Source organism: Manduca sexta, chromosome 19 (assembly GCF_014839805.1).
Source record: "Manduca sexta isolate Smith_Timp_Sample1 chromosome 19, JHU_Msex_v1.0, whole genome shotgun sequence".
In the NCBI taxonomy this organism is placed as follows: Eukaryota; Metazoa; Arthropoda; class Insecta; order Lepidoptera; family Sphingidae; genus Manduca; species Manduca sexta.
The window spans coordinates 1060124-1132212 of record NC_051133.1 but is presented as its reverse complement, the minus strand read 5'-3'; the positions used below and the strand labels follow the sequence as shown (position 1 = coordinate 1132212).

At 35.8% G+C, this 72089-nt stretch overlaps 4 protein-coding genes and 2 long non-coding RNA genes across 6 annotated transcripts; 5 read left to right on the top strand and 1 right to left on the bottom strand.

The window, feature by feature from the left end:
* The first annotated feature begins 17042 nt into the window (after positions 1 to 17042).
* On the top strand, positions 17043 to 18658 carry LOC115440661. Its single transcript, XM_037440298.1, has 2 exons — positions 17043 to 17063; positions 18178 to 18658. Exons 1-2 carry the CDS (start codon positions 17061 to 17063, stop codon positions 18586 to 18588), a joined length of 414 nt encoding a protein of 137 aa, XP_037296195.1. The 5' UTR covers positions 17043 to 17060; the 3' UTR covers positions 18589 to 18658.
* A 521-nt stretch (positions 18659 to 19179) lies between these two features.
* On the top strand, positions 19180 to 20197 carry LOC119189762. The gene is made up of 2 exons (XM_037440297.1): positions 19180 to 19424; positions 19754 to 20197. The coding sequence occupies exon 2, from the start codon at positions 19754 to 19756 to the stop codon at positions 20165 to 20167; it is 414 nt and encodes a 137-aa protein (XP_037296194.1). The 5' UTR covers positions 19180 to 19424; the 3' UTR covers positions 20168 to 20197.
* Positions 20198 to 22301: 2104 nt separating this feature from the next.
* On the top strand, positions 22302 to 23037 carry LOC119189761. Its single transcript, XR_005112595.1, has 2 exons — positions 22302 to 22568; positions 22837 to 23037. It is a non-coding gene; the product is annotated as an uncharacterized LOC119189761 (long non-coding RNA).
* A 2296-nt stretch (positions 23038 to 25333) lies between these two features.
* On the bottom strand, positions 25334 to 26617 carry LOC119189760. Its single transcript, XR_005112594.1, has 2 exons — positions 26530 to 26617; positions 25334 to 25577 (listed from the first exon to the last, which is right to left on the bottom strand). It is a non-coding gene; the product is annotated as an uncharacterized LOC119189760 (long non-coding RNA).
* An 11959-nt stretch (positions 26618 to 38576) lies between these two features.
* LOC115441445 lies at positions 38577 to 68781 on the top strand. The gene is made up of 16 exons (XM_037440296.1): positions 38577 to 38655; positions 48716 to 49620; positions 50774 to 50905; positions 51321 to 51499; positions 52726 to 52865; positions 53603 to 53739; positions 56726 to 56911; positions 60464 to 60604; positions 61570 to 61708; positions 61901 to 62101; positions 62659 to 62827; positions 64144 to 64348; positions 64693 to 64896; positions 65195 to 65360; positions 66384 to 66499; positions 66705 to 68781. Exons 1-16 carry the CDS (start codon positions 38607 to 38609, stop codon positions 67206 to 67208), a joined length of 3573 nt encoding a protein of 1190 aa, XP_037296193.1. The 5' UTR covers positions 38577 to 38606; the 3' UTR covers positions 67209 to 68781.
* On the top strand, positions 54260 to 56365 carry LOC115440667 (cilia- and flagella-associated protein 157). The gene has a single exon (XM_030165080.2). The coding sequence runs from the start codon at positions 54351 to 54353 to the stop codon at positions 56244 to 56246; it is 1896 nt and encodes a 631-aa protein (XP_030020940.2). The 5' UTR covers positions 54260 to 54350; the 3' UTR covers positions 56247 to 56365.
* Positions 68782 to 72089: the final 3308 nt, after the last annotated feature.

The following is a 72089-nucleotide window of genomic DNA, read 5'->3' as shown; positions in this document are numbered from 1 at the left end:
ATTTAAAGGCTTGGGATAAATCAATAAGGTCATATTTGTTATGACCTGCTTCCATGACGTAGTTGTATAGCGTGCGCCGTACAACTGCCACGTTGAGTTGTCGGATTCGAATCCCTAGTCGGGCAGTGATATTTAGGTTTAGACCTGTCAACACGAAGTCCGGAATTATGCCCCTTGAATGGCAATAATTTCGTATCCTATTACATGGTAATGAACACAGCTGGTGGAATGAGATTTTGATACATCTCTGCCTACTTCAAAGAGAAAAAGGCGTGGTATGTACGTACGTATTGATCTATGTATAGTCACGAAAAATACTTCAAACAAGTAATAACGTGAAAAAACATTTCGAAAAAATAATAACCTTTATGAAAACACTTAACTCTCCCCGAGGAATATTACAGAGGTTCGACGACCTCTGAGCCATAAATCCCTTCATAGCAATAATACTCATAATGTAAGTGCGTTTCGGTGTTCCTAAAATGAGTGGAATGAATGTCATACATTTGTACGTTGTAAATAACGTGTTCGTCTGGTTATCACTTGAAGAACTTTGTAAACAGCGTAATTAGACTTAATTTGTGGTATGATAGAGTGCAATCTTGCAGTGCTTTGTAAATAAAATTGTAGGAAGAGAGGTAGAGAAAAGTATGAGTGTGGGCAAGAACGTGTGATATCTATATATATAAAAATGAATCCCTATTTCACTTGGTCACGCCATCACGCGTGAACGGCTTGACCGATTTCACAATTTTTTTTGTGTTTGTTATCAGGTGTTATCATATATGTTATCAGGAGAAGGATCCTATGAAAGAAAAAATTAAGGAAGTTGAGCGGAATGTTAGAAAATTTAATTTAGAAAAGTTAATTTCAGCGATTGACAGAATGCGCGCTGCACATTCATAGTTAAGACGGGACAACGTCTGTCGGGTCAACTAGTTTTGTAATAAATATATAGACAGGGTTAATGCGACATTGCGGTAATTTACTTCTTTTCTTAAATACAACACTTTTTGATAAGTTATTCTAGTCATAGATAGAAAATAAAAAATATAAGTTGCGAACAAAATAAATATTAATACAAGTAATTTTAATTTTACATGCCTCAAGGCCATTACTACTACACGAAGCGAATTTGTCAGAGTGGCAACATCAAACTTTCAGTCAACAATATTTGTACTATACTACATAGTAAAAAAAAATCTGAAAACTAAAACCGAGATATTTGTTGAAAACATTGGTTATTCATGGATAATTTTTGGGTCAATGTTAGTAAAGGTAAAAACGAAGATGTGGTTTCATTTAGTAATATGTATAAAATGATCCTCTACGTTTTAGTACTTATTATAAGCACCCTTCACTACAGTTGGGCAACAACAATCAAATGGCTCTATAAAAAGAAAATTGTCAAACAAAAGAAAAATAAATATATGCACAGAGAAATTCCTGTTTTCCGTTAAAAACCATTTCCATTAAACTAAAGCTGAAAAGCGTGAGAAGCCGAAAAAAAAACACGAGTATGTTATAAATCTAGTGGAAAATATTAAATCCTGGAATATAATGATGTAAACTGATATGAGCATGCATTTCGTTTATTGAGTATTTTCAGTTTCCAGCTCTGTTCGTCTCGCGGTTATTATAGGAATTCCAACAATGGAGTGTGTGAGATACGGTTTCATTCACTTTTAATGATTTTTGCTATTATAGAACGGAACTTCTGGAATTTAGAAAGCATTTTAGTGAAAATATTTCTACTTTATATCAAGTGATATTTATACAATGCAAACTTTCTATTGTATCGTTTCGTGGGTGAATTTATATACTACGAGCTCTGTTTCTTTTTAAAATAAAGGAATATATATTTTTTAATTTAAATATTGTGGGTTGGGGCATGATTTTACCACAAGGGCGGCGCTACAATAGTAATAAGCGCTATTTGAAGGGCTTAAAACTATTCTTCCTACTATAGACCGGTTTTTAACCCATAGTTAATTAATTTTACAATTTTGTAACCAAAGAAAAACAGACATTTCTAAAATATACCCATACTAAAGTTATATTAACAAAAGCCGCAAAACATTAATTACCAGCACGACATATGAATTTGGACTAAATGAAACATTTGCATTAAGCGGATTTATTACGCGGAAAGGTAACGTATGTGAACTACACAGATTTCAAATTGCGTTAACAAGATGATCTTGGTATATTTTGTCACACTGAATACTTCGTTCCTACGATCCGAGTTTTGAGGTAAGTCGGTATGCAGATGGTGGATAGTAACAGAATTTTGGCTGTCGACGACGCAACCTCTTCATTATCTGGTATTTGGATTACACTTTCCTTTCTATCTCTTGAAGCGGCGATAGCGTAGTTGGGTGTGAAACGGACTGCCGAGACGTATGTCCGCAGGTTCGAATCCCAAGGGCACACATCTCTAAGTTTTCTTAAAGTATGTGTGTATTCTTTGTGAATTATCGCTTGCTTTGACGGTGAAGGAAAACATTGAGACATTTCGAGGGTGTGTGAAGTCTACCAATCGCACTAGGCCAGCATGGTGGACTAAAACCTAATCCCTAATCCTACTCAGTAGTAAAGTAGGCCCGTGCCCAGCAGTGGGACAGTATATAATATAGGGCTTATATTACTATTATTATTATTTATATTCCATCTCTTGGCATACATACTTTATTTTTTCGTCCACCTAGCAACCACAGCGAAACCGACCCTGCACCTAATTGAAGTAAATAAAGTATTGTAAGGAAAACATTTATATTGTATTTTACCATTAGGCGTAGTCTATAGTAATCTTAATTTACCGTGGCATAACAAAAGCTTCCTTACAAACAATTCAAAAGCAATAGTTTTCATTGTCTAAATATCATTAAATCCTCCAAAAACAACAAAGAATATTGTTACCTTGTTTGTGTAAACGAACAAAGAAGAAAAAAATAATATTCACTTTGATACGGTAGTTTTAGATTAAGGTGCTCGTCTCGGCGAAATGCGGAAAACATTTCCAAAATAAAACCGTTTTGTCACAATATTTCCCGAAACAATCTCATATAATTTGTTTCTCAAAGTTTTTCCTTTATCTCATACTTTTCCCGTTTACGGAAAAAACTTTTTGAACTTTGATCATATTATTTTATGTTTCGAGTTTCGATTCCCCCTACAGCGCCATCTTGTGATGTATTTGTTGAACAACGTCTCGTTTACATTGTATAATTGGATTTTAATTTTTACTCTAAAGGAAGATGTGAGATATAGACTTCTTGATGCTTCTATTAAAATAAGTAAGTAACAAAAGATGCCGTCAGCTAAGTTGTATGTTAATTGAATTAATTTTATTCCGAAAGAACTCTAATTCCGGTGGAACTGTGAACAAAATTATACTTATTTTTACTACCCTAGTGTGTATTGTGTACAGGAAACAGCCAGTACAACCCAGAAAGACATGAAATGAAAACAATATTTTTTATTCCGCATTCAACTTCTTTCATTATGCCTAACTCGGTAACTAATGTTCAATTCTCGTCTCGTGATGCTGGTTTTCGTTCTTTCATCTTCGTTTACGAACAAATTAGTTTTGTTACTGCCTTTACTTTTTAGGGTTCTGTATGAACAGGTTCCGATGGAATTATTTTTTATTTTATTCTCTTTGGACGGCCCCAACTGTTAATAACCAATAAATATTGGACAACATGAGCATAATAGAGAAGCCAATTATGAGCCACCGCAGATTTTTTAAAAATGACTTAATCCTATCGTTTTGAAATCTTAATAATTAGTAAAGAAAAATTTAGTAAGATATACTATTTATATTGTTTTTTTTCTTCCTTTTTTTTCATATGGCTATTTAAGAAATCTTTATAACCATAATATATACTTAAAATGCATACAACATTATGACTGGTATTTTAACAAAGAAAGAGAAAAGTGTGGGAAACAGAATTCTCTGTGCGATTCCGACACGCACTTGACCATGTAGTACGGATATCTTGTTTCGGCTTTTATGAACTTACATAAACTATCACAATTATACGAAACGAATCATTACAATATAGTAGAGTGAGTCATTAGGCTGCTACGAATTTAGTAGAAGTTGTAACCAATAAAATCATAGACATTATGAGTCTTAAGGGCTGATTCACAAGTTTCAAAGAAAATTAATTTGACAGTTATCCTATTAAACAGCTAATATAGATTATTTACCATTTATTTGGAAGCCTAGATTAGAGTGTGACTTTTGTATTTGGTTGGCTTATACATTTATGTGAAGAATAGCATTTACTCAGACTTTGTGAATAAGCCCTTTACACCTTATGTCACAGAAGACCGCAATGCAGTTCATAATTATAATTTATAATAAAAAAGTATTGCCACCTTTGAAGATTCATGGCACTTACCATAAGGCCGATGCAGTCGTCTCATTCAGATTTTGAAATTAGAAAGAGATTTAGAGTGATCTAAAAATCCGAATTGTTTTCTTACACTCCTGGTCTCAATGTTACGCGAGATCATAAAGAATATTTCCTCCCAACCAACGAGTAGAGGTCTTCTCTTATATTTGCAAAAGCTCAAATACCGGGTCATACACAACCAGCCTACCTACTAAAACACTATGGTAAAAATAAATTCAAACGAAAGTAACCAAATAAAAGCATTACAAAATTTATGTTCAAACAAAAGGCACACCGCCGACATGTTATTTAACGGTTAACCTTTGTTATTACAGTTAAAGTTAACCGTAGAGCGTGCAGACTGCATCGATCGCTTCCTTAACTATTCATGCCGGGACTTTCCACTGACTCAGTTGTGTGGTGCCCATGGGTTATGAAATTACTTCCACTTTTTGATAAGAAACTTGTGTAACTTGATTGTTAATATTTTAGGCTATAAATGCCTTATTAACATAAGTTTCTTTTTACCTGGTGTAATAACCGACTTTAATTTATACAAGGTCCTATATTACTTTACTGCACAGTTCGTCGAACTTATTTCCGCCTCTTAGTTTATGGGGGTCAGTGTTAGCAAGTATTTTCCTTACTGGTATTTACTTAATGTTAATTATTTTACTTTTTTCTTTGATTTAATGTCCTTGAGTTTTTGTAGTTAAATCACTAAAGGTAATTTTTTTATTGCTTTGAATGACGAGACGAGATTGTCGTTTGCCTGATGGTAAGCGATACCGCCAATAAACAGCAGATATACCACACAACACCATAAATTACAAAGTATTGTTTGATATTCCACTGCGCTCGCCATTTTGAGACATGAGATGTTAAGTGTTATTATGTCCAGTAGTTATACTGACTACAATGTCCTTCAAACCGGAACACAACTGTGACTACATACTGCTGTTTGGCGCCAGAAATAGTGATTGTGGTTTTACCTACCCAGACGGACTCTCACATATGAGAGACCTAACACTAGTTATATAGGTATTTTATGTGCAGCATGTATGCATCTTGTTGCGATCCGAATAGTATACTGTCTCTGTTTGTGATATCTTGCTGTTGCGTTTCCTGTCGTGAAACTGTGTTTAATGGCAGGTCATGTATAGGCTATATACCTAGGCGTCCTTCTTTAGATTTCTCCCTTGAGACTAATTACTGAGTGGATTTTTCTAACATGATTTGTGCTCGATTAGATCCTTCAGAGAAGTTAAGTCATTTCTGCAATATCCTTGAAAAAGGGTTGCGGCAGCTCCATATTGATATCAGAGAAGGCAAAATGGATAAAGTTTTTTTTTACAGACGTTGGCGATTCCTTAACCCATTTATTCTAGGCCCTTTTCCATGAACACAAAATAACATTTAATACAATACGCAAAGATACCCGCCATAAAGACTGTAAGTGGATTACGCGTCCATTTTTAACCAAACACTGTTATACTTTTCATTTAGATGAATGCGGGCGTTCTTGTTGGTTTAGGTGCCAGCTTTGTCTCTACAAAGTTTGTACGTTTACAAATTATTCAGCGTTATGTCTAGTTATGGTGCGACTATGTTTCTATACTCATTTGTGTCGATAACATTTTGTTATGTAACCTGTTAACTGGAAATATGGGGTTATCTAGATTTTGTAGGACCATTGTTGATACAATTATCATTTCTATATAGCTTTCCAGTATGGACAGAAGATATATGTTCTTCGACATCCAAATGGTGCCATCCAGTAGCGAAGGGTCTATATAACCCAATCCCTGCCGGCTTCCTTTTATGTAGAATTTCTGTAGAATCTAATTATCATCAGAACGATTTGCAGACTGCATTTATGCATATTAGTACGTATATGTTGTGTCGCGTTGCTGTTCCAAATATTTCACCATTCGCCACTGCTGGGGAGGTGTACCGGATCGAAAGTGGATAAGAGTGGAGGATTTCGATTTGTAATTTAAAGTTCTTGGTGTTGTTGATAACGTAATGTGCAACCGGCCGTTTACCATCAGCTGCTTGATTATTTCGTCTAATTTGTATAAAAAAATAAAGTATTACCAGGTCTTACGTATCAAGCTTAAAATCTATTTTAATATATATATTTATTTTATAATCTGTTTTAGGCCGGTATAATTGTGTCGACTGGGGTGATCATCTCTAGTCAGTCGATAGTCTACTGAATCCCCACTACACTTACCATCACAAGTAATAGGGTAACTTTATCGTGCCAGTATTAATAATAAAAAATAAATAAATAAATGACCAAAACAACGTCTCGTGACATAGTCTTTTTCAAAGACCTTGGATAATCTAGACGACGTAGGCATCTAGGACGATCAAATAAAAATCCAGAATATTCGATAAAATCCAACGTTTACATTATTCATAGGCACCGTATAATCCGAGCCGCGATCCGATAATGTCTCAGAATAACAAATACCGTAATCGAAACAAAACTGTGTATTGCCTTTTTGGAAGTGTATCGTTTACCTTTTTTAACCGACTGTACGGAATAGCTATTTAGATTGTTAGCACGCGAGGGTGGTTACAAAGAGTAATGTGGATTTTAATGTCAAAATATATTTTTAACTAATAGGTTTCGCTCACGATTTCGCTCGCATTAACTCGGACTTCCATATCTTGTATAGAAAAAAATTATGTCAATGCTTTGTCATTAAAAAACATGATCATCACAAATATTATCATTTCAAAATTCGCTCGTTTACCAAATGTCGCGAAATTCGAAACAACAATATACAAAAATCCGACTCTTCCACACCGGAAAATTTTGTCCAAACAGAATTAATACAATCGCATAATACAATTGGAAACCGGTGCGGAATTTCCGGCCGTCCCACGTGTGAACGCGATTCCCGGTTCCCGTATGAAAAATGAACCTTATAATTTCGGATGGCCGCCATGATGGATGGCACGCGACGCGGGGTGATAGCGGGCGCGGGGGGAAGTACTAAATAATTGATAAGGTCAATGCACTTTTGTCACGGTGTTACCTCAATTTACATGGAATAGACATTTTTTTTTTGTAACTCGAAGTGCGATAGAATTTGAAAATGTACTTTTTATGTCAAATGTATTAAAGTAATTGTAAGATTGTTATGGATTATTGTTGGCATTCTTTAGTTTCGAATTTTATGTTGTAATTTTTTTTTATCTATCACTTTTCATGAGCAGCAGCATTTTCCCGTACCATCCCTTCCATAACTGTTTACAGAGCATGTTCACGGCATTATTCCGAAATATACTTGCCTCTCGTGCATAATGATAAGGTAGAAGCGATCTCGATATGGTCACTCATTCTTACCACATATCTTAATAACATCTTTTGACACCACCACGTATAATGACTGTCGAGTTTCACTTACACATATATTCGGAGGATTTACAATTGTATGTAAACCATGCAATACTCATATAAATCTTTATCTCACTGCGCACCGAAATGGGTCAAATAAACACATAAACTAGAAGAAATCAACTCCCCAGAAGTCATTTGATTACTTTTTTTGTCGCCGACTATGAGGAAACAGTGTGTAGCCCGCAGTTTTTGTTGCCAACAGTGATTTTCTCCCTATCAACTTGTAATTTCCGGAAAAAGTGGATTAATGACGTTTTTGTATTCGGAAGTTTTGTGATAGACATTTGGAGGTTATGGGGCTCGCACATATTTTCATCCTGTGGAGGTAAGCAGAAATAAGAATGCCACAAACTGATAAAGATCGCGTTCCACGTCTTTATTTTGAGTAGTTCAAAAATTTGAGTATATCGTCACGAGAGACGTGGGTCACGATCTTTATCTCAGTATTGGCAGAAAAAAACAGTAATAGTATAAATAATATTTATACGAAGTGTTTTGTTAATTATCGTTGTTGTTTAGGTCAATGTCTTACAATTAAATAATATATTATTTAAGCAAGTGGGTATTTGACCGAGGACGAATCGTCAAATTGTTTTGTGTAAATTAAACGAAATTGCAAACTAAAATATGATATAATTAATATTCATATTTTTCCAAGGATCAAATATTATATATATTCAACACGTTGTCCAAGGATGTCCTCAAATTTATGAATTTTGATTTTCCTTCTAAAAGACTATGATGTCAGAAATATTATGAAAGCAGTTCGATGCCATAATTATGTGGGTATATTTTGAAATTAGTCCCCTTATAGTTGAAAAGTAGAATATTGAATCGCGCGCTCCCTTCAACCCCACCCAGGCCATCGCGACATGATATTTCTCGTCTCATTGAGTTTTCTTGTAATTTATTTTCCACTTCACACGCCGCCTCCCTCACGTTTGTCTATTTGACGTTCCTTTATAATGTTTTTAGTATGTTGAATTTGTCTGATCTTTTATATGAATGGTAAATATTTTGCTATGAATACTTTGTTGGTTTTAGGTAAATAAATATTTATGGCAATGATTTATTTGTAAATACTGATTAAACTTGTCCAGACTGTCTTATTGTCAACCACGCTAAACATAAAAAAATACAAAGTATTACAAGGCATTTCGATTGATTGATTTGCGATGTGCGATTCATGGCTTTTTACTGCGCACGTGCAAACTTTGGAATGAACTCCGTGCATTGGTGTTCCCTGAGTACTATGACTTGTCCTTCTTTAAACGAGGCTTAAAAGAGTGCTCTTCTCCGGGTAGGTAACGGCTTGCTCTGCCTCTGGCATTGTAAATTCCATGGGTGGTGCTTTCCATCAGGCGGACCGCATGGTCGTTGGTCGTATGTCTAATAAGGCAATAAAAAAAAAAGAAAAGAGAAATGCATGGTGGTCCGCTCGTTTTCCGGAAATATTATATATCAAGTCTAAAATTGGCATTCAAATCATATTTATATCAGCGAAAGTAATGCCTAGTGTAATGACAAATATTCTTTAAACCAGCACACTCGTTTGGGCATCGCTGACCGACATCTTCCTCAATTCATATGAGACTAACCTAGAATCATAAAACTTTCTGCTAAAATCCAGGCCATTCAGATATCTCTAGAGCAAACCGTCCTCAACTTAGGAACAAAGGCGAAATTCATAAAATTGCTCCTTTATATTCCGAACTGGGCTGCGGTTTCTCGGCATTATTTACATAAAATATTCAATGTACGGACATGATCTTCAAACAGTTTTCTATAGATGAACACGACGGAAGTTTGAAAAAAATACGAGTTTGACATTTTACTGTGATTTTTGAGACTCTGTTTAAGCAACTGCGGCATGTAATGCAATGCAATGAACCTTTGTAGGGTCATGGCGCAAGGGAGGAGTCGATTGGAAGGCGGGAAATAGATTAGAACACTGCACAAAGCATATTATGGTTACATTAAAAATTATAAAAATGATGAGGTGGTTTGGGTATTTGGGGAGTTTGGATGATAGGTGACTGACAAAGAGGAACGTAGATAAAAGAGCCGGTAGGGGTCGACCGCACTGGAACATTAAGAGTCATATATCTGGTATTCTTCGTAAAGGCCAGGTTTAAGGTACCCTGAACCGGCGGGAATGCATGAAAATTTTGATGAAGGTGGAGGAAGCGAGAGTAGTATGCCAGAATCTTTTAAAGTGGCAGTCCATAGTCTCTTCCTACCCCTATAGGATAGAGGCGTGATACTATGTAAGTATGTATAAAAAATACGTGCGTGGCACTGAGCGACGTATTAGTGTTAGGTCAAGACTATGGATACAATTGTCATTTTTATCATGATAATCATTTACAACTTTAGGACGTCAACTGCTGAACTCACAACTCCGCCAGACATGTAGATCCTGTAGATGTTGAAACCTTTCATTTACTCTAATTGATTTAATTTATTAAGCGAGCTGTAAGGTTCTGCTAACGAACTACTGATTTACTAATAGTCAAACCTTTTTAGGTATATTCCTGCATCTACTTTTTATCAAGCATGTAACAACTAGGATAAATGGCGTTCTCTGAAGCTTGAAACATCGTGTAGACACAAAACTTAGTCTATTCTTTATAATTGTATTGCAACTTAATAATATTTCTTCTTGCACACAAAAGGAAAATGCAGTCGACTAGTTTATCGTTGACAAGGCTCGTGCACAAAAGCGTTTATTGCTTCAACGATTTCTATAAAAGGCACGCAGGACACAACATAAAACGACTATGTAAAAATACATACAATTTGTTGGTATGGGAATTGTTATTTTTTAGTTTGAGGATTTGAATTTAAATATACTGATGTCTGTTTTTGAATAGATGGGCTTGTAATAATTGTTGAAAATAAAACAAAGAACATTCATCCTTCATGTGATCGGAGCCAGAATTCACCACGACACCGGCATTATCACCACCATTAGTAAGCTGATAATGCTCCCAAAATTATAATAAATTCGTCTTACTTTTCCAAGACTTTGCAGCCTTCATGGTCATGGGGCGGACTACGAAGGCTGCAGTCTTCGAAAATATTCAAAATATAAAATCCGCAAAATACTTTTATTTCAATGTCTAACATTCGCGTAAACATAAAAAATCAATTCGCCTAACATTAAAATATATGGTTTGTATATTGCTAATCAACACGGCCTCTCATCTTAACAGTACTTATGCCCTTACAAAATATTGTTAAACACATGCTTCGATTAGAGGTATCGACCAATTGCTCTCTAGTTCCTGAATAGGCTCATCTCTCGCTTTGCCATCGAGACTGCCAATATTCTTTTTGGATAAATCCAGAAATTTTTACTAGTAATGTGAAATTTGAAATCTCGCCCCACGCGCCCGGTTAATTTCCGTTTTAAAATCGATTGGGGCTTTGGTGCCTGATTGAATTGGGGGACTAAAACCTATTTCTTGTCCAGACTTTTTCTGTAGATATTTTATAGCTTAAATAAATAACTAAATTTCTATTTGACTAACGCCCTTATGTTTGTAGCGATAGGTACTAACTACCATAGCTTTGTATATATCTGCTATCAACAATGTGGTTTATCATTTACATCGAAGATTAGTGGGTTCCAATCTTGGGTCGGGCCAAAAATTATTGTGACGGGTTTTCCATCTTAATAATTACTCAGTCGCAGCTCGGAGTCAGGAAGTTGGTAGTGTGATACCCCCGTACCTCGGCAAGCACATAAACTCTTTGGTCCTGCGCTTGCTCTGTCTCCAGTCATGTTAGATTGCCGTCTTACCGGACTATGAAATGAAGAAACAGAGAGTGTACCTGTGTATTGCGCACACACTTGTGTTCTGTAATATCTTCTGCGGACCTGGTTGACCTATCTTGAGATTGGCCCCTGCAGCCGAAATTCAGTTAGAAAGGATTAATTCATATTATTTCCCAATTACATTCTATCGCTTCAACGGTGGACAAATCTACATGCTCATCAATTCTATGTAAAAAAAAACGATGGTATGGGAAGTCTGTTAACCCGAACTGGACCAGTGATGGACTAAGATTATCCTATCAGTAGTAAGGAAAGCCCATGCCCAGCTGTGGGACAAAATGTAATATACAGTCTTACATTAAACTCATCTTATGTTTTAATCAATTATTTTGCCACCGATTACAATTTTATTTACTTATAAACTTGTTTTAGCGTTAAGAGATGGTTAAGCATTGCTTAAATGGCTGTCAAAGTGAAACATCGCCGTTAATTAAAAGTTTAGGAGCAGACTAGTCAAGACGTAACTATGCATACCTTTGAGAAATGTTTATAAGTAAGACTTATAAAGTTTAAGTAACGTGCTTACCTTTTTAATAGAGATGACGAGTGAAGCGTCCATTTCTGTATAATCAGTGTTTTAGTCTGCAATGTATCAGCGAACTGTCTCGTTTTTCTCATATAACCCTGCTACTTGATAGGGTAGAAATAACGTTAATGTTTTAATCGGAGCCGTTTGACCCCATTCCCGATGGATTGGGTGCCATCGATTTTTTAATGATATCCATTTGCAAAGCTTTCCAGTTCGAAATAAGCAGATTATGTTGAGTATTCCGATACTCTGTCCTAGTCTGTCTGATACCAATGTTGTGGTAACGTTCTTTATACATGCACTTACGGGTCATCATATCCCATCTTTAGTCATGCTCGAATTTGTACTTGGAAAGGAAAGACTGTATTATGTTACAAAATATATTATGTGGTTAAGAAAGTCCAGAATATAAATGTTAATTAAATGGAATGTCGAGGAAAGCCAAAAAAAATCGTCAATGTAGTGTTTAAGTATCAGTTCTTAATAGGCGTTTTGAATTAATCCAGGACTCTAAAGACATGAAAGTTGGGTTGGTTACTACAAATTTAATTAAGATCGAGGCAAAATAACTCGAAATATCTTCCAAAATATTAGTTTAATTCAGATCTTTCTGCACCGAATAAAAAAGATATAGTTAAAGCAGGTAAATATTAGACGTTTTAAACTACAGCAAAGAAATGAAATCACGTTCACCCAGTCAATTTTAAAATGGCAACCGCTTCTAAAATTACGTATTATAGTACAAACAATTGCATTTACAAACACAGCGAACAAATATCCAAAATTAGTGAACAAATTGCGACTGCATTTGCTAACTACCCCATTCGTGCCGGCGTCGCACCCCAGTCCAATTCCCTTTGTGTAAGTGACAAAAATAACAGTAAAACAAATGGAACTGGCGAAGGTGCGGGGTAGATTGCAATTTACGCGACCAGACGTGTCAAAAGTCGGGAGTTTATCGGTTCGGGGGGAAGGGAACAAATAGCTACCGTAGAACAGTTGTGCATAATGGTGATTATTTCGTGTCTTCAGATTCCTTAAGCTAGTAGTTTTATAATGAAAATTTATTTGAATCTGTAAAATGTTATACATTATTTAGATTCTGTCAATATTAACTCTACCACCAGTGCGGAAAGCAGTTCTTACCAGAGAATGGGCAAGAAACTCTAGTGTTGCTCTCTTCAAAATCAGTTTAAGATATGATTAACAGAAAAACAGCCTTTTTTATTATTATTAAGATCAGTTTATCCATATACTCGCAAAATAGGTAACAAATAATTTTTAAATTCCCACACGGGTGGACAACCTTCTCAGGAATTATGAAATAATTTAATCTGAGGGTCTCTTGGGTTTCCGGAACTAGGCTAATGAGTTCATTTTTCATGTTAAAACGTTCGCATTTCAATAATAAACACTTGGTGGTCAGTCAGTCATGGCAGCTTTCAAACATCAAGAAATAACTTGATTATTTTCTTTTGTTGCATTACAAAATCGATATAGGACCTCATGGCAAGTAGAGTCGTGTAAATAAAATACTGACTTATAAAAGACAACGTGTCTTTGGATTTTCGCCAAAATTATTTTGAATGCATTTATCTGGCTTGAATTACCATGACTAGTTGTTTATCCTATGTACGGCGGTTGCGTAGTCTTATACAAATTATTTCCCGCTTTTATCAGCTGTAGTAAAAATTATGATGTGTGTGTTTCATAACGTACATATTCGTTGACAGCGACTCTTGCCGCCTTCTTAAACGAGATCGAATGTGATTTAAAGTCCGGTTACACATGGCGTAATATAGTTGTCATGAGAGATTATTTATGTAGTATAAATAACGAATCGTCAATCTTCGGTAATGTACCTGTAAAAGGTAAATATTATAATGATACGTAGAATCTTGAGTGTTATATTCATATTACGTCAAATATTATGTTCGAGAAAGTGCAAATTATATCCCGTGTTGATGTTTTATCAATCTCAATATTTCATTGCGAAATCTGTCCCAGCATTAGTGATTAAGTGAATTCAGAAGCTACATGGGGTCTCTAATAGTCCATACACAATGTTTGATTTGCACCATTAGAATTTGTGAGTTACCCCAATGTTTTTCTATCAACTAATCACTATAATCCACAAGGGGTCTCGTCATGGGACGAATGCTTTCGTAAATTATTGTAGGTGTTTACGATAAAAATAATGGGTTTTTAAATAATGGAATTTTAATGGATTGGCGGTGGGGTAGTACAATATACTGAAAATTTCCGTGTTGACTGTTGTAGGTTTGGTATAGAAAAATGAATACAAATATCGTAGGAATCTTACAAAAACAAACAACTGCTAGATATTGTTTGAAATAATAGAAGAATATTGTCTTGTTTCATGTTTCCCAAATCAATTTTAGATTTTTCATATGAATTTTCAATTTTTAGTTAAATCTATTACTGTTTTTTTTATGATTTTTATAAATTTTACAGGTGTAAAATTTAGTTCTAATTAATAATTTAAGATTTCATATTGTACAATTTCCACTATGAATCTATATAAAACGTAGCATGTAGAAAAGCATTAAATAACACATTATTTTCCATTTACGTTTTTTTAGCTAAATGAGAATTAAGTAACATTTTTTAACCTACCCATTACCCACATACAACAAAACCGTGCTAAAATCATAACGGTTCTTTAGTGAAAACAGCTTCATGAATAGTGAGAGTAGTCCGCTTTGAACCGGGAAGCCGTGGGTCGACGCCCGCATCAGGCCAAAAGTTCGTGTGGTCGGCAAATAACTGTTTCGGATTTCAGTATTTTGGGACTGAGTGTTCGCTGTACTGTTTTTTAGGATTATGACCAGTGTGTAAATTATGTCGGCCTTTTCATTGACTTGGATCCTAGAGTTGGCCAAGACTTACTATATTCGAGAGAATAAGAGCCGTATTAATAAATCAGTTTCATCTTTGAGTACGATCTCAAGTGAACATCATATATTGAACACTAATATAACTCAGACAATGTCTGGTTCGCACCTGATACAACCTTGTTAAATAATTAAAACTCAGCTATCAAAATCCGTCATCTACTGCGTCTTAAGATATTATTTGAGATGTTGATATAAAAATACCGACGAAGACGCTGACTTTCAATTGAGAGCGTCTCAACTGATATCGCTCTTGAGAACGGAATTCAGTTGCGTCCATTAAAATGGCTCCTATTAACGAAGATTTTCAAAAGCGATGCAAGGTGAGAACCAATATGTTTTTTTTATTGTTTTGAATGACGAGACGAGATTGTCGTTCACCATACGGTAAGCGATGCGGCCGCCCATAAACAGTAGGAACACCATCGAACACCTTGAGATACAAAGTATTGTTTGGTATTCCACTGCGCTCGCCATCCTGAGACAACAGATGTAAGTCTTATTATGTCCAGTAGTTACACTGGCTACAACGTCCTTCCAACCGGACCACAATAGGATCTCAGAGGTGCTTGGCGGTAGACATAGACATAGCGATGGTAACCTACTTAGGAAAACTCTCACATATGAGACACCTAGCCGCAGTGGTTATCTAGCTTAGCTAGCAAAATGTATTTTAAAACAACCATGCCGTAATAGGTACTGCTCCTCTATACAAATACATATATAAATAGTACAGTCGCCTACAATAACATGCATTTAATGTTATAATGTACAGTTCAATGACAAAATAATATTGAGCGGAAGTATATGATAAATTGATATATTGTTAGCTGTTTTAATGATGTAATGAGCCAGGAGTGATTAATGATCGAATGCGAACTAATGGAACAAGGTGTCAATACCAGTGGATTAAAATGATGCTAAATAATAATTTACAGTGTGCACTCGCCTGCTCGAATGACGCTGTTAAATATGGTATAATTTTTAACCGAATTCTACAATTGATGGCTAATTAAAATTGTTAGCTGAGGTAAGAATATAGCTTAGCTAACAATTTTAATAAAAGCTTAATTATATAATTATCTGAACTATTAATATACGAAAATAATGTTTAATTTTAATTATGCAGCGGCTCCAAAACTAGTAACTAGTATATAAGTAATGTTTTGATATTTCTTGGTTTTTAGTAGTTTTTGATAGTGCTATATTTGTTTTGTTAAAACTTTTTTTATTTTGTCGTTATTTAAAATGTGCTTATTACTCAAGCATTTTCAAAAGAATGTGTTAGATTCTTTATCAATTACTAAGTTTGCTTGCGGTTCTGTTCGCGTGCATGAGATTTCGATATAAAACGAAGTCTTTATTCATTCATGACGTAGTGTATCTCCAAATTTCATTAACATTTGTTCAGTATTTTCTGCGTTTACTTCTAGCAAACATACAAACATCTTTACAAACTTTCGTATTCATAATATTAGTGTGTAGTTTTTATTTATGACAAGACCAGACTAATGAAAAATCATTAACCTCCGCGGGAAAGTTTCCGTTGAGTCATGCGATCGGTTTATTTGCTAAACTATCGTCACATTATTACATTGTAATGAGTTAGTAAAACCCACAATTTCGGTAACTCGGGTACCCGGAACTATTCATAAATAATTTACGATGAGAGAATAATTAATCGACATTTAATCGGTTCGTAAATTAATTTAAATAATTTCCGTCGTTTGGTATAAAAACGGTAGTGTTGTGTTTACGATATAGTGTCTTCTGGATTATTGGCTAAGGTAAGCTGTATTGTTATTAAGGCTCATTTTATTATAACATTTTTATTCAGTTTAAGCAATGTTTCTTTTGCTCTTGCGTGGAATGATCACTGTATATTTGATAATAAGTGCAAGTTAATTACTATTTCGATGAACAGAATGTCGCCAGTATTGTGTGCTGGTCACAGACAATGGTAATAATCCTTGGTCTTGAACTAAATACCTTATATTTTTTTATAATAATTTACAACAGACAGCAAAAACATTGTGTAAAAATACAACTTTTGATATTTTACATTTCCTATTATGCAAACAGAACACTTCTTTAAGAAACAAATGTTTAAGAAACGTGACCGCATTAATAATTAGTTTGATTCTGAGGGTCATGCAGTTACAGGCCAAGCTAAAACGAGGATAAATCGATGAGCTATTAAAAATGTATGGTGTTCTAGAAAAGTTCGCATATGTCCCCTGTTACTTATTGATCTTCATTTTGTGCACTTACCAATGTAACTGCTAAGGAAAAAGACCCAATGCTATTTTTCTTGTAGTGCCTTTCCAATCATTAAAAGCAGGCAGTCCAAGTCCATTTTGTTTTATTTATGAGTCGTAATAGTTCATACCTTTCGGCTAGGTCGTCATACGACTTCTTCCTCAATACATTGTATCTTCTTTATAATAAGAATCCTCTAGTTGTAAATGAAGATAGTGCCAAGTTCAGTAAACATTCCAAAAATATGGTACACGACAAGTGCCGAGGGTTTTGAAGCATGTTTAAATCTAAAGATAAACATTTTTCAAGTGAGGTCGCACAAGACCTTTCTTCTAATTAGCGCCGCACTCCCGAGATGCACGAGTACTTCTCCAGATTTAATATGGCCACCCTTGTTTATTTTTAATTTTGGCGAATAAAAAGTTGTCACATTTTGTGACGCTTTGTGCCGTCTTTATGTACATAGTTGAAGTAGTTACACAGACCGCTACTGCTGATTAATTCATATGTGTAAATTAAATATTTAAAGAATATATTATACATGTTCTTAGTTTGCAAAAGGCTTGTTTATGAATGGTTTTCATATTATTTACCGAATCAAATTATTAGAATGTTTATTAAATAAGTATTTTTTTCTTCTGTTGAACATATTGTCTGGCTGTTCCGTTTTTAAATATAAAAAACTTTTAAGATGTTTTTATATGTAACATCCAGAACCTCCAAGAACTTACCTATGAATAGTTGAAGTTATCCTGACGTGTCTGAATAATATACGCCTCAAAACAACAACTGGTTAAACCCATATTTATTTTCAGATGAAGCTCTTTTTGTTGATCTTGGGGGTGACCCTCGCCGTCTGCGAAGATACCAGCAGCAGCAGCAGTGTCCACTGGGAGAAAAGCACCCAATATGCCTACGTCAACGGAAAACCCGTGAACCTTCAGATCGATCCGGTTAAAATTGTAAAGGATCCAAAACTCGAATCATCGAGTGAGCCAGCCAAGGCTGATGATGAGAAGGTCGATAAAAATAAAGATGCAGCTGATCCGGCAAAACTTCGGTACCCGAGCTTTTATCCTGGCCGTTATCCGTATCCTGATCTATACCCATACCCTTATCCGCAACTCGACCCTGGTTTTGCAGGTCCTAGTTACTGGAATCAAAGACCAGTTATTCCTTACGACCGCAGTAATGAAGATCAAGATTTCCACTTACGGGAAGAGTAAATGTTTTATCCTCTCCTCAACACGATAAAACGATTTATTGAATAAATAAATCTTGAAGCATATCAAAAAATGTTTTATTTGTAAAACGCCTTTAAATGTTTAAGTTACTACCCCTACTTAAGCAAAATGTTTTCGATTAGGCATCTAAAGCGAGAGGTAAGCACATGTCTCCAATGTTTCTCTTATATGGATTAGTAGGCTACACGTAATATAACTTTACATTCCAATATGGTGGTAGGTCTCTCATATTAGAGTCCGCCTGGGTAGGTACTACCGCAATGTCTATTACTGCCGCCAAGCAGCAGTGTGTAGTCACGGTTGTGTTCCGGTTTAAATAACAGTGTAAATACTGGACATAATAAGACTTAACATCTCATGTCTTAGGATGGCAAGCGCAGTGGAATACCGAACAATACATTGTAATTCAAAGTGTTGGATGGTGTTTATACTGTTTATGGACGGTCGTATCGCTTGCCATCAAGGAACGTCAAGCTCGTTTCGTCATTCAAAGTAATAAAAAAATAAGTTATTCCAAAAGCAGTAGCCACGGAATTCAATCATGAATAAGTTATCATAACAGATTGTTTCCCACCACCCAATGTTATTAGTACTATATCTTTATAACACCATTTGTATAACTATTTAAATATACATATCAATTAAGAAGACCACAACTAAATTTGATAGCAGGTCAATGATAAAACAGTAATTTAATCAATTAAGAGGTTTTTGACGACAGATGGAAAAATCCAAATCAGTTCTCGTATAGGTATATATAACGGTTTTCTTGAAAAACAAATCAGTTTTTGGTTATCTCTAGAACATAGTACTCAGAGGTAAGGAATTTGTTGAATTTATTTTAAAATATTCATGATTGAAGGTTATAAACAATTAATAATGGTTAAAACTAACCATCATATTCAATAAACCACTCCAATCGTTTTTTTCTATCTATCTCAAAAATGGCCAATCAGAACAGTTTCTTTTGAAATTATAACAAATGATTTATTTTAATTGGTTCATTCTGAGAATCGGATTGAAGATTGAGATTGAGATCGGTTATTGAAAACGGTTATAAATTAGACACTTTGTGAACTAGTGAAAAGATATGATAGTGTTTAGATTAAACATACCGCTAGATACTCATTGGCATTCCTTTTTACAGATGAAGTTCCAAATTGTTCTCGTCTTAGCTATAGCAGCTTGTGCATTCGCTGATGAAGTTACCGAAGAACCGACACTCGCCATTGATGATGTCAAGGTTGAAGCTAACGATGATGATCAAATAAAAGTAGAAAATGATCATGCCGAATCTAAAGATGAACCCGTAAACGAAAAGCCAGACGAAGAACAGGTTTCAAGTGATGATCAAAAAGACGGTTCGGATATCAAAAGTCCCATAATCTTTGAATGGACGTCAGTGTACCGTAACCATGATATTGATGTCGCTGTGCCTGTCGGTATCGAGTGGCCGAGCAATGTGGTGGACTTCTTAAACGCTCTCCACGGCGAAGGACTTAAGATGGTTCCCGAAAATGACGATTATGATATTCATCTTGCATTTCCAACTGTACTTTAATGTTTGTGAATAAAATATTGATTTAAAAAAGTTTATTTGTTTATTTAATGCCTTAATAGGACTGTTGATGAATAATTCGCCGAATAACTTGGCGAATAAATATGTTTATGGATTATGACTAACGAATACACCCGAATAAGCTAGATACACCCTCGTATTTATTGACTCTCGTACTCTATTTGTCTGTACTCGGTAAGTATCTAAATCAGAGGTTCGAATTGTTTCAAGTTATAACCTAACAGCAATATTTGTATAAAATGGCTGGTTAGAATATCGCGCCGACGTAAATATGTCAATTCTTTCTAATTAAAACTTAGAAAATATATTAACACTAGTAGTAATACATGTTATTAACTTGACAACAAAAGCCTAAAGAATAAAAAAAATAGACTGATATAATATTATTTTGTATACATTTTTTTTATTTGAATAGCTTGAGCAAAAAGATCAAAGTATTCGTTTTATTTGTTTTATACTGCTTGTGTAACCAATTACATTGTTATATCTATATTGTGAAGATCATACTGAAAAAGGTCTAAATAAACACAAAATATTATTCCAGAGTCCATATTTATACTGCGTATTCTTAAAAATATCTATACGAACTCAATTCTACCTCGGGTTTGAAAGACATATTGTGTGATAATGTGATAATGGTATTGAAATTCAATATCTAATCACTGAAGTCTCGGGATGGCGCATTTCAGACGTAGAGCTTCGTAATTCCAAGTTCTGGATAGTGTTGCCAAGGTTGATGGACAGTCGTGCGGCATACTATTAGAATAGCGACTTGGCCATCTGATCAGTTAGATGAATAAAAAAAAATAGTGATGGTAGCAAAGAATTTATCCATAAATATGAAAATCATCTACGTCCTGTTTCAGGATAATATAAACCGGTGATGCGGTAAATTCAGCTATTATTAACCCTCAGGGGCACATGCGTGAACATTATAAAGAGTGATATTGAACTAAATGACTGCCTCGGTGGCGTAGTTGTATTGCGTGCGTGATGCAGTACTTTGAGGTCCCGGGTCCGGATTCCAGGTCGAAGAAAGGAATATTGGGTTGCTCTGCTCAGTGTAGCCGTGTATAGACGACGCTGGAGAGGAATAGGTGGTTGCGTCCCGAAAGATTTCCAGTCAGGCAGATGTTGCACCTGACCAACCGCCCCCCGACGGTCCCTATTCGGAGGCAATTAAGGATTGTCTATCGCCATCTAGTGTGATTATTGAGCATTATTCACTAAATATCGACATTCATCTCCCGTGGACCGCTTTGGGAATCAATGATATAGACCAAGATATCAGGCAACCGTCTAAGTGGGTAGCGTAACAAGATTTTTCGGGGACTAGTTCTTCCGGGGACATTGAAGTTAGGCAAGCGTACGGTCATAAAAGCCAAACCTACGACACCAAAGAAGACCGAAATTATTATCACAATCATTCCCCCTACAGAAACCTTGCGGTGGGCAGCGACTTGGCTATGCATTGTTTAAAGTCCATGGGTGATTGGCGTCACCAGATGGACCAATTGCTCGTTTGCCAACTAAAAAAAAACCAAGACAATGAAGTCTACTCAGAAAATTAAAGGAAGTTGTATATTTGCTGGTGGTAGGATATATTTTACATCCGCCCGGATAGCGGCCACTGTACATAAGTTGTTAAAATCAGCCTGTGTATATCCAACAGTCCGGCATAATAGGGGACCGGACTAATTTTTGTTCTTTACTATTATCAAATATTTACATAATATAAATTATAACACAGGAGGAATTATTAAAATCCGTTAAAAAATCAACAAGTTATAAGTCTTTGAATTTCGATGGAAGGGGTAATTAACAAGAAACAGAAAAGAGACGAAATACCCACATGTGACGTCATCGGGAATTAAGACGCGTGCGAGAGAAAGAGATGAAGCGATATCCCCACATTGCGCCCACTTCTGCATATTACAATATTTTAAATATGAATTACTCGCTCATTTTATAATAATTTTTTATGCAGTTTTCGCAGGAGTGATTCATTTTCGTATTATTAACCATTACATATAGAATAATGTACAAAATCAAGCATAGGTCGGTCCCCTATTGTGTCGACTGCCGAGTGGTAATCATCTCTCGTCAGTCGACATTCTATTGGACCCGACTCCACTTACCATCAGGTGCACTGGGGTCACTTTGTCGTGCCTGTCAAAAAAAATTAAAGAGCTGTAATCTATCACTTCAATACGAAACAGACCAGTAATTTGTGAAAACCACAAACCGCCTATCAAAATGCTAATGGTCTTTCAACACGTGATATCAATATTGTATCACACGTGTAATACCTTTAACAGTTATTTGATTCATATAAATAGAGAATCAATGATAGCCTGACGTTATTGAAGAGAAATTCAACAAGGTATGGTCATGTTATTAAATTTTAATGTAGTTACATAAAAAATGATGTTCTAGTACTAGAGAAAAAAAATCTAAGTGCAGATTTGCATGTCTTGTCTTATTCCATTTTTGCCTTAATTTTAATCTCGTCCAGAGAAGGAATTCACAACGAAAATCAGTTGGAGAGAGTAACAACCCCAAAAATACATATTTGCATACAATTGGGTCATAGTCAGTTAGATATCTAATTCGTATCTATAGGTATAACATCAATATTGTCTACATTCCAGATGTCCAAATTAATTTTCGCGCTGTTGCTTATCGCCCTGGTGGCGTCGACGTCAGCCTACGTGCTGAAGAAGGTGGTGTACCAGCCCCACTACGTGTACCCCAGATACTACGTCCCTGGAGATTTGTTCAGCGATCCAGCTTACATCAGGTGGAATGCTCTGTATGCTAAGTGAAGATTTAAATAAAGGGTGTTAAAAGGATCTGATTTATTTTATTTTCGTTCGTTTATATTTATATTACAGCTCTGGAGTATATGTTGATATGATTTGATTTATTTTTTCGATTATGGTTCTCAAAAGCGGCGATATCCTAGTTGGTAGTGGAACGGACTGCCGAGACGAATGTTCGCAGGTTCAAATCCTAACGGCACACATCTCTGACTTTTCTAAAAAAATATTTGTGTATTTTTTGTGAATTATCACTCACTTTAATGGTGAAGGAAAACATCGTGAGGAAACCTGCGCATGCCTGAGGATTTCTCTATAGCAATTTCGAGGGTGTGTGAAGTCAACCAATCGGCACTAGCGTGGTGGACTATAAGGCCTAATCCCTCTCAGTAGTGGAGGAGGCTCATGCCCAACAGTGGGACAGTATATAATACAGGGCTGAAATTACGTGTCCTTTATATCGAAATTCAGATGCGGTCACAATGTTCAAGCATTTTTAAAACCAGTATTTTTAGTATGAACCGACAATAAATTCCGGTATTTTCGGTATTTCCGATATTTACATTTAAGCAAGTAAATAACTGTTGAATTTTGATGACAGATGAGTAAGTAGTTATAGAATTTCAGACGAATGGTAAAATTTTTTTTTTTTCATAATAATAATATCAGCCCCGTATTATATACTTACATAAAATAACGTTTAATCAAAATATTATTTTACAAAGTGTATTTCATTTAATACAAATTGACCCGACAGATGATGTCCCGTCTTAACTATGAATTTGCAGCGCGCATTCTGTCAATCGCTGACAGTTATTTCAAACCACTGACAGTTATGTAAAATAATATTGACGTTAAGTTTTCTAATTTTCAACGCAATTTTTTGAATTTTTTCTTTTATAAGAACCTTCTCCTGGCAATAACAAACACAACAAAAAAATAATAGTGAGATCGGTCCAGCCGTTCACGCGTGATAGCGTGATCAAGGGAAATAGGGATTCGTTTTTATATATATAGATTAAACCAGTCTTGGACAACACAGCTGTACATATTATACATAGTGCACTGTTGCTAGAAATAGACATTCTACTGATACCTACCTAGACGGGCCCTGGCACATGAGAGACCTACCACCAGTATCTATTAAGTACAAGCTATCAATTAAGAACCACATATTGTATGCATTCACCTGCATCTAATTCGCAGGCAGCCCTGGAAGCTGTCAAATTGAAGGAGATTTCATGCGGTACTATACCTAGTATACTAATAGTGCCTTAGGCTTAGGTCTACCATGATAAAGGGGTGAGTAATGCACATTCCAAGAAAATAAATTCTCCTTATAACGATATTAAAATTTAAATATAACCTTTTCATAAGGTCACGTGACAAGTTTGTTTCTTCTTGTTTCGGCGTTGAATATGTCAAGGTTATTGATGTATTAAGTAAAAATTCTCCTCCCCAACTTTCAGCGACAAAAAATAAACTGAATTTATTTTTACTCAAATAAAACTAGTTTGCTGATTTTGTCGCGATTTTCTGTTGTTTATTAATTCTGATGTAACCTCACTTTTACCAAAGCTTTGAAGTTATCTCTTTTAATTTATATATCGTCCAATATAGATAGCTATGTTCGTCTATATATGACCTTTATGTATTATGATATATTTGTGTATATTTATGTAGGCTTTCATGTCGGTTTGTTCTTTTTTTACTTTTTTTTATTGCCTTAATAGGCAAGCGGCAAGCGGTCGGCCTGATGGAAAACAGCATCCGCTGACCATGGATTTTGCAATACCAGAGGCACAGCAAGCCGTTGCCTATCTGGAGGTGACCACTCTTTTTAAGCCTCGTTTAAAGAAGGACAAGTCAGCACCCGGGGCACATCGATGCAGGGAGTTCATTCCAAAGTTTGCACGTGCGCGGTAAAAAGGTGGGATGAAATCGCACTAAATTTTGTGTATGTATAATGAAAAATCATGTCCTATATTTCAAATTTCATTATCTCCCGAAAACTAAATAAGCTATAATTATTATGGATATTAAAAGTGGCCATCAAAATACAAAATAAAAACCTTTAAAAATAATTGAATGCTTTTGGCCATATTTGCTAACTTGAATACGTCATAGGGGTGATTTATAAATTTTTCCTCCAAAACCTAGACTTAATATATAATTAATTTATTTACCTGTGTGGTTCTTATAACATTAATTATGTTTACAAGCATTACACTGAGAAAATGATTAGTTGGTCTTACTATTTCATAATTTCGAGAGGTCTTTAACCACCAGGCATTTAATATAATTTTTATGGATGACAAAACAAAGCATATTTCCGTTCAAATTATATATATTTAGTCACTTCATTTCTTATAGTAAACGGGGCTGTAGGGGTACAGCGGATCGTAAGGGTAGTACGAGTAATACCGGTACCCAGAGTACCCAGGGTACACATAACGGTACCGATAGGTCAAGGGCTCCATTAAGACTTCGGACCGCTTCTCCACCTTGACGTTAGGCTTGGCGATGGCCGTCGCCACAACCGCCAGCAGAAGGAAGATTACTGCCTTGTTCATCTGAAAGAGAAAGGAGTTTTTAATGTATATTTGACTGATGACAGTATAATGGGTCATGTTACAGCCTTTTTTATATTTGAAAAACACCGAACTAGGTTACACTAACAACTAAATGTACACATATAAAAACAATAACACAGTTGTGTATGTCCCTCTAGAAATGAATGCAGCATGCGTTTATTAAAAAAAATATAAAAATATACTTGGTCGGACAGCTGGACAAAGGAAAATCACTGATAAACGGTGGAAGCCACAAGAAGAGACAAAAAGTACAAGAAGTAGTAACCATAATGTATCTCAGTTCTACCATTGTCAATGGTGGCGTAAGGTCGGTTTTACCGGGATGGTACAAAAATAAGATCAGTGTCGGTCTAATTCTCGGGTTATTTGCCAATATTGAATTGGAAATACCATTATGATTCCTACGATTGGAATTCTCCAAGAGTGTTGACATCAGGTCGCAAAAATTAAGTGAAATTCTTTTTGAAATATGCTTGAAAATTGCTACACATAAACTCTATATTAAAGCAGCATCAAGGCAAGCCAATAAAAGCAAGGTATATATGTCAGGTTATTCAAGGGATCTGTTTGAGAAGGGTATTAAGAGTTCGATTCTCTTCCCGAATCTATAGTATTTTAGCACCTAGGTATTTTTGACTTTCTAATCCAGGTTTGAAGTATGAAGGGAAAACTGTTCTCAAAAGTCATATTCAGACGTAATGAGTGATAAGATATGTCAAACAAGAAGCTAGCACAAACGTACCCAAAAGTTGGGGGCCTTAATTTTTTAAGTTTCCTCTGTCATTTATAATTTGTTTCGGCGTATATTATTATTAGTAAAATGCAAGCATAAACAGTTTTGTTTTAAAAAGGTCCATCGATTAAAAATACATACTGTACACGTAAGAAGTACATATAACCATCATAATATTATCAAAATTTAAAATCTCACCTTGTTTGAAGTAAAGTAATACACTATGACGGACAAGTGGAAACAAGCATATTATATATCCTGTTCATAATCGGAAGGCATATTAACGATAATTACAACTAGTTGAAATAAGACGCCACAACCAAATTATGCACATTAAAAAGTAGTTTAAACCTGTTTTTAGCTGTTATGGTTTGGCGAGTTGATGGACGAGACCAAGGGTTCGTATTTGAATACATGTGTTTAGGTTTGGATGTGGTTTTGTTTTACTGGCAAACAAACAAGGCACCAGAGAAAAAGTCATAAATGATCATTGATTAAGGATCAATCTTCCATAAATCTCACTCAGCCTATGAAACCATGTTATTTCTACTTGGTATTCTGGGTTACCAATCTCATGACAAAAGTGAACTGCAGCAAAATAACAGTAATTTATCCTGGTATCACAGAGCACACTGCCCTGAAGGCCCTGTGTAGTTTAAGTATAATGGTGATTATGGAACCACATCACCTCATCCAGGGTCGCCAGAACTACGAACAACATTGTCAACATCATTGACAATGATACTATAACAAAAGAAGACGTCCCAAAGCCAGATGTTCCCAATGATTTATATTGAAACATTTGAGCGATTCGTGGCGGCAAACTTCGCAGACTGACAATCGAGTTGGGAATTTCGCGAAATGTAATCATAGGTAATGACTTCTTTCTGAGCCAGGTGGGAAGAATGTTTTGTGGCAATTTGTTCTGGTACATCTCTCGGGAGTTAGGTTTGGTTGGTGCCGCGTTTTTGTGGTCGTCGTGTCATTTATTTGTAAAAAAGTACTGCCTTCAAGCGGCATATTGTCGTACCAATATTTATATTAGTCTTTTAATGTACTCTGTATCATTAAATTGGCAGTTGACGCCATGAAAAGTAAGTTGAATGTTTTGAAAAGAATTGAGAGGCGGAATTTAGTATAGCCTCATGCTCATCTAAAGGAAATTCTATAATTTCCTAATAATATATATACACAATATAAGTTACAATTACAAATTCTATAAGCTCTTTAAAACATGTACATTCAAGTCTGTACTGAAATCTAATATTATCAAAGTCCCATCAAGAGACAAGAGTACTCAACGTCGAGTATTTTCCAATAAGTTTAAACTAAATACTAATAACGCAGTACTTAGCACGGTCGTCCTAAATCCTGAAGACGATTACTGTTGGCACTTAGAAATGATTAATATTCCTCCCGCTGTGAAGGTTTCCCGAGATGACGAAATCTTTGGTATGGTTATATACGGAATTTATCATTAACCGAATGATAAGAGGTAAGACGTAGAAAGCAGTGACACTATTCTAAATTTGAATCTACAAAATGCATGGAACTGTTGAACTTGTCCCCCTGAGACAAATGTGTAGTCATATGTTTAAAAATCCGAACATCCATCCAACATATCGGTTATTGCGTACTGTTACTTGGCACCTAAAATCTTGTAAATGTCAATGAAATAAAACATTCTACGTTTTACTTTATCTAATTTTAGTGACTGATTTACTTCAACCCCACAATGCTAAAATCCAGCGTCAACAATCCAGAACATTGCCATCCAAAAAACATCCTTATTATCAACATCTTTTATTAATTGTGAACTCAACTACAAGCCCTGCTCCCGTGGGATCTAAACATCAAAAAGGTTAATTTGTAAAGCCGTTTCTATTTTGTCTGGAGTAACCGCAGAAGCTTAATAGGCACATTACACAATGCCTTTATGTAAATAGGTCCTGAGGGCCTAAACGTCAAGAAATCCTAATTCCTTCTGCTTTGTAAGAGCTTAACCCTTGCTAGGATGGGTCTCCAAGGTCTCGCTGGAACTGGAACTTAGCTCACTATTTATTCCATGTTAATCATGAGAATTTGGAGGTTTGAGTCAGAGGATTGGTTGGTTCCGTATTTATTTTATACCGAAAGTAACTGTTACACGGATGAAACACTGAACTGTTTTCGATGAAATTAGGTAGGTATGGAGATAGTTTAAAATCCTGGGAAGACAAATGCTACTTTTTATTCCAAAAAATATATAGCAGGACTTTTTTCGCCGCGAAATTTTCGCAAGCATAAGCTAGTAATCAAAAAATATAAAAAAATGGTGACGTCAGTATGTACTTAAAAGTTTTTTTTGTTATCATAAACACAACACATCGTTTTAAATTTTAATATAATTAAGTTCTAATATATAATGTTAAATTAAGGATATTTTGGGATAATCCAAATCTCTGATTTAGTTTTCTACAACATAAAAATCTGCTTTAATATTTATAGACAAATAATCTTATTAACATTTCAATTATTTGCAAAGGGAGAAGCGTGAATGCTTATATATCACGGAAACGTTTCCTAATATATTTGGGAATGTGCGATTTGAAATTCCATACAATAATAATATGGCTTTCAGGTGCTTAATGGCTTTAGGTTTCAAAGGAAAATCTCCTTTGGATAATGTATCTGGTACCGGGATTCGAATTGATTTACATAGACCGCGTACGTTCCCGAGGGTTTTAGAGGATCCTCTATGTAGATACGATCTCGTAGGGTCGTAGGACATAATATGTAATCCTAGATAGGTACTTTAGTTTTTCCTTTTACTGAGTGGTGTGGTTGTATTTCGTGGTACTGAAGTGTTCAGATCTCTGTTTCGATCTACGTTTCAGATTTTTGGTTTTTCTGTTCAATGATAATTCGGAGTTTGGAATCGTGTCCGGTATTCGATACAAACAAGAAGTAGTCTAATATTTTAAAATTAATCATTGTATCTTTAATTATACAAGGTTTTTTCAACTTGTAATATTGTACTAAATTTTGTAAAATCAATTTGCCTGTTCACAGTCAATGTATTCAGCGAATTTTGTGTTGCTTCTTATCCCTTTTGGGAATAGTCTCAGCTACTGCTAGCTGCACTTCTACTAACACCTTCGGGAATAGTCAGTTTCTATACAACAGTATACATATATTCCACCCACAAGAAGTTTGATAGACTGTGAGAGTAATAAATGGGCTCGTTCAACTAAACTTCGACCATAAGCTTCGGTCAATCTCAGGAGTTTTAGATTACGGAAGGAGATAAGGGCGAGTTTGCAATATCATTTTTAGACGATTTGAAAATATGGAGTAACGTACTTAATTCGATATATAGACATTTCGATGCAGATGTTCATACATGAGAAAATATATCCTCTTTTTCTTATAAAAGGCTCAGAATTAGATATTAAGTATTATTTCGATCTAACAGTATGTACTATTATATTCTTTTTGGAGGGATATGTAGAAAAGTAAAATTACTACTCCAATAGCTGTATTTGGAACTTACCAGAATCCGAGCGTCTTGCTTCTCTGATTGTTATTTTGAAGAATCTCCTCTGGATACTCTGTAAAAAAGGTTATTGACGAGGTACGTAATTATCTCGCTTTATCTCATGTCTTGTACCGAATACAGCGTCCATGAGATATGGCAGTCACAAATCAGCGGGCCTGTTCAGTGTAGACGCGCCGCAGAGCCGCAGCTGCCTTCTAATGAAAACTTGTTATTTACACTAAGAATTTAGTAAAAAGAGAGAAAGCATATTAAGAATACAGAGTAAAAAGAAGATACGTAGTGGCAGATAAAGCTATGAAACTTTAGGTCGAAGGATCAATTCCAAGTTGAAGATGAACCAAACTTATTGATTATAGTCAAACTTCTTCAGATCGCGAATTATTGGCATTAATTTACTGCACTATAGGACCATCACGTAATTTGCCGTGAATTAAAAATAAAATTCAAGAAACATCTACATGATGTAGGATTTGCTGTTAATTTACAAAGAACCACTTCTAAAGAATACAAGTATTAAATCCCAACTCAAAATAAGCCTTACGTGTAAAGGATACAATAAACAGTCGAGTGGCAAGTTTATGTGGATTATCGTATCCGAGGCGTTAAGAATGTTCTCGACCTTCGCAACACTCATGAGGATTATTGTCAACCCGTAGGGATAAATAATATTGAGGCTAGGAATAATGGTATTAAGGGAAAGGTTGGGGATGGAAGTGTCCGGCAAAATAAAAGAAACAACTTAGATCCCCAAGATATTTCACATAAATTAAAATCTAAATTATAAATACCAATTATATATAGGAATAGAGACTGTAATATTCGATTTTTAAGAGTAATCTCTGGCACTACTCAACTGAATCTAAAAATATTTTCATCAATAAAATCAACTCCGTCTCCGAGTAACAAAGGTTATTTCGATACTTGTCCTTTATTCTTATTTAATTCGACTACTTTAATTCCGAGAAAGAGTGACTTTTTCTATCATTATTTTAGAAAAACTATAACGAAATCCACTTTGCTTGATCAACAAATGGCTATCGTAGCGGCCGAACCAATACCTTCCAATATCTATATAACGTCTAGGCTCCCAGCGTGGTCAAATTGTTTCCCCGATGTGGTCCGCACATATTCGTCACTCCGTCACGCTGTCACGTCGCATCACGTTCGAACAGTGACACGCCGTCACCGTCACGCTTGACTTATTTCAATGAATCATCCTGACACGCTGATATTTATATCAAGATATTTGGCTAGGAATGTATGTTTGTATCTGTCGGCGCCACACATAGCAAAAATATTTGAACACTTATATTTTGAGCACTTGTTTGAACTCATGTGTGGCACGGGTATTTGCGTATTTGTGCAAAGTTTGTTTAAATGTTTGCGTATTTGCCATTCGGTATTGGTTTTTCGACCACAGATCAAAGCGTTCAAAGTTATCGAGTTGCTTGAAGGAGAACCGATTATATTGCTACCTAAAAGTATAAGCCATAAAAATTGAAATATGGCCAGTGTCTGTAACTGTGTTCAAATGTATGGCAAAGTATTTGTTCAAATATTTGTCTGTGTGTGACACCGGCATTATATGTAACTTTACTCGTCAGTGTGATCGACATACGAACATTCACTCATCCATTTAAGTCGTTATGAATGGAATTTTATAATACCTTTTCTTTATTCTATCAAATTAGTGTTATAATTCTTGATCACTAAATATTAAATAAGGTGTAGTTCAAATATAACAAGATTGTTATTCATAAGATCAGAAAAGTTGTTTGAAATAAATGGTAAATATAGTCCTTTAACGTTGATTAGAGGCAGTAGACAGAAGTGACGAATCACTGGGCGCCATAACTGTCTAGGCTTTGTTTCGTTTCTCAGAACATCGCGTGACGTAAACAATTCTCAATTGTTTTATAACTTGTTAGACTCAAGTCCTAGTTCTAGATCCCAGACTAAGTAAACAAAGAGTACCTTTAATAACTTATACATAAAAATAATTTACGCATTCATAATAGCGGTTATTGTTCACGAAACGCGATTTATCTCTGCATTTATTAAAACTATACTCGTCCATAAATTTCAGCTGCGAAATCTTCAGGACCTCATTTTGAGTTCATGAAATTCCTACTGAATTAACGTACGCGATTGTTTTCGTGCGAGCATTCGTTTTTGTTTGGATAGTAACTTTTCGGATTCTCAGTATTTTTATAGTGAGGGTAATATTATCTATTTATTTACAGTATTATGCAAAACAAAGAGTGCGTAAATTTTTTTTATGAAATATTATCTTCAGTGTTTCGTCTCATAATTATAATGCGTGTTGTTTGCAAAATCTTTTTTTTTTTGCTGTAACCTTTTAAAAATTAGGTATTAATAAAATAGATATTTAGGCGTTTCGTATTTGCTATTTGCCATAATTTTCCCGTTCCTGTCCCAATCCAATGTAGAATTTGCACACACAAATTACATATTTACCGCTTTAACTGTGATTTTGTTGCAAAAACGCCAAAAGGCCGGTTGCCTGACTTTTAATAACTTGAGCTCATTTCGCGTAGATCGGATCGTTATTAGCAAATTTTCAATAAAAATCTATTTATAAAATTGTAAAATGTATATGTATATTTTGTAACTTTGTGATATACATGCCATAGTCCGCCACAAACCATGAAAACTGTAAAGTCTACCAAACGTCGATAGAAAATTACAATATAAAAATCCTCGATAAAATCCAAAAATTAATATTATTTCGATGTCTAACATTCGCGTAAACATAAGAAATCATTAAAATTCCAAATAAACTCAAAACTGTTCGCCTTTAATCCATCAGGGCACTAGTAGTACACAATCGTTTACATCCGGTTAGCGCGAGACGAGTGCTCCGCTGTTAACTCGTAAACGCGCAACGTGACGTCACTACCCGACTACCAGCGTTTAGTAGAAATCTTATCTAGTAAAGTTCGGGCGCGTGCAAGTCACCTGAGGAGCGCGAGGGAAGGCAGTAGAATTTTAAATTTCTTATGTAATTGAAATTAAACTATTTTTCATGGTCACGGGGGGGACTTGGTTGCAAGGTTGGTGGCAAGGCTGCGAAGTCTTCGAAACGTCGGGAGACAATTAAAATAATATAAACCGCGATAAAATTCGAAATATAGTTTAATTTCAATGTCTAACATTCGAGTAAACATAAGAAATACATACATACATACATAACATCACGCATTTATCCCCGAAGGGGTATGCAGAGGCGCAACTAGGGCACCCACTTTTCGCTAAGTATGTTCCGTCCCATGATGTGATAGGGGGCAAACCTATCGCCATATCGGGCACAAATTCCAGACTCCGGGCTGATACTGAGCAGAAAAACCCAAAATATCACATAAGAAATGTCTTATGTAATTTTTTTTATCTGTTAAATATGTGTAAATTTTTATCTTTAATTTATTACAGTTTCTTCTTATATACTTACTGTAGATTCTAAACAATGGTCAAATTAAGTTGGGCGAGAAGGCAACGATTTGGCTGTGCCTTTGGCATTGCAAATTCCATGGGCGATGGATGCTGCTTAACATCTGTCGGACCACTCGCTCGTTTGGCTAAGTCAATATTTTTTATTTTTTTTATCTATAGTACAGGTCAATGAACAATAACGAAAATAATAAATTTTTCATACGCATTAGTGCTTTTATATGTTTTTTATACAATAAATTTCCTAATGTAAATAACAATTAAAATCCATACTTTGCTAAAGAGTATTCCCCGATGTCCCCAATCTCCACGTACCTCTAGTGGCGAGAAGATATGTGCAGACAATATTTTCGTCTTTTTATTACTACGTAATCTAAACTTACTGAGCTTATGTGGAGAGACTAACTCTGATATAAGATGCAAACGTAGTAGCAAAATAGTGGCGACTAAGGTTACTAACCTCAACCTCAGAAGGTAAAATTATATAAAAGAGTTACTCAATGGATGTTAAATCATTTTATGACACGGAATATTTTATTATATTTCTTCGTATAATTGGTGTTAGCAGGGTTGAGATGCAAGTAGGTATCACGTTTAAGACAAAAAAAAGTTACATCATAGAATGTTTTTTTCTTCGTTATACTCTACATGGACCGCGTTACATTACTTTCATATTATAGGGAAAGATTTAATGACTTAATACTCTACAAATACAAATCTCTTATTTAGTTTTCTACAACATAAAAATCTGCTTTAATATTTATAGACATGGGAGCCAGTGTGTATATAGAAATAGAGGCATGGAGTTGGACTCCAAGGGAAACGCTATTTCCTGTTAGTCCGCAATATTGGGGAGATTAAAAAAGGAGAAAAAATTACAAGTTAACAATATTAGGGCGAATTTTAATTACGAATTAAATCAGGATACATTTTACGAAGCCAAAAAAAAGCTGTTTAAAAACTTCCTTTGTTTTGCTAGACTAGTCACAAAACCTACTACCAATGTCAATTTTTTAACTTAAATACATAAACACGTCAAATGAATGCATATTAACTTAAATTACTACGACATTATATTCCTATTATAAGTGACTAACTAGCAGAAGATAAAGTGATGCAGATAAAACTGGTCCTTAAAGACGCATTAAATTACGAAGGATAAATCAACGCCCCTTGGAATCTGTAGAAAGCGCTAAGTTGGTTGGATATTTGGCTTTTGTCCAGTTAAGTCGGCCTCATTTGGCTGTAGAAGTTAGCAGGGAAAGACTGATATTGTGTCGAGGTTACACTTCTTGTCATACAATTGTGTCTACGGAATCGTAAAGTGGATCAAAAAGTACCCTCGTACAAAAAAGGTTAATTAGTGTTTCTTCCTTCGTCGAATGAAGTGTTAATTGAACAAATTAGTGATAATGATCAGATACTTTTCGTGGTAGTTGTCGCTTACCGAGACAAAGAAATGATTTGAGTTTTTTATAATTGTTTTGACTTGTTCAAAACCAGATCTTTGAACGGGTTGGCATGAGGTCGAACGTGGAAAACCAAACCAGATTATTTCTATAACGTGCTTGTAAAAAGTGCATTGCATTGACGCATTAGAGTAGGATAGGAGTAGGAAGAAAAAGAATAACCTATCGTTGACATAAATGAACAAAATTAAATTCATAGCGAGAGAAATGAACACGCTAATGAAACCCATATTTTCTGAGTCTTGTGTTATTTCCATTTTACCTTAACGTTATAAAAGTAAAACGGTACTTTATTTTCAAGATTTTATGTCTGTTTATTAAGTCAAGCTTCATTATAATGGGATGGGACGTGATTTATAGATGAAATATTTCATAGGCACAACTAAGCGCCGCGAATATTATAACGCCTAGTAGAGAACCTCGTCATCTTGGGGATACTGAAGGCAAACGTTCTCGAGACCAAGCAGCAACCCGATGAACAGACCAGATTAAAGACTCGTCTGCTACCTGCTACCGAGTTCCACAAATTAGATCGAGCATAGCGATGAGTAACTATCATCTATATTACGCGGATCCATTGTCAGATGTCACAGTACTTCTTCTTATTGATTGCGCTAAGTCAAAGCATAGATGAATTTTGGTTTGATCGCGTGAAGAAAAACCGAGCATAGCCCCAGATGATCGTGAGCCTTCTTAAGCGGCCCATAGTCAGAGGATACAATGTATCTCTCCTTAATTCTCGTTGTTTATATTAAGTCAAACCATACAAAAACAAAATTCAAATAATCTATTATGTCAATAAAATTCACAGTCCAATTACGAATCGTCTGGTTATTTATATAAAAGTTATGTCTTTGTTTATAAGAAAATCAAGCTACAAAGAAATCAACTCGATGAGGGAATTAAGTTATCTTCATTACTTGAGTTTGAATAAACCTTTATTGGTTCGAAAATAAATGGAATTCTTTTGAAGCCATAATTTCAAAATATGAAGTTATTTTAAATATTTTTTAAGTAAGGATTAGAAAATAAAAGTAATTTTTATAACAATCCTATCTACATGATCAGATTATAAATATGCCATCAGTTCCACAGTCCCAAAGCAGTTGCAGTCAAAGTTTTATGTTAAGGTAGACCGGTATTACAAGGTAGAAAGGACGAGTATTCTATGATTCCATGAAGCACTCGATCATAAAGGCAACAGCGTAGCTGTTACTCCACCTCGATTTCCTGTGAGACAACGATATAACCTAATCGTGCTGTAAAAGTGCGTTACAGAGTGACTTTATCACATAGGCTATACTAGTTTACTACCGATGCAAAGTTTAGTTCTTTTGCTCACTAAAGCATTATGTTGTCATCATTATGCCTGATTTAAAGCAGTTTCTAAAATATTATGTCAACCACGAGCTGGCCTATCATTCATCTTCGTGGCTCACAAATGACACATTTAAATCAATCAGATCTTTTATGTCTCTTATTTCCAGAATTCTGATTGTACTCGTATATTCCTTTGTTTATTTTCGATTCGTTCCTGCAAAGAGTACCATTGATTTTCTATCTAATGCACAAAAGGCGAAAAACTTTGTGATGTAAACATGAAAGATGGGAGTTGATTCTCCTTTGTTGAAGTTTGGAGCATCGTTCATCATAATTAAGGTTCAGTGTCGCGTGAAATATGAATCCGAATGGAATTTATTGTAATTTAGATATTTTTTTGTGTTTATTTTTCTGTTTGGTATGTATGTGAACGGATGTTGTCTTAACCCGTTAGAAATTATTTAACTGTAATCCCTTCTACGTGATCTCGCGTCGTCAATTTATTTTAGTTTATAAATTCCATCATCGCATAATATTTTAAATTTCTTTTAATTTTCGTTAATGAGGTTATTTTGATTTATATAACCTTTATAATAATATAATACTTCTGACCTTTCAATTACAACATTGTATTTGAGACATGAAAAATCATTATAAATACAGTATGTTTAATAATGTCGGTATTAAACATATTGTAGGTATCCTATATCGACCCCTACATTACGTAGCGTATACATATATCACGTACTTATAGATATACGAATCTCAAATCACACCTATAGATTAGAAATATCTGTAACATTCAAAGCTTTCGATGGAACCTCAGTGCAAAGGAATTTCGACTCTATTTACTTTAGGTAAAAGTGAGACGCAATCTCGCGGCACAGTGGCAAAAATTTCACACAGGAAAAGTCATTTTACTTTTCAAAGAGCAACCACCGCTTTTCCAACCAAATCACATGCAGATGTTTTATTTTTTATGCAATCTTTACAAACAAGATTGGACATTGTTGATATGTTCATTTTTATTACTTATATAGACTTTTCTTCAGCTCCATGTTGAAGATATACTCCAGAATGAGTATCCCACTGTGTGCTTTTTCGGTATAGTTTAGCCTATATGGATGTGGTCTAACTGGGCCAGATTCCATCCAAATCCATTAACCAGTTTGTGCTTCTATTTAAAAACATCAAAAAAATTCAGTAATTATGTATGAAGCCAGTTTAGCGTTTTAGCGCTTAATACGATCTTACGTGTGCCATGGACCACAATGAACACCCATAGATACCGCGATATTTTCACAAGAAGTGACGAAACTTACCTGTGATTATATGATTTCTTATTAGCCATATGTTTCACTAAGATTCCCCTGGCATGAAAAATGTTCATGGATTTGACGAGCATTAACCGCCAGGTGATTTACCGACGAATTACTTCGCCTCTTGCTATAAAAATATAATATTCCAAGATTACATACAAAAAACTTATTGTATATTTTTATACGCATTTTACGTGGAAAATATCCCCACGATACTAAAAACGCCATTGTACACTTTATGAAAATTCCTTAACTGCGTTCATATCCAGATAGGGCATTCAAAACTCAACTTTGCATCTGACGAAATGGGGTCTAAAGTTGAATATCTAGTCTAGATAGCCTGGGTTAGGTCGCAGCGGGCTATCAAACTACTTTGTTGGGTTTATGGCGTTTAAAATAGGTTACTGTTATATTGTTGCTCTCTTATTACGTTCTTCATAAGTGGTAGTTGAATGAAAAATAAACTCTGATGGCTTTAATGCTTAGTCTTCCATTATCGACTAGGCAATTATCTTTGTATTTGAAATATCATTACGATTAAGTAACGTTCATTGAAATACTAGATTGTAGAAAGTCCGCTCCTGAAATAAAATTCCACTTGAATTATACTTTTTTTCGGGGTAAAAATTAACTCGATATAGTAATCCAAGACATCGTGTATCTACGTGATTCATATCGTATGAAGACAATTAATGTTTCAAACGACATTCAGAGTATAGAGACGGACTGTCGACATCAACTTCTACTATAACACGAAAATTCACGAATAGATGATCTGTTTTTAACTTCAAACGTAGATTTATGTCTTTGTTTATGTTCCAGATCTCAACGAATGTGTCCATTGTGTGTTATATATATTCTTCGTGTTGTTGCAGACCTCGATTATGATATGTATGTGTTAAAATTAAACTATTTTTCGGATATTATCACGGTTTATATATTTCATTTTTCTCCCGACGTTTCGAAGACTGCAGCCTTCGTGGTCACGGAGGGCAAAATAGGAATATGCAAACCGCGATAAAATACGCAAAATAGTTTATTTTTAATGTCTAACATTCGCATAAACATAATAAATCAGTATATGTATGTGTGTCATTTATGTTGTATGTGTTGTTGCAGTGTGGTGGCGCCGACGGTAGTTGGATGGCGCGGTGACGCAGCATGCGCCGCACGCCGCTCGCAACGTTGCTGCGCCTACTCTTCATAGCTGGTGAGCTACTTCATCTCATTTAGGCACCGCGCAGACGTTGTAGACTAGTTTCTGAGACACTAGAATGAAATTAAGCGCCGCGCAGACACTGTTGACTTGTTTCCGAGACACTAGTATGAAACTGATACATCATTTAGCAATTTTATCCATTTTATAGTTAATTGTAGTGTTTCTCGGCAGCAAGTTGACAGTATCTACGGTTTATTTAATGGAAAGCTTGCAGAATCATTTGTATATACGTGCACGCTAAAGTGACCCCACTGACTTGATCGTAAGCGGAGTGAGATCCAATAGAATGTCGACTGACGAGAGATGATTTCCCATCGCCAATCGTCACAATAATGCCGGCTTGTTAGAACCCGATATACACAGGCTGATTCCGAAACGCGACATACTTACGTGGGCCACTATGGCGGGTTTAACACCTTCGCTAGCCAAGTGGATATAAAATATATCCTACAGCAAAATAATATTTTGTACGCGAGTCCGAGTAGGTCCTAATGTTCATCTTGCCACACGGCTTGCATTGTTTGACGAGACCAGTGCAACGTCATGAAGAGTTCTGATTGTAGTATTACTATTATTTATTATGACTTGCCATTAGCAAGCAATATTCCTGTCGAATTACCTATATAAAAGCCGTAAAGCATGAGCTATTGCTTAATTAATACAAAACTACAAAGCCCCATTTGTGCTAGACCGACAGTTTACTACCTGCGACAGTTTATGGACACAATTAATGAGTCTGGGTCTACCAGTCTAGGATTTTATAGGCACGGCCTCACAGCCTAGCTTCATGCTATACTGACTAGACTTAATTGTCTAAGGTTAAAGTTGAAGCCTTTAACTAAAGGATTTTGAGGGTTTCCTATAAGCCATCCTGTTTCTTCTATCTTCTTTATCATTTTTATAAACTAGCATATTATAGTAAGTGCGTATTGTAATGTTTTTTTATAAGGACTTGAATTTAATCGTAATGGTAGTGCCAGTTAAATCGTAATGGTAGTACCAGTGCAACTTTATTGAGACGCATGAAGGGATGTTTCTTCTACCTTCAGTTGGGCAAGCAGAATTTCAAACAAATTTGCAGATAAAATACACTTTATTTTCCTTATCTTATATCACAGTCTCTTCAATTTCCACTATAATATTACTACGGTATTAATGGTCATTTCACGAGTGCTCAATATCGGCCGCCCCAGCAGAGACAGCACAGTCTCCCATCTAAACTACGCCGGAAGAGCTCAGAAGTAAAACGATTAATGAACAAAACTAAATAATTAATACATTGAATTTAAATATGAAATTAGAAAATCATATAATTTGCGAGACTTGAATAATTATTAGTTATTATATAAACTTAGTAGTTCATTCAACGGAAGTTATTAATAATAACGAGTTTTTCTAAAGTATCCTTACACTTCTTTGTTATTTTTACAAACCTGCGTCGAGAGTAAGTGTTGTAACATTTTTATAAGGACTTTTGTACCTGTAATACATACATACATAACATCACGCATTTATGCCCGAAGGGGTATGCAGAGGCGCAACTAGGGCACCCACTTTTCGCCAAATATGTTCCGTCCCATGATGTGATAGGGGGCGAGCATATCGCCATATTGGGCACAAATTCCAGACTCCGGGCTGATACTGAGCAGAAAAACCCAAATATCATTTTGCCCGACCCGGGATTCGAACCCAGGACCTCAGAGCGCTATTGTACCGGACATGCAATACAACTACGCCACCGAGGCAGTCTTTTGTAATTGTAATGGTAGTGCCAATGTAACTTTCATGACACATGAAGGGAGTTGAGTGTTGAGACTAAGATCTAAAGCCAATTCAGATCATAAAATTATCTATTTTAATTATAAATTTTCGGAAAGATGTGGCGGACGTACATTATATTGTTCTGAACTGTTTTTAAATCGAAATTAAACCTTGAAATATAGATAATACAGATAAATATCAATCAAAACCTTGAAAACTAAATGTCCTGCAACGTGAAACAAAATTATTAAATAGCCTTTTCTTTATTAAAAATCACAAATATATTTTCTTTGTCAACGTTATATTCATTACAATTCCTATATCTGCTCATTCTTTAACATATATTATGAAAAAAAGTTGCAACAAAAAACATGCATACAAACGTCCTACAAGCTTCTAAAAAATCTAAATTGAATCTTTTAAGTTGGTGTATTCACGTCCCAAGTCTCTGCACACGTTTAATGAAAATTATAATAATTTTTCAACATTTCCACATTATCCTCTTAGCTTTTTATCGCTAAGCCTTATAATTTATGTAAACATTACTCACGAACGTCCAGCTTTACGAGACCTCGCAGTTTCCTCATTACACCAACAATGTGAATGAAGTAGCAGCCCTTGCAGGGGTGGAGTTAGGGTGGGTGCAGCTACCGCCCTAGACACGTCGTTATACGTTGGTTTTGTACGCGGTGAGAACGTTTTCTTCCTTAAAATATTTTATTCAATTCTCTTTAATATCACATTTAAATAAATTGTCGAAATACTGCTTCAATGGTTTTCACGATATACGGCCTTAGAACCTTAAGAAGTATTATTTGAGGCCACGGAATTATAATTAAGTTTTGATGTTTATTGAGTGGGGAAATGCTCTAACTATTGCTGTATTTGTGATGTAGGTAGTCGCCACTGTAGAGGAACAGATGGTTGCGTTCCTCTATGGAAGGGAAGATCTCTAGTCAAGCGGATATTGCGCCTAACCGGGCGCGTCCCCTCCGACAGTTTCTATTCAGAGGCGTTATATACACTGCGTGTCGCGCAATTCAGAATCGATTAACGCCATCTAGTGTTTGCTGTGCGTTATCACCACAATTATATCAATACCACATCGATCTCTGATTGATGAGCCTCGCGCTTCTAATTGTCAACTTCAACTCGCAGTTCCAGTGACGTTGACGAGATGGCGGTGTATAATAATTGTACCTCCACCGTGATTTATTTAATTATTTAAAGAGTTCATAATTTTTATCCCTAAGAATGTATGACGCGAAACAGTTAGTGATGGTAGACAGGTTGTATAGTCTAAGCCAAATTGTATAAGCTACTTGTGAAATATAAAGCAGTAGTAAAGATCTGAACATATTTTTTTATTTCTGTTCAATTACTTTCAGACTCAATTGTACATATAAAGTAACTAGCGCAATAGTACCAAGACGCAATATAATCTTTTCTAGCAAGTCTAGAACCTTCCAGATCGAAATTAAAGAACATAAACAGACTCCAGAGGAAAGAACTGTACCCCTGGGAAATAAAACTCGCACATAGGATTGCGTTGTTTCCACTTAATTCAACGTCAGTGTAAATGAGAGGTTTATGTATGAGTTCAGGATCGATGCTATCTGCAAATGCATCGCCGAGTTTGTTTGATCGAGTGTTGAAGGGAAACTGTAATGTATTGTGAATAGTTTCTTGTATTTTCCTGTTTTCAATCAGGATATTGCGTGTTCGTTTTAGATATAAATCGTGATATTTTTCATTGAAATTTTATATTGAGTAGTCATTTCGAGATAAGATATTTATTTTTGTGGAATACACATCACTACTATTGTTTAGATTAATATAAATACATGTCAACAAATAGTACATATATCCACTTATATTGTGTCTAAAACATATCATGCTATTTATATAACGATATCTGGAAAGGTCATAAAACGGGATTCTATGTTATATTTATATTTTAATAGTCAAAAATACTGTAGAATTATCTGGCCTTTCGTCACTTGGAAAGAAAATAATCTCGTTGTATAATGCATTAATAGTTAATCTTCTTTTAATACATTACCAGCATTTTATAGCTTTTGAAGGTTACAACTTATGGCCTGATGGTAAGTAACCACCATTGCTCATGGTCATTAGTAGTACAACCAGGAGCTCCGTGAAGTCATTTCATATTGCAAAAACTTCTAATATTTCACATTATAGGACAAAACATTTACACCAGGACATAATTACAACAACCCAAAAATTACATAAATTATACATTATAAACATTGCGTATCAAACCCATGACCTCTCGGTTCTAGAAGACGACACACCCACTGCGCCATCCACGGTTAATTTGTTGTAGTGACCTGCTTTCCGAGTTGCGGGTCAATTAGCCAGCGTATAGCAATTTCAGAGGTCATTTTGGGGTTATAAAAGATTGATAAGAGGCTCTCGTTGATTGATAATGTTTTTAAACATAATGTTTATATAAAATTACGTCGCATATCAAGTTAGGGGTAGATAGAGGTGCATTAATACAGCCACAGTTACTGTCTTTCATATGTGATCTCATACATCGGTGGTACCTATACCAATGTGTATTTCTGCCGCCAAGCAACAGGGTGTAGTCATTATTGCGGTCCGGATTAAAGAACATTGTAGCCAGTGTAACTACTGGACATCATAAGACTTGATATCTCATGTCACAGGATGGCGAGCGCAGTAGAATACCAAACATATAATTTGTTGTTAAATGTACTTTGAACTATGATAAGTGTACTTTTACCGTGTACAATTACAACTCACCAAGGCAGTCAAGTTATCGATAGGATATATAACTCCCATTCATTTTTTATTTTTTATTAACGTTATTAATTGTAGAAAGGTGTTTTGACAGCATTAGATATTTGTTCATAAGCCGAGTAAGTTGAATGTAAAACGAACATTTCCAAATTCCGGGCTAATAGTGAGCAAAAAATCCTTAATATTTTTAGTTGAATCGATCGAACCCGACACGACATAGTGTTCATAACGAGTACGTAACTATGCCAACGCGACAGTTGTGTTGCAATTTATTAGTAAACTAGCTGGGCCCTTATTCTGTATGATAGTGTAAACGCGTAACGCGGCTGTGTCATGTTATCTTCGAGAAATGTGTGTGGAATGGTATTCTGTAAGCCAAATTTCTATAGTACCCGACAGACGTTGTCCTGTCTTAACTATGTTATTACAAACTACTGACAGTTATGGAAAATTAATATTGTTAAGTTTTCTTAAATTTTCTAATTTACCGCGCAATTTTTTGAATTTTCTCTTTCATAAGAACCTTCTCATGACAATAACAAACACAACAAAAAAAAATATAGTGAAATCGGTCTAGCCATTCACGCGTGATGGCGTGACCAAGGGAAATAGGGATTCATTTTTATATATATGGATGATGCAATTCATTAACTAAATGTTGCTTCAAATATGAAATTGTTTATTCCTGTGCTTCACACAAATAACAGTTATGAGCATCTCAAGAACTGTAATCCCGTGTTGAGATTAAGCAGCCATCTCTAACAAGCGAACTAATAACTAAAGCACGGCGTGTAACTGACATTTACTCATTTTAGGTAACAACCAGCACGAGCCCAACTACTGGGTCTTAGTTAACAAACAATCTGCCGAACACAAATTGAGATTTAGTTCACCGCCACAGTTGTGCTTATAAGTAGAAATTGTGTTTGTGAGCCGGCATAATTATTGCAGTCGACAGAGGCAGCATCTCTCATTAGTCGTTTTTTGGACTCAACTGCACTTAATATGTTGGTTTGCAGTGCCAAGACATAATGTATTACTTCAGAAAATCTTTTGGCAATATTCACCGTTATTCTCATAAGACTATGTAGCCGTAATTATTTTTCAAATTGGCTGAATCCGTATCAGTTTTATGATGTCACTAGCTTTTGCCCGCGGCTCCGCCCGCGTTATAAAGTTTTTCAGGCTAAAGTTTTCCGTTATAAAAGTAGTAGTTTCCCGGGAGTCTATGTTCTTCCCATGGTCTCAAACTGTCTCCATACCAAATTTCATCTTAATACGTTGGGTAGTTTTTGAGTTTAACACGTTCAGACAGACAGATGCAGCGGGGGACTTTGTTTTATAATATATTTTTTAGAACTTCTAAAGTGGAACAATCCCGTCATACATCATTGTTGCATAACTTTAACCGTTTACGCAGCGCAGGCAACGGAAGCTCTCAAAACTTATAATTTTCCCCGTTTTTGCAACATGTTTCATTACTGCTCCGCTCCTATTGATCATAGCGTGATGATATGATATGATGATAGCCTATAGCACTCCAGGAACAAAGGGCTATTCAACACAAAAAGATATTTTTCAGTTCAAACCGGTAGTTCCTGAGATTAGCCATTACTGCTCGGCTCCTATTGGTCATAGCGTGATGATATATGACTTTGAGCACTCCACAAACAAAGGACTATTCAACCCAAAAAGAATTTTTCAGTTCGAATCGGTAGTTCCTGAGATTAGCCATTAGTGCTCCGCTCCTATTGAATATAGCGTGATGATATATAGCCTATAGCACTCCACAAACAAAGGGCTATCCAACGCAAAAATAATTTTTCAGTTTGGACCGGTAGTTCCTGAGATTAGCCATTACTGCTCCGCTCCTATTGGGTATAGCGTGATGATATATAGCCTATAGCACTCCACGAACAAAGGGCTATCCAACGCAAAAAGAATTTTTCAGTTTGGACCGGTATTTCCTGAGATTAGCCATTACTGCTCCGCTCCTATTGGGTATAGCGTGATGACATATAGCCTATAGCACTCCACGACAAAGGGCTATCCAACGCAAAAAGAATTTTTCGGTTTGGACTGGTAGTTCCTGAGATTTGCGCGTTCAAACAAACAAACAAACTCTTTAGCTTTATATAATAGTATAGAGTATAGATTGAGCAGGGGTGGCGAACCAATGGCACGCGTGACACAATAATTCGGGAATGAGAGTAATATGCCAAACATCTTTTGGCTTCACTTCGCTTAACATCAGGTGCAGTAAACTCGCTCTGCCGAGCACCGATAAAAAAACAAAAAATATGGGCAAAAAAAAGTAGCTAAAAAGGGGCACTCGGATAGATACGACCAATCCTGGATGTCAGGTTACAGGCCATTTATTTTTTCAATAAATAATGGCACGTTAACTATTAAAGGTTTGCCATCCCTCCCATAAGTAAGAGTATAACATATAGAGAACTAATTCTCATCTCAAGCTACTTAAGTATATAATCGTAGAATCATGATATCTACGGTTAAAATGTTAATTGACTTAGCAAGCTTAAGATTCTTTTTTCGTAATATTTTAACTAGGTTAAAAAAACATAGAAAAAAACTGATTTTAAATGTGTATGAAACTGAATGTTACAAAAAAATGTCGCTCAAGTCAATTAGCTTTTCACCCGTCGATATATAGCTGATTTTTTCAAAAAATCCTTTATGAATATCAGTTAAGCGCCATTCGCTTAGTGAACTCCGAACTTGAATATGTGTAATACTTGATATTGTAATTTAAGCGCCTCATTACACCGTATGCAGCACACAAAAGCCAGTAATTGGGACTCTCTGGCATGACTCGCTAAATCGCGTCTCAAAGTTACTCTCGGCTCTAATGTATGCAAAACGTATCGTGTTAAGTATACTTTTATAATTTGAATACGAGCTCGTTTTGATACTTTGATATGTGTTTTAATGGCGGAATTGATGTATCATGAAAGGTTGCACAAAATTCATGTCGATATAAAAAATATAAAAAATAATTGAGAACCTTTTCCTTTTTTGAAGTCGGTTAAAAAGTAGGATTTTGTGTGGTATGCTTTATGGGTGATGACAATTAAAATCTCTCTCAGAAATAATATTATACTTTGGATATAAAAAAAAACTATTTTATTATTCTTCCACTTGCCTCAAAATCACAGCAATGTCTTGTTGCTCAGTCTGGGATTCGAACTCATGACCAATGCACAAATAAACCAAGAAGTCAATCTGTAATTTGTAAAAATCTAATAAGAGTAAATGTGAAAAGTAAAAAACGCTATTAACTTGAATTTTCTTTAACAAACGTCTTATGTCAACTAAACTTTATGATAATTTGTCCTTCATAAGTAAAAAAACAGAAATAACCCGAGACTGGAAAAATTATATTCAATTTTACGTAAGCAGTTTGGAAGTTGTGAAGTTGTATTTGCAGGAAATATTTCAATTCCAAGTAGCCGTTTCTAAAACGGTTCTACACTGCTTTCACTAGTACGTTCACCTTGCTTGCTTTCTTGCTGTAAATCTCATTCCATCTTTTTGTCAAGTGTTTATAAAATTACTTTCACATATATAATATGTACACTTATACATTATGTAATATTAAAACGTTTACGCTTTTTGAAACTTTGCGGAACACCATGATGATTTGACCAAAGAGGGATACACCTGAAAATCAGTGATGGTTTAATATATACTGAGTAGCGTATACTGAGCTGGTAATCCTTTTACTATACATTGCAACAAATCCGTTTTATACCTAATATGTAACGGATACCCATAGTAAATAATGCTGATCATTAAGGGACCAATATCTTTTGTTTATCAACATTTACCTTAGGAGTCCCTTCTTTTGCTGGTGGTTGGATATGTTTTATATCCGCCCGGATAGCGACCACCGTACACAAGGTGTTAAAACTCGTTATAGTGGCCCACGTAAGTGCGTCGCGTTCCGGGATCAGCCTGTGTATATCCGGGCTCAATAGGCCGGCTTAATTATGTCGACTACCGAGGGGTAATCATCTCTCGTCAGTCGACATTCTATTGGAAGCCAATCCACTTACCATGAGGTGCAATGGCGTCACTTTGCGGTGTACGAATAAAAAAAATACCGTGTGTCTAACATCTTAGATCGTTTATAGTATAGTTTATAGTGACTATAATAATAATAAATAATAATGCTTTATTTCCACAGTAAGTGAAACATACACGGAAAATGACAACCTAGTAAATTTACACAAATAAATTTACATTGGTGTTTATGCGCTATGGTATCCAAATAAAGATTGAACTTGTGTTATGGATACCGTTGTTCACATCTTACAAGGTTGAACGAAAGAATGGTACAATTAGAGAAACTCAGCTTAGTGACTCGCTTATTCAATCACCAATTTATGCTAAAGAAAACGACATACTGATAGATCAATCACTGATTCTAAATGTGTTGATAGAACCTTTAAGGTGTATTCGACTTGGACTCAAACGAAATTGGCTTTATAGACTTGAGCCTCAGCCTCGTAGAGTCTGTCGACGCTAGATAGAGATAGTTCTATATTGTGCCTTTTCGGAGGTACAAGACGAATCCAGAAACGATTTGAATAAATCTCAGTGGAAACTCAATTTATGAAGGCGAAGATTGGCGGACCTCTCGATATTCGTACAAAATACCTCTTCTCAAAGTAAACTATTGAAATGAGGGATGGTGAATAGCGAGCTTCTATTTATATTGACAAGTGTTTAGAAGTGTTATAGATTTATCAGCTTTGAGTCGATTCACTTTATAAAATGCGATTAGTTCAGATCTAATGGTAGGTAAATAGGTACCTATTTCTTTTTTTACAAATAGTAACTCTTAGAGACTGCAGTCGGCATGCGTATTTTATTATTTACGCTGTTAATTTAGTAAGTTATTGTTAGTAAATAAGAGCTAAAATATTTTAATTTTAGAAAAATCACTGATGTAGCGATGAACTCATTGAGTAATAAAAAAGAAGACTTAGTCTCACAGGACAATACCTTTGACCTACTAGACTGCCTTTGACTGCCTCGGCGTAGTTGTAATTGTACACGGTACGAGTACGACTCCCACGTTGAGGTCCTGGGTTCGATTCCCGAGTCGGGCTAAAATAATTGTGACTTGGTTTTGTCATCTTAAAATCATCTTACTCAGTGGCAGCTTGGAGATAGGAATTTGGCGGTGTGATACCTCCGTGCCTTGGAAAGCACGTAAAGCCGCTGGTCCTGCGCCTGATCTCTCTTCGGTTATGTCGGATTGCCGTCTCGCCGTACTATGAGAGTGAAGGAACAGAGAGTGCTTTTGTACTGCGCATACACTTGTGCACTATAATATATCCTGCGTAACTGGCTCCTCAACTCCGTTAAGATTGGCCGCCGTGGCCGAAATTCGGCTAGGAGGGATTTATTCTACTAACTAGGTTTCATTAACCATGCATGCATCATCAATAATCATAATTGTTTTTATTGTCAACAGGTGGCGTAACATTCGTCAATCCTTACGCGAGTGCCCGGACTGACCTCAACCAAGTATGGGTGGAGATACCTTCATCCCTGGTCGCGCTGGGTGGCGACGTCCACGTCAGAGTCCACGGCGTTCTCGGCACCGGGCTCCGAGTCCGGCTCGCTCGCGAAGACGACGAAGGTCGGACCTTGCTCGCCACCATGCCTCTAGCGCTCGACTCTGAAAGCCGCCTGACCATACCCTGCGGATACTTCTCCAGAGGAGGCATTTACTACTTGGAACTCATAGCCGACAAAGAGAACTTCATAAGCGAAGATTATAACGCAGATAATCTCACTAACAACGTGTTAGATGATGTTGATTATACTAAACGTCAAGTCACTGATTTTGAGAAGAGAAATGTAAATAATGTAGAGATAAGTGATACAACTTCAGTTGTAAGTATGCAAGTTAAGGATGTAAAAGAAACTTTTACTAAAAGAAGTATTAATACAGCAGTAACTGCTTTTGATAATGAATCAGTAATACACAATGTGGTTGATAATAAAGTAATTGAAAATGTTACTCACAGTGAAGGTGGAATTCGTCTTAAACCTATGGTTACCGGGAATAAGGTTAAAAGAGAAGTTGATAATGAAGGGAGTTTGATGGAAACAGGGGATAGCGTTATCAAATCTTGGAAATTCGACGTGCTATGGCCGTCAGCAAATCTGGATGTGACTCCAGAACACATTCAGACGTATCCAGAGAGACAGGTGATGGCTATTATAGAATACCCGAGGGTTGTCTGCACGCCAATAGAATCGAGCGCAGATTTCTTCTTGGAATTACTATATTGTGGCCATTCTAGTGGAGGAGCAGTGCTCTGCGATGGGAAAAATAGCAGTTCTCACACCCACGCACTGTATTCAGAGGAGGTAATTATTTGTTTTATTTTATTATAGACTAATAGACCCATTGAGTTGTGACTAGGAAGGCCTAGGGTTCAATTCTCAGATTAAACCGTTTCCCCAACACGTCTTCGCCTGAATTTAATTCTCCAGAGTTGCAAAAAGGGGAAAAATTATTCTTTTCAAAGTTATGCAACAATCATGTTTGTTTCTTTTAAAAAGTTCTAAGTGATAAAATCCCATGTCCCATCTGTCTGCCTGTCTGAACGTGATAAACTCCAAAATTATCCAATGGATTTCGATGAAATTTGGCATGGAGTTTGTAACCCTAGGGAGGATATAGGATACTTTCTGTCTCTGGAAAATATATATCGGGTTCTTTACTATACCGAAACAATCTTTCACGCGGGCGAAGCCTTGAGCAAAAGCTAGTCAAATATATAATGACCAAAACAATATCTAAATTCTGACATGAGCCAACAAAGATAATTTTCAATCCAAACATAACTTTTTCATACACTGTTTGAATTGTTTTTGTGTTAATTTTGTTTCGGGAATGATTTGGCTACAAAGTTTTCACCTTGACCTGTCAGCCTAGTGAATGTTCGTGAAAGTTCATCGGATTTTTGTTGTTTGGGTTTTTAATTTGTTTATCAAATGTATCACCTTCTAAAGTTCAAGGTTCTTTAGGAAGGCTTCAACAATAATATAGTATGTACATGTTTACAAGGTTATCTGCAACGATCATACACTTATATATAACGTATAGTAAGTACACACAACTGCCTAGACTGACTCAGGACTGCCTCAGTGGCGCGGTACGGCAGCGGTCTAAGGGTTCGAATCCTGGGTCGGGCAAAGTGATATTTGAGTTTTTCTGCTCAATATCAGCCCGGAGTCTGGAATTTTTACCCGATATGGCGATAGGCTCGCCCCCTATTACATCATGGGACGAAACACACTTGGCGAAAAGCGGTTGCCCTGGTTGCGCCTCTACATTTCCCTTCGGAGATAAATGCGTGATGTGTATGTAGTACACAAAAGAATACATTTTTGGACCCTGCTAGAATTTATATGTAAACTAACAATAGTACTAAAAAAGTTTTCTAATATTTTCTTAATATTTTAGTTAATATAACATTATTTTTTTTTACAGATTAAACAATTTCTAAATTTACAGATGCATGGTTTCCCGGGTCGTAGGACTATGACCCTGAGATGTGAGTTCTTTGGACAAGCTGGGGACTATGCGCTGACTCTTCGACCAGCTGCTGCGGCTGGACCTCAGGACTCCGCCACGGCTTTCATCAGGGTAGGTGTATTTGTTAATACCTCAATAAAAGTAATTCTTGGTTTGATCAAATTTAAATATTTATTTAACAAAACTGCTAGCGCATTGTCTTCGCCTACAATTTAAAATTTACTATACTACGTATTATTTCGTGTGCTTTTTATTCATAGTCTTTACTCTCAAAAATCAAGTAATCTAGATTATATTTTTATAATGATATACGAATGTCAGACATTAAACTTAAACTATTTTTTTTTATTTTATCGCGGTTTTATATTTTAGTTTTCTCTCGACGTTTCGAAGACTTTGCAGCGTTTGTAGTCATGGGGGGATATACGTAAAAAAATTAAATATTTTATTTTTATTTCATTTTGCTTCATAAGAGGAAGCTACATATTTTTGTTTAGAAAAACATATTTTGAACCTTGCTGTACAGGCTGACTGGTCGGATCAATTTGTCCTGAACGTGCACGGAGGGTCGGTGTTCCCGTGCGGGGAGGGGGTTCGAGTCCTGTTCCAGTACCCGGAGTGCGCGATAGAAGGTGTAGACCGAGTGAGAGTGTTTGGTCGAGATGCTGACAAACTGCGATACATCGTTGAGAGGCGTGTGCGCAGGTAAATGACGATTTGAGAATTTTAATAATTCTATAATGTTAGGAATAAATATTTAAAAAATACTATAGCCTGACCAAGAAAATAACAAACCTGCTATGCTGACGCCACTTTCGTTTTATCAGTATTTTATTTGTTCCATATTTTCCATATTTTTAGATCAAGAGGTTTTCTATTTACCAGGACACTATGTACAATCACTAAGATATTAACTTGTCGAGAACGCTACACTACTACGAAATTGATAGGTATTGCGAATTCGCTAAGCCAATCTTTACTCTCATAGTAATGACTAGTCTAGTGTTTCTCGGCAAAAAATTAACATCGTTTGTGAGTTTTAGGTGATTAAATAACAAAATAAGGTCGGGGGACCACTTTCGTTTTTATCTGTACGGCTACTACTATTTTTATGTTTCGGTGGTTTTGTCTATACAGCTAGGAAAGCCGTCCATCGATTAGAACGCCTGTAGTTGCAATAAAAAGAATTTGTCGCTGTAGACGGAATTGGGCTCTACGATTCTCGCGCAATGGCAAACCTATGCAATTTAAAGTTAAGAATACAGTCGTATATTCATGGCGTTTACCAATAGATCTATTCGTATATTTAATTCAGGTAAGGTAACAACTAAGCTCAGTATGCGCAATTTACATGATTTTGTTAACCGCAAATGCGAACCGTGGACCGCGCGGTCGTGAGCCGCGCTAATTAAAACCGGCTCGGTTGAAGAATTTTTTCATTAATGCGCGTGTGGTTTTTGGCCTGTTGCGGTCTCGTGGTCAGGTCTTTGTTGGTGATACCGGTTTGAATAGATTTACCTAATTAATTGCTCTTTTTGCTTGATGTTATACTAGTTTGGTACTGGTAGGGTACTTAGTGAAAGAAATTACGTGTTCGATGATGATTAAGATTAGTGAATTTTCTATTTGGTAAACAAATGTGGATAACAAACCGTGATCTTAAGAAATGGACGCATAAATAATTCGATAAAAAGAATAAACAGGCGCAGTTATAGTCGTTTTATAAATATTTCAAACAAATTCTTATGAGTGAATTCTAACTGAGTGATAGGATAGGGTCACACACATTCCGCATTTTAAGCATAAATTACAATCTCAAGTAGTTTAGGTGTGTTTAAAAGAAATTCACACACATTGTTCGACAGATTCGAAGTCAAAGCCTCAACCCTAATACACTATACTAATAATGGTACCGTATTGTTTGTGTCCAGGGGACAACACACAGCCTCCTTTGACTGCCGTTTGTTCAGCGAGCGTTACCCGGAGTACTGCTTCGTGTACGTCTCTCAGGCGGTCACTGGTGCAGTCGCGGATGTCAGAATGGACTGCCTTCCGACTCTACCATTATCAGGTATAATCATGGCTCATGATTACGCCAATATTATTATTATGTTCACTTTATTACTAGCTTGATTTTTGCATTCATGGATATTGGTTTGTGATTTTAATAATCGTATCTAAGTGGTGAAGGCTGCAACGTAAAAAAAATTGACAGCTTCTCAGCTCGTCGCGCTTGAGAGCAAAACGGAGTTGTATCTATTAATACGTTCCCTAATATCTGATATTTCACTTTAAATTAATTCTGTGAAATACATGAGGTATGTGGAAGCGGCAACTCCATTATCATGGGTACGAAATCACCGATGGTCCTACATTATACTTCAAAATTCATAATGTATGAGATATTAATATGATTATGCTTGATCAATGTTTTATATATTTAATTTTTATTCGCACCATTTTAGCGTCACAGTTTACTGACTATAGGGTAATTTATTATATTACTTATTCGATAAAAACACCATTGCACCACATTAAAATTTGAGTAAAATTGTTCAGAGCATAGTCTTAGTAGGTATCCCACTTATGTAATGGAGTAGGGAGGAAAATATAATGTATAGTCAAACTAGTTTAAGTGTCATTAAATATTTTTTATTGTTAACAATACATAAATCACTTCCATGTTTTGTGTTAACAATAATGAATTCAGTTCATCTAAAAAAACATTTTTAATTTTTGTCATTACTCAGAAATATTTCGGGCTAAATTAAATTCATTCATTTTCTTAAAAATATGTTCTTTACCTAGACGGCGGTGCTGGTGGGTGGGGCCAGTGGTCTCCGTGGTCACCGTGTCCGGCGCCGGCGCACTGCTCGACGCGCACGCGCAGTCGGCACAGGTTCTGCGACTCGCCACCCCCTGCATACGGCGCTAAGTACTGTGAGGTAAGAAGTTATAAGCATATTGAGAACTTGGCCTTTATATGGGACACGATGAAAAAACTTTTTGGCATTTTATACTTGATTGGATATCGAAACCTGTTTGAATGTAAAAAAATCTAGTTGTTTTTTTCCTACAACGTGTTACGGGGCCAATAAATGTTATAAACCCTAGCGACAAAACCTCTTTCATAATTTTGCCTAATGGTTGGGTAACATTGCGTAGTTTACTTTGCTACAAAGTACTAATATAAAAAAAATGTATAAAATAATTCAGTGAAGTATTGTAGTCGCTAGTCAAATATTTTATTTTTTATATGATGTTGATTCATTCATTTGTTTATTACGTTTTATCAAAGTACAAAATATAGTTTATTTGACTCACAGAGCGTTCAAAGAGCGATAAAATCAAGGAATTATTATTTACTACCATTGATGTATTGTTTACTGCGATAAAACTCATTAGCAACTACAACCTGTTCACTAATCAGATATCAAAATGTATCAATCAAACACAAAAGCGTTGCGTAGCGACCGTTTCAATGTTTTGTCAATATTCGCGGCATTCTATCACATTACACTTTTTGTATCAGGCGTTTTCTTTTATATTGTAAACCATGGCACCAAAAAAAGACAAAGGGAAGGAAGAGACCCCAAAAACAGGAGGCGGGGGAGGTGGAGGATTTACGGAGGTCGAAAAAACATTCCTTGAGCTTCAAGTGACGGAGTGTAACAGAAAGATTGCGAGGCTGAGATCGGCGGTCGATGAATACGAGCTTAGGAATGAAGAACTTCAGAAGGCCTATGATAAACTCGACGAAGATAGGGCCGATATTATCGCGTACCTCAAAAAGACGCTTAATTTAAAGAATGAAGAAAACAACGAGTTGAAAGATAAGGTCAAAGGTCTCGAAGAAACAAGGGAGATCGAAACCGCTCAGTTTAAGGAAACAGTTAACGAATTAGAACGAAACTTTACTATCATGAAAGATCAGCTTACATCAGAAAATAAATTGTTGGCTGGAAAACTGAATACATTGGAAGAATTCAGAGCTATAAGAGACGATTTGATGCGCAAATTCGAGAAACAGGAGCAAGCCTTTAAAGATCAAGAAATGAAGTACAAGAGAGTAATTTACGATGCGGAAAAGAAATTTGTTATTGGAAAAGATAAGTTAAAGAAGGAAATGGAAGCAAGATTATTACAATTGGCTCAAGATTTTCAAGATGCTACTGAATTAAGAATCGCAGCATCCACACACAGAGTTATAAGAGAAAACATTGCTATTAATAATGAACTCGATAACATTCTATTCACGCAAGCAAAATTGGCTGAACAAAATGAGAAAAATAAAGAAAGCGAGAGAGCAGCTCGCATAGCTATGGAGTTGGCAGAAGAAGAAAGAGACAAAGCTATCAATAAAAATGTTGTCCAATTAAAAGTTATTGACCAGCTTACAACCGCTTTCCAAGAAATAAAAAAAGAGAAAGCCCAATTTGAAAAGAGAAATTTTGATTTTGACTCATTGCAAGCTAAAATACAAAAACTAACGAAGGAAAATGAAAATTTATGTTTACAAGTACGTATTCTAGAGCAAAATCTGCATGCTAAGATGAGCGAACAAAATAAATCAGCTGTCGAAATATCGAAAGCGGCTAGGGAAGGAGGCAAATTAAAGAAAATATTAAAAGAGGCTGCTTTTGCTATACAAGCCGCCTTGAAACTAGATCAGTGGGCAAGAACCGACCCTACTAGAGAGATTATGGATCGTCAAGTTTTGCTCTCACGTTTGTTGGATATTATTACTCAATACCGAGATATAGAAAAAGCAGAGTCTATGGAAACCCTGGCTTCGATGACCAAAGTCTATGAAGAAGGTGATCTTGGCTTCATACCCAAACCTGTTGCTAAGAAATCTGCGGTGTCTGCTGCTCTATCTGTGATTTCAAGAGAATCTACTAAGGTTGATAGAGGTAGTATAAGTCCTGCGACTATTTCGTCATCGACTCTTGGTAGTATTAAGACTATTCCCAGCGTGAAATTGGTACCACCATCCTCTGAACCCCAGCTTCCTCCAAAAGAGAGTGTACAATCATTTGTGACCTCAACAAAATCTTCTGAAAGTGAGAGTGATGAGGAAGCAGATGAGACAGAGGGCATGACGGATATAGAAAAGCAGTTAGCTGCAAGTAAATTAGAGATTCAAAAGTCTATAATGAAAGACCTAGCTTACTCCCAGATGGCTCTACAGTCTCAGAATAGATTTAGTGAGGAACAAAAGAAGAGAAGTTCGAAATCGGTAGTGATACTCGAAACTATAGAAGGTGAAGGTGGTGAAGAAGCAAAGGAGGGCGAATCGAAAGAAAAGACTGAAGGGGAGACAACGGAGGGTGAAGCATCAGCCGTCGAAGACGAAGAAAAAAAAGATGAAAGCGAAGCGAAGTCAGAAAGCGAAGGAAAACCAGAAGAAACAGAAGACAAGCCTGGAGCAGAAGAGACTAAAGCCGAATAGTATTTTTATATGATTAGATTTATAAATATTACTTTGAATAATAATATGGGTTTGTATTTTCGTATTTAATGTACCTAATTCGTAATACTTTAATAAATGAACCATGCGTGTGCAATAAATTGTTTTATTCTTTCCATAGTGAAAGAGTATTCGTATTTCGAGCGAGACTAGCAAGAAAACTTGCAGAAGTCGACTTCCGCAAGCAATTTTTATAGTGTAAGCAATTCGGCATGTCGATACAACTATTGAAATATTACCGGTAACGTAAACGCATGTAGAAGCTTTGCATAATATATTGTTGCAACGAAGACTCAGCCAACAATAGGCGCTTAAATAACAGCTCAAGTTCTGTTTATCAAAAAGGTCAATATCTTAACAACTACTATGATCCTAGTCAAAGGTGAGTTTGAAGGTCCTAAGACTTCATTCGTTACGAATTATGCAAACTTAGAATTACGCAAAATGTTCTTTTATCTTAGGGCCAGGCAGTAGAACTGGCCGCTTGCGAGTGCAACGCCCGCCCCTGGGCTGGAGACTCCTCCGTGGTGGTGGCTGAAGTAGGGGCTAGGTGTAGATGCGGCTGCGTCCTACATCTCGCGCCGGCTGCTCGTCTGCTAGCCGGCTCTGCGAGGGCCTGCCCTTCCAGGTCATTCTGGCTTTTGCAGGTAAGAGTATTAACAGTTTTAAGTCAGACAGGCGTTTATCCTTAAGTAATGTTTGTATACTATTTAAAAAATTACGACAGCACAATGCAACAATATTATAAGTAGTATAATTATTTACGAGTACTTTGATGTGAGAATTAATATTACATCTAGAACACAGTGCAAATTACCCCGACCGGCACTCATAGTCCTCACTCGAGGTACTGATCCCGCAATTATATAGATACGTATATTTATAATATTGCCTGACAGGTTAGATGAACAATAGGGAATTTTGTCCCAGATCACATAGCTATGTCATTCCTCTATCTTTAAATTACCTTCTCCTCAAAGATTGACAGCGCAGATATGTTTTAACATGGGTTTTAATAGACCATAGTTACTATCAGTAACTTGGTCGCTTGCCAACCTCCATAGAAATCATAGCAGATTTAATATATTATAGCGTGGCACTAACCATCTCATCTATTAAATTTATAATGAATATTGTTTTATTTCAAAGTGGTGGTTGCGCACATCAGCCGGCATTCACGCTGTTAGTTGTCGACGATAATGGGCGGTAACTAAGTTATACAAGTTTTGATATCATTCGTGAGGCATTCGCCTTTACAAACGTTAACTAGGAGTTAGGATGCGTTTGAACGCGGGTAATGGTAATGAACTTTAGCTCGCAGCTGCCGAAATCTCTACAGATAATATAGCATTATTATAAGAGAGTGTAGATTTATCAAACTAAAAGATGAAGAAAAGTGAGAAAATTTAAGATGTTCTTGTAAGTAAAAATAAAGTGGGAAATAATAGTTTTTCGTTTTCGCCTTGTGGGCAAAGTTTTTTCACCATTAGTGTTATATCATAATCCAACAAGTCCATTCGCTCGGTTAATTTAAACTTGGTATGCATCGTATCTTCTCTAAAAAAGCTGAGTGTGTGCTGATGAGTAACATTAGAAGTATCATTTGATTTGAGAACAGCATTCTCTATGCCCTTATACCAATTTTATATAGGTTTAGTGCAAAACAAATTTAATATTACGCAACATATTTGATGACTTTGGCTTTGTTTTTACAACCGCATTTTACCCCAACGTCCTCAAATTCATCGAGTCAAAGTTCACATAAAGTGAGACCTGGGAATCGACCGCAACCTTTCCGATCCACAGTTTATATACGCTTATAGACCAAAGCGGTGACTCAAATATCCATTATAACAATATACTGAAATCTGTAACTAAAATAATAGAAACTATGACACTGAAACTTTCGCTTGTGAACAGAGCATCGTTTGTATGTATATCGAGCCATTAAAACTTCTCCATTTCCGTAAAAGGCCCAGTTATTTACTCATAGTTATCCCTATAACTCTCCTTACAACTAACACTATTTGCGACGTACTTCTGACACAAAATACCGATTAACTTACCAATTTCTATTATGTATTGGGTTTGTTAGTTCAGTAACTTCATTAAAGGTGTTCGATAATTTTTTCTTAGGAACTATTTTGATGAGTATGTTGCCTAAACTCCAAGTTGTTGATCGAGTGGTAGCCTGTTAGTGCATTAAATAGGTCCGTAATTCAATTATCGGATATTTATCGGATTTTTCTACGACTAGGGGCTGGATTCCTTAAAAGAGTTTGATGTCTGGTAAATGTCAAGATATAATTATTCTTTTAACGATCATTATAGTTCACATTGCTAATAATACTCCTAAAGAAATAAATAGCATAGTATCTCTTCAGTTCGAGTAAGGAATGAATAAAGCCAAAGTTTGTGCAAATTGAATCTATGTCAACAGTCGATAAGTAAGTTAGTGCTTCTTCCCTGACCTAGTTAGCTTGATCTTATCCGTTCGAGCTGTGCAGATAACTCAAAAGTTATTAATACTTTGAATTCAGAATAATCTGGTCACTCAATTATGTCTGGAATTGAAAACTCGAATTTCCTTATTTTAGAATTAAGAAGTTTTCATCCAATATATTAAATTGTTTTGTATGCAAAGATGTATGACTTCTTATAATTATTGAAACTAATTCAACACACATAATACCATCAAATGCTATTGCTTGCTATTAATTGATATCGCCCGCAATTTGATGATCCTTATCAAAATTTTAGCTTTCACATCTTCATTAACTTCATACGTCATCCTCAAATATTTGCTCCGGAACTGTTTGCGCAACACAGCGCTGTTTTGTTGAAATTCGTTACAGTATATGCTTTAATCAAAACTTCTCGTTTCCACTTAGATAATATGAGCGCGGATTAATTTTAGTGTGTACGATAAAAAGATAAACACGATTCTGGAATTTCGACAATAGTTGGGACTTGTGACTGCGCCGCGTTTATAAAATCTTGACGCATAAATCAAATCTTGATGAATAATCATTGTCTACGAAGCCTGACAAGCTGACAAGGGCGTCGGGAGCGGAGTGCTAGTAGTTGCACGTGCACCCCAATGCCTAGAAATAAATCACAAAAAATATATCTAAAAATAGTAAAAATTTAATGATATTATGTAGCATAGTGCGTAGGTGCAGATACATGCTCCTTAACTAATCTTGGCCGTGCCCGTTTGAGTTGATGATTCTCTGACGGTAAGTGATAATCGTCGTCCATGTTACTAAAAAGCCGAAGCCAATAGCTAACTGTGATGGAGGATGAAATTTTTCCAAATGAAACCATACACAACATATAGGTACTAAAATGTATGAATGTGGCCTGCCAATCACTCTAATGATAATAAGATTTTGCATAAATTAGGAAAGGGAAGCCGGCAAGACTCAGGTTATATGGACCTTTCACTACTGGTAGCTTAACCCTAAACGCTGCCTACTGCGAACTTATTATTTCATTCACACATTAGTCAGTGGACTAGTTTGAGGTATTTGTAAATGAGTATTAATTCTGAGCGGTAACGATATTGTTTATTGACAGTTGTAACGTTTGCTATCAAGTGAGTTACATGCTCGTCATGCCTTATAGTCGTAAATATTAAGATTTCAGTAAATTCATGCTCCGTTTTTCTATCTCGGTACGCTCCTTAAAGGTATAGAGTTAAAAAATATCACGGTAACAAATTGTAGAGCGAGCGAGAAGCTTTTTTTTTTTTTTTTACTAAATTAGAGCCAGATATATCCGTGTTTTTAAAAGTACTATTGAATTGAAGTTTATTTAAAGTGTTTAATTAACTAGGAGAAGCTTCAGAACCATGAAATCCTGGTCTAAGTATGATCAATTTGCAAGTTATTGCTATTAAATATACCAATATATCTATCTATATACTTATATAATTTCTAATTATTTTTGTTTATTCTAAACCTCCGATCGGTTTAGAAGTGAATAAATTTTCAGCAAAACTAACAATGCTTAGTAATAGTTTTCGCGATATATTTTAAGATAATATGTGAAATTTAAGAAACAGGATTAAGGTGCTGACGGTGGTGTGATTGAAAAACCTGGCTTTACGTACAGAAGATTAGGCCTCAGAGTTAGAGCATATTATTTTATGTTCATTTTAAGTGTATTTATTTTATTGAAAAAGAATTATTATTTAGGCTGAAGAAGGACTGGTGGTGAGACTGCGCATGGAGGCAGTCAAATTGCCTTGCGCTGGACAAGCACTAAGGGCTCGTGATGGGGACTCCTTGGGATCCCCGCTATTGGCCTCTTGGGATGGCCCAGACAGCTCTGCTGTGGTAAGAATTTCTGATTTTCTAGGTTATATTTTAGTAACAACTTTTTTCTTTCGAGCATTACGGGAGTAAAATATGGATTTCTTATTCTATCGGTGTTCTCTTTACGATGGTAGTTTTAAATTAAGATAGTTCTAAAGTTTATACGCCAACCAATAGTATAGTAACATAATGATTGCCAGTTTCTATCATTATAGATTTTTAAATAAAGTATGAAGTCCTCTGAATTCTGTTAAATTCTTAATTGTTATCAATTTAAAAATTCCTTTTGACTTGGCTTACACTGGTGTGTTCATAACTAAAGAAAATGTAATCGAATAGTTACTAGCTACCCATTAAATATTAATTTACATCCGTATTTATGATCTTGTTAAATTTATGGCGGTACGACCAACTGTACAGCAATTTGTGTGTTCGGCAGATTGTTTGTAACTAAGAGCCAGTAGTTGGGCTCGTGCTGGTTGTTACCTAAAATGATTAAATGTCAGTTACACGGCGTGCAATAGTTATTAGTTTGGTTGTTGGAGATGAAGTTGCTTAAACCCAACATTCGATTACAGTTCTTGAGATCTCTCTGTTTGTTAATTCAACTTTATATAGGGGTGATAGCTGGGAAGGTCTTTTGTTTATAGGAGACTCCATATAGATAGATATTATCGTTGTTATTGTCCTTCATACAGTGTCTTCATTTTGGTAGTAAAGAGGATTACTATGACTTTTATTTATTATTTTATTATTTATATGATAGCATCAAAAGTGTATCAATTTAGAGACAAAATTCAGAGCCTTTTTTGTTATCGGTATGGTGTTACATTTGTTACCGAGTAATAGGGGCACATAGGATCATGCAATCGTCTAGCTCATGTCATTAAGAATTAAAATAATGTTATAAGTTTTTTTAAATTCAATTCTCAATAAAAGGCAATCGAAAAGCTTTTAAATTGTGTTATTACACATATCTTTTGAAGGTTGGTGACGTGGAAACCACGACGGATAGTAGCGGAGTAATGGAGATAGCTGGTGGACGTCACATTCTCGTGGAACTCCGCTCTGGAGATACCAGCGAGCGATGTGCGGGAGGATTCCTGGCACACGCAACGCAAATAGGTAAGGTACTTTCTACCATTTAGAGTTGATTTTCCTTTGTAAATTTTCGTTCTTACACTTTAAGTTTGTATTCGGGAGGTCTTGTCGCATCGCTTACTTCAAGAAATACTTTAGAGAGTGGAAAGACGTAATAGTCTCATAAACTACTCAAGTTATTCTGGAAGTTTCCAAACATCCCTGTTTCTCCCCTAGAGCCCATCCGCAACGCGTCGGCGGCGTGGGCGTCGATGAGCGGGGGCGAGTGGTGGCGCGGCGGCGGCGGGGCGCGCGGCGCGGCGGTGGCGCTGGCGGCGGCGGCGGCGCTGGCGGCGCTGTGCCTGGCGCTGCACTCCGCGCACCGCACGCGCGCCTACCAGCGCGCTGCCGACAAGGAGTCGCTCACTGATAGCGATGGTATTGTGTTTTACTAGTTATAATGATACTGAGTGGAAAAACCCACTTCACTTTGCCTGGCCCGGCATTCGAACCCAGGACCTCAGAGCGCTGTGGTACCGCGCAGTGCAGCTACATTTATAATGTCTTATCTCTTCTACATACCTAATTTCAGATTTTTTTTTGTAACTATAACCTATTAATGTATAATGTTATAAATCATAGTAAATCTTTTTTTTAACGATTAACTTAGGTCTAAGAGGGATGAATGATTAAATAGGTCAAATATATTTCTTCCGTAAAACTAAGACTTAAAGTGAGTATATTCGCATGCAAAAGCTAGTTCTTGCAAACAAAATAAAGTGTACCCGTTCCTCGTCCAGACATTTTATTTTTATAATTTGAAATTAACTAGGCGAAATATGGACAATGAAACAATTAATTAACTGCGCCTTCACAATCACGATAAAAGTTTTGAAAAAGTAATTATAGTGTAGAACTTATAAACTAGAAAACCGTTTAAAAAAACACTTTAAGAGTTATAATCAGAAGTGCTCATTTTATACTTTTTCTACTAGCGTGCTCAGCATCTCTAGAGCTAGGAGTAGCCACGGCTGGTTCACGCAGCACTTTACTATCAGAAGTGGTGGGCGGCACCGTCTCTCTGCGTCGGCTGCTACCTTCAGGCAGGACCAAGCACACCAGGCTGAGGGACTGCGAGAGAACTTCAGAAACTGTTGAGAACCGGTACGTACTATAGAAAATTGCTGGAGATAGCTGTGATCTAATCGCGTAGGTGCTGTTGCATGCTGTTGAAGATAGTTTTATGAGGTGGGTTAGGTGCGGCTTTTAAAATGCGAAAGGAAACTTTATTAAATTTTGAAATAATTAACATTAAGTGTCTAGGCCTGATAAAGTCCAAACAACTGGCAATTGATGAGTAATATGATCATTATTTACATTTATTTGGAAATCGGTTTCCTATTGCTTTGACGTTCATGCAATAGGGAAATCATTTTTTTTATATTTTATAATCAAAGGATAATAAGAATATAACAGTATCGACCGTCCTTTGGAGTCGCTTCAAGTCCTCAGACAGAATCTATTGCACTAAGAATTTCATGAAACTCTGTTTTCCTAAATGTTTTTGATAATGGTTCATTACCTACTAGGTGTTGTTACATTCACACTGTAAAAGTTCCGTCTGTACTATTCCAGTATAATCTTTTCTTAAAAATTAACTTATTTGTTTGTAGCGGTAATATATAATTATTTCCCTTCTGAACATCCTTCGCAAATAAGCTACATTCCTGACGGCCATAGACGTTTTATCCCGGAAACGGAATTGTTCAGCCGCAAGCAAAAGCTAACAATGCTTTTTCAAGAACATATCGCTTACGGCGCAAAACAAATGAAAGCCAAGTCTCATTAACTTCAATGGGCTCAAAGACTAAGTGCACTACTTAGAAGTAAGAACGTACTAATGAACAAGCACTACAGTTGAAAACGGGGGTGGTGAATACTGTATTGTGTGGGCACGTATCGGCTGCGATCTAGGGGAAATGCTTTGTGCTGTTACCCTTTAAATTTAAGTAATTAAGAACTTTGTCTTTATCAATAAGCAATGATGGGTGTTTTGTTTGTTTTTAGCTAAGCAACGTTGTATAGGGTTTTGTATAGATCTTATAAAAAATGTTAGGATGAATATATTCTTGTGACACCTTTTGCTATAAAACATTGGGCGTATGATAGGCCGAGGCAGGCAGTAATTGAAAGTCGTATTGGTCGGTTTGATGATGTTATATTTGTGCTCTAGTATATCTGTAGGCAGTGATAGTGTTTTATATTTAAATCATAATCGCTAGAGTTCTTAACAATACAGTAATTAGTTATTTCATGAGTTATTAAATGTTTTGCATTTGATGTTTTATCTATGACTTAGAATAATTACTCATTCTGGTTACTCTTATATTGTATCATAAAACTTCTTTCTATAACGCAAGTCTAGCCTTAATAATATTATATTTCTATAATTTCCGGACCATCACTACCATTCCTCACAGAGATGAGGAAGACCAAGCATCAGACGCCGAGAACGAAGCAGAAGATAATGAGAGTGTGGCCAGTGTGGACAGTGGTGCCAGTCAAGCCACTGTCACTCCAGAGACAGTGTCAGCTAGTAGCGCGCCTGCTGGGACGAAGACTGCGACACTGTCCCCGCTCAGGCGATGTCACACCATGTCGGCTACTAATGTGTCGACGGTGCAAGTAAGTGGAGTTTAAAGCATAATAATTAGGCAAAACTTCTTTCACCATTAGGTGCAGTGAATAAACCTTGGCGTACCGTCGATAAAAAATTGTCGTTGGTGCCAAGGTTTTCGAATCCGATCTCTATATCATAAGCATTATAAAGACATATCTGGGTACTAGATTTTTAAAGTTCAAGTAAATGATAGTCGATATTCGCCAACATTAATTAAGAATTATAGTTGACAGTGCACCTATGGTATTCGGTCGTCTTATGTTATATTTAATGGGTAGCATTTACTCAGATGTTGTGGAACTGACGCTTAGCGGGTTAAGATCGAATATTGAATAACAATTTCTATCAGGTTTTACTGGATAAACCAACGTCCCAAATGACGTCACCACCCCAGACGTCCAACTGCGAGACAGCTATAGTAGAGCTGAGTACCAGCGCCAGCAGTGTGAGCGAGAGAGACGACACTTGCAGTGAGAAAGACAGAGACAGCCTGTGGGAGAAGGACAGGACTGAAAGTAGGGCGTCTTCTACCTCTGCTGCTACTTTAACCAATGTGAGTCTTATAAACAAGTTACAAGAATCCATTATAGAATTTATATGGTGGTAAGTTTATCGTACGCGAGGCCTCGACTTAGAAAATACTTGTAATAAATATGCTTTTTGTAGAAGAACATTTTCAGCTATTATCAGTTCATTATTATGTTCTTCTGTGGTTAAATACGTTAATAAATATCATAAAAAAATGTTTAACATGAGAGCATTTGAGTCAATAATTCATATTTTATAACATTATATATTTTAATGTTAACAAAATAAAATAGCATCTGGTCCAACAACACCATTATGTTTAGGGTTGGTATTCCCCTGCCCTAAGTGGAGTGTCAGCAGCGAAGATCCGCGACAATCCGAAGCACACAAAAGAGAGCTGCAACCGACGACTCCTCAAGTCCGACCTGAGCCTCACCTCCCACCCTGAGATGGAGATAGACTACTACGACTACGAGGTCAACAATGCTGGTGAGAGATGGTTTTGCGCACTTATATTATTCTTAACCGTATGCAAGTTCAATGCTGATGACCTAATATGTTTTCAAGCCTGTTGTATATTTACTTTAGTTTTTACACCCGGCGTGCGTGCGTCGGGTAAACCTAAATATTCTCTGACTTAGGATCCATTTAAACCCATTGGAATGCTAGATTGAATCTTAGATTGGTCATATACAGGGTCATTTTCAGATTGCGTTACTAAATGAAACCACATACTTAGCTACTTGAAAATAAGACTTTACAATAAGGTACTTGCGCCGTAGATGTAAAACAGAAAACTGTAAGTTACGAACAAAATAAATACTTATTAATAAAAAGTAATTGTTATTTCCGCGACCTAATGCCACTAGTACTACTCTAAAATAATTCGTCGCAGCGGCAACATCAGACTTTCGATCAGAAATAAACTCACTCACACGCCATATTTTCATTATACTACAAAATCAGAAAATTAATACCAGGATTTTTGGTGAAAATATTCGTTATTAAAGGATGATTTTTGGCACAATGTCAGCAAAGGTGAAAACGAATATGTGGTTTCATTTAGTAATGCAATGTCAAAATGACCCTGTATATGTATTTGGTATTCTTTTATGAAATGCAGCAATTCCCCTGTATTATATTTTAATTTTTATGTTTTTCCCTGTCATATCATGGAATTAAAATGAGCGGAGCATTTATTGCTATCTGTATTAACTGACTTTCTACGTATCTCTTAGTACTTAATACGTGAGTTAGAGTAGTCAAAAAAGTTTACTGAATAATGTTCAAAGTTCAGTGCACGAACTTGTTTTTGATCCTTCAAGCCAGACTTACATGGCATTTTATGTTTTCTGCGATGTAATAGCATGTTTTTAGATTTTATATTTATTTGGTTCTTTTATTTTATATTATAATTTTAGTTCGTTTGCTCACTCTCTTATAAAATGAAAAGAGATCATTTGGTACCTTTAAAGGTTTTTGCTGTAAATATAGATCTACACATTGTTGCAGGTTCGGTCCCAGGTTCGTATTTGGGCATGGATCCAGCATTTTTGGTCTGGATACCGCCACTCGAAGAAGGCGATATTTTGAAGGAGATTGACAATAATAGAAAACCTATTTATGAGGTGACCTACTTTCCATTTGTAGATACGACTGCTTACTCGTGCTAGTAACAATAAATGTTAAATCTTATTGGGAAGTTTATTTTATAGTGATAAATCTTTGATTAAAATTTATATTTCGATATCATATACAAAGTTATTTACTTGAGGTTTACATGTAGAATTTTGCAATAGAAGTAACAATTTACTAATAAATTCATTTTCACAGGAAATCCTGCCTCTAGAATTGCGCCCGGATCCTGGCAGTAACACAGAATCCCCAGAGGAAAGGCCGACATCTAGCACTTTAAAAAGAAACGAAAACAGAACAAACAGATCAACAGAATCTATCAAGTCTATAAGAAAAGTCATAGAAAAGGGAAACATTATACACCCTTTGAATTTCAGTATAAGTGATTTGCAAAATTCTCCCAAATTGCCGAGGAGGAACAAGAAGAAGAAGGTCGAAAGTCCCGTGGGAATACAAATGAATGAACTGTCGATGAGCAAATCTCCGGTTCGGGTCCACAGAAGGGACTCTGATGCAAATAATTCTACGTTAAAACGAGTAAACGACAATGCTAGAGAAACTAACGCTGACACTTTAAAAAGGTCAGATTTTGCTGATATTAAATTTGCAGATGAGAATTCTGACTCGTCGAATGATATAAAATTCGCAGACGACTCGCCAGATAGCAATAGGATGGTTGATAAATACAATGTTAAAGTATAGATGACTTGTAATACAGCTATACAGTATGTGAACCGTTGATACATTAAATTAAATAAGTTATTCAAAATCGAAAAAAATAATCCGTGTATCATGTTAATTTTAGCTGTTCTTTAATCAAATGGTTGATGATAGATAATATAATTATTTTTTATTAAGTTCAGATAACGCCATAATTGCAAAAAGGCGGATTTGCCCGCGTAGACGGAATAGGGCCCTCTGACCTTATGTCATAAGCAGTTTACGTACTGTATATAAATTTCATATAACATTATTCGTAAAGTTCTTTTAAAATACTAGTTTATTTGTGATTAGAAATGTTCATTCTTTTTAAATCCTAACAAATTAGGAAATTATGTCGGACAACTGTATAAATGGCAATTTCTTAAATTAAATCTGCAGTAACTTCATTTTGTGGTGGTACCACCTCAGTTGAACAGAGTAACTTGAATCTTCATTTCGTTTTTAGTGGTACAATCTCGGTTGAATCGAGTCCTTACTTTATTCAAATATGCGTATTCTCTCCTATTTTTGTAAGTTTTCAAAATGAAAAATAACAAATAAATTAGCATTTTACAATATTCAGTAGTTCCCCTTCACCATTTGTAAATAAGGACCAATCTGTGAATACATCGTATATCTCATTTCATGGAGTCATTGTCGTGTATTTTGATCATTAATCACAAAAATATAATCTAGACATATAGATTTTTATAATCAGTTCCATTAAACAGTATTTTAGTAAAATGTGTCGAAAATGAACTGAATGTTGGGATACCAAAGATAATACTCCCATAAAAATATTCTATGAAACTAATTTTAGTAATAGAAAATTAATTAACTCTGTCTCTAATAAAACAAAACACAAACACGCATCATGCATTTATCCCCGAAGGGGTATCCATAGGGTCAACCAGGACACCCGCTTTTCGCCAAGCGTGTTCCGACCCATGATGTGATAGGGGGCGAGCCTATCGCCATATCGGGCACAAATTCCAGACTCTGGGCTATCAGCCCAGAGTCTGGAATTTGAGCAGACAAAACCTAAAAATCACTTTTCCCGACCTGGAATTCGAACCCAGGACCTCAGAGCGCTGCCGTACCGTGCATGCAGTACAACTACGCCACCGAGGCCTAGAGAAACCTAATTTATATGAAAAGTAATAGTTTAATAATTGATCTTATTTTGCTTTCATCTCATTCCAATCGGATGTCGGTCCTATACTCTTTCAAGCAAGTGGTAACTGGTGGTACCACTTGCTTGAAAGATAGAGTCCACCTGGATAGGTACCACCGCAATGTCTATTTCTGCCGCCAAGCAACACTGTATAATCACTGTTGCGTTCCCGTTTGAAGAACATTCTAGCCAATGTAACTACTGGACATAATAAGATTCAACACGTCATGTCTCAAGATGGCAAGCGCGAATACCAAACAATACTTTTTAATTCAACATGATGGCTGGTGTTTCTACTGTGGGCGGTCGTATCGCTTACCATTAGGCGAACGGCAAGCTCGTCTCGTCGTTCATAGAAATTATCTTCTACAGTCACTATGAATATCAAATAAAAATAAAGCCATGAAAATTTTATTCTGCAAATTTTGTTGTCAAAGAACTGTGCATCGATAAAACCGCAGTCCATAGCGAGGGTTATTTAACACCGTTGGCCAGAACACTATTAAAGGTCACATGTATTTATATATTTTGTAAAATATAGCGTAGTATTTTATATTCGGTTTTTACTATGGGTAAAACGACACTGAATATAGTGGCACTCACTATAGTTTTAAGTCCAGTGTATTCACATACATCACACCTTATACCCGAATGGGCAGATGTGTAACCAGGATTCGAATCCAGGACCTCAGTGGTGCCGTGCGGGGCAGGCAATATAAACTACGCCAACGAGCCAGTCTCACTTCAGTAAAATGAACTCTATTACTAGAATCACAATGACTTATATTTAACCGAATTCAAAGAAGGGGAGGTTCCTAATTCGACGTATTTTTTATGTTTGTTAGCTCAGAACTTAGTCCTAATAAATCTAAATCATTGTCTTAACTTGTATTCAGTGCCCCATTTGCAGTCGTCGACTTAGCATAATATTACCGAGCTGCTTAGGCAATTCTAAAATATTTATGGGCACTTAAATATTCTACGTTAAATCCGCTAGACTGACCTAGATCTAGGAAAAGATAAAACACGGCATACAATTTTACTAAAAGACTGTAAGCTCAAACACGTAGATACCTTCCTGCCACTTCTACATTGTATGATGTACAACGTAGCCTTTCGTACTTACAGATATTTTATTATAATTATGAATGTGTAATTTATTTAAATGTGAATTAATGCCAGTAAATATTGTAGTGATATATGTCCAAAGAGTTTTGTTCATTATAGTTAAATGGATTGCCTTTAATAAAATGCTTTTTAGATTTTATTTATTTAAATAAGAACTTTTTTTATTATTTTATTTTACGAGTATATTTAAAATATTGAATTTTTAATAATTTTTTTGCTTATTTATATTTTAGAAGACTGAAAATTTCGGGCGGTGCAATAAAAATAGGTCATATGTAACCTGAATATTGTATTCACTTTCTGCATGGATTTTAAATAACTGTTTGTGAGTTTAGGCATAAAATGTGATGCTATATTACGTCGCTTTTTGATTATAAAGACATTTTCTATAGTAAAATAACATGTCGTGCGACAGAGATACAACATTAGCCAGTGAGTATAACACACGGGCAAGGGACAGGCGGTAAACTTCGGCTTAGTAATGTCATCCCGCTCACAGATCTTTGTGATGTTCGTCGTTAATGTTCCGATTATGTTTCCATAGCTCGATGTGAAATATCTTTACATAGCATAATTTAACGCAATATGAATTCGTCGATAATCTCAATATATGCAAATGTTTTCTATTAAAACAGTTTATTACAATTGTAATAATGCCTAAACTCCAAATGTCTTTTTTTATCATCTACTTATAAACAAGTATTATTTATCCAGTCGGTGTCACAAACGAAAGATTTGAGTATTTACGGCGCGGGCGGAAGGATGGAAAATATTTGAATAGACTTTTTGAACGTAGTGTTTGATATATTTCGAATTGTAATACATAACATCGTTTATATTGACCTCATTAAACTACAGCTTAATTTATGCTGTTAATGTTCTGTTAAACTGACATGCACGAGTTTTCAAACAAAAGCGCATAATATCTCTTCTATGACGTTTTCTTCATGACTGAAGGTGGTGCCCGTTTTGGTAAACCTTGGTGGTGGCGCTGACTAGCTGCTTCCACTCCATCCGGTCTTATACCTGCCGCAGAACATACTTAAATGGAATTTAGATTCTATGAACGTTTCATCTCCTATCACAGCTTATGTGTCTTTGTTCGTACAGTGTAGTTTGAAGAGGTCTAATATCTACTACGGTTGAAAAGTTATTCAATGAATGTTTTGGAGGGAAAGAAATGTGATTAACATAGTCATTTTATATTTACTAGTCATACGAATGCATTTTCTGAAATAACGTAGGTATAAATGTTTAGACGATTGAAGAAAAGTAGTGTCATCTCGCTCTTACTAAAACAATATTTCTATTTCACAACATCTAATTCACCGAATAAGAATTGAAATAACAAATATAGAAAATATGCTATCTCATTTGTTTAAGTATTAAAGAGAGAGGCGACTATATAAATTCTCTATCCAACTCATTCCAATCGGAACACAATATATTGGGAGTTAAAAGTCTAACAACACCAACTCTCGAAAGAAGTTCAGAATCATTATGTAAACATTTATACCTATAAATAAATTATTGCATTTATAAATTTAAAATTAGACGTAAGGTCGACTAGCGTATTATTTAATATAAAGCATCTAATGATGCTATAGATAAGCGATAATGTTTTTTTGTTTCATTGCTCCAATAAAACGTTTTTATTTTGTATTTGATATTGATGTTTTATTTCTACCCCATAAATATGATTGGTATTTTGTTAACCGACTTAAAAAAATAGGTTTTCAGTTCGACGTGTATTTTTAAGACATAGCATATGTTACTATAATATAATACTAATATTCATGAGTGATTCTGTGGATATGTGTAAACTTGGCAAACACTGCTACAGATTTGGATGTAATTTGGCGTACAAACAGACGAAATTCAAATCTAAATGAATATGATTATGAGCTAATTTAATCTTGTCTTGTTTGTACTTTGGAATAAAATATATCAAATTCTGGATATCAAAACATAGGCTGAATTTATCTCGAAAAACATAGTGGTACTTCTATTTCAAAGAATTCTTTCACGCGTCTGCAAGTGATGTTAACTTGTTTGTATTTACGGCCAATATTTATAACTCAATATCACTATGAAGTGCGAAAGTACCAAGACGCTGTCCAATGAAAGTATCTTAAGATCATCACTTTTTAATTATTATATATCAACACCACCTCAAACGAAATTTTTAGTCACAGCATATAACGGTTTGACTGCTATGTTTTGTTTAATAGCTCCTCTTCAGCTAAAAAACAGGCACTCAAATAACAGCTCAAGTTTTATTCAAATATTTAAATGTCTACTTAAGATCTTACTTAATGTTAGATTAATTTATTAATACGGGTTTACATGTAGTTCTATTACGAATACTTTAATACGAAATTAACGTTTGCACTACGTCAAGCATGTTTCTCAAACATCTCCATTCTAATTTACAAGTTTCGGGGAAAGCATTTGAACGCGTCAAGCGTTACTCAGGTAACATTATTAAATACTTCACTCAAGCGTTAGTTTAGTTAAGAGAAAACAAAGCCAAAATCCAAGCAACAGGGTCGTGTAGAAATTATTAGGGGTGGTAAATT

Excerpts from the sequence above, each read along its gene's own strand:
- LOC119189762 (XM_037440297.1), top strand. The coding sequence starts at position 19,754 with ATGAAGTTCCAAATTGTTCTCGTCTTAGCTATAGCAGCTTGTGCATTC.
- LOC115441445 (XM_037440296.1), top strand. The coding sequence starts at position 38,607 with ATGCGCCGCACGCCGCTCGCAACGTTGCTGCGCCTACTCTTCATAGCT. Across the intron at positions 38,656-48,715 it reads GCGCCTACTCTTCATAGCTG|GTGGCGTAACATTCGTCAAT; the intron begins GTGAGCTACTTC and ends TATTGTCAACAG. Across the intron at positions 62,102-62,658 it reads GTCGCTCACTGATAGCGATG|CGTGCTCAGCATCTCTAGAG; the intron begins GTATTGTGTTTT and ends TTTTTCTACTAG.
- LOC115440667 (XM_030165080.2), top strand. The coding sequence starts at position 54,351 with ATGGCACCAAAAAAAGACAAAGGGAAGGAAGAGACCCCAAAAACAGGA.